The sequence below is a fragment of the Crocodylus siamensis genome, chromosome 13 (assembly GCF_052110815.1).
Source record: "Crocodylus siamensis isolate JL-2025a chromosome 13, ASM5211081v1, whole genome shotgun sequence".
Taxonomy (NCBI): domain Eukaryota; kingdom Metazoa; phylum Chordata; order Crocodylia; family Crocodylidae; genus Crocodylus; species Crocodylus siamensis.
Window position 1 is genome coordinate 33,223,776 of NC_143407.1, and position 59,026 is coordinate 33,282,801.

Consider the following 59,026-nt stretch of genomic DNA (forward strand, 5'->3'; position numbering starts at 1 on the left):
CCCCACATAGATAAATATGTTATAAACTGCACAAACAACTCATTAATAAAACACAACAAAAAAGCAAAAAACCCAAATAACCCTCCCCACAAAAAAACCCAAACTTGGCAGCAACAATTTCTACAAATGATGCCCATTTGCTGAAATACTTCCTATAAAATAACTGACTCAACAATAAAACAGCAGCACAAACCAGAACCGTTAATAGCAATCAGTATCCTTTATAAAGAGCATCAGCCTGGTTAAATAAAAATATGTAATAAATAGATCTCCCATCATTTCATACATATTAATGCAAAATGGAGCCAAAAGTCCCAACTGCACAATATCCAAAGTAAAACAAATTAAGAATACAGTTACACATAGCCCATGAGTTTAAAAAATCTCCCCTGTATTTAATAAAGCATGATTTAAAAAAAAAGAACATTAACAGACTTCTTGCAGTTACTTAATCTATCTTATTGTATAAGACCATCTGTGTTTAAAGTGAATTATTGCTTAATATAGATGCTGCTGGGGCTATAAGCTTAGTTTGTGAACAAAATATGAAACCACCACTGCACATTACAAATCATACAACTGTAAAGAATTTTGATTTTTCCCTTAATCCAAACTGATAAATAATCAAGACTGAAAATCATGGGGAAATAAATGTCTGCATTTGAAAGCAAAATTCTGGTGTCCTACCCAAAAAAGAGCGAGAGAAAAAAAATCAAAATCATATCTAGTCCATAAATGGAGGAAATTTATATTCCATTACCCCGCCCTCTTGAAAAGCATTTAAATTATGTGGCTTGTCAAACCTAGACCCAAACTTGTGCCTTTTTTTCAAATCGAAGTCCTACTACAATCAATGGGGCTTCTCCCTTAACAAGGACTGCAGAATGACGATGCTGTAATAATGCACATTTATAAAACTATATCTGTAACTTTACAAGGTTATAGAGGGTTTTTTTTGTCAGGAAATCTTAATATGTACCTAGTGCAAAGCAAAATATTTTTCTCCCTCAAGAGAATTTCAAATGTACCCAGTGCTATAAAACAACAGCCTTTATATCAGCTCTGAAAAAAAGGGATTGGAATTACTTTCATTTCTGGTGACACATTCAGCTTACTGTTGTCTCTCAAACCACAAAATTAGAAAGGCAGGATTACTTATGGAAAATTAATTCAGCTAATTAAAATGGATCAGTTCTAAACCATATATGTACAGGTTTTTGACACTCAGAATACATTTTTGTATATGCATAAAAAAGACCAGTCTGGACATGTTTTGACTCTTAGCACACAGACCTAGAATTAACTAATATCTTTAACAATTTGGTTTGTTTCCAATTCTGTAATTTAATTTACAGATGAGCATAAAATTTGCACTGTATCAATTAAGTCTGAAACCAAAAAAAAAGGATGAAATGACCAACAACATCTATCTGCACTGGCAACAGGGAAAGCAAAATAGATACACAATCCCCGCATCATGGATGCTTGCTTTCAGGGCTGTCTTGCTCAAGAGAATCCATTTAAAATGGTTCAAAACATCAAATGAAACACAAGTTATCTAAACATCAGATTTTCTAATTTTATTAAAAACTCACAAATTTTATCCAACATGTTTTCTTTCATACAGTGAATGGTCTAATATGCACTGGAGGTCACACAAGCTTAGGTTTATTAGAACAATAAAAGACATATGAGAAATTTAATATATAAAGAAAAAAGTAGCAGCTGTTGACTGCATATTTGACCATAAAATTTAAATATTTTGGACTTTTCTTTTAAAGACACAAAAATAAAACCTGTGTGGGTCTATATAAGTCATATTAACAATTCCATGAATGTTCAACAGGACTAAAAATTAGCAAAAGATGTTTGTTTGTTTGTTTGTTTTTAACCTTGTAACACTTTTTTTAAACACTTTCTCAGGTTGCTGGTGCAAAGCACCTTACAGTATTTGTGCTATATAATTACTTTATTTGGCAACTGTCTAGGTTTCATGGGTTTTGTCTTTGCCTTCTGTAAACAACACCTTTTACAAACTAGCACAGTGAACCACAAGCCCTGCAATCTGTCATATAACATCTACAGAAAAGAAAATGAACTATTTTGGTTGGTTGCTCAAAATATTTTGCTTTTGAACAAGAGGTTCTAAAACAGGATTTATTAGTAAAACATTGAGCTCCTGAATTTAACATTATACGTAAACAGTTGACTGTTTTTAGTTCAATAGAGTCTTTTTGTTTAGCTTTTTTTTTTGTGAAGGTAGAATACTTTTTTTTCTGTTTGTTTCAAGTCATTTTAGTTAGAGGTCTGGTTGGTGACCTTTGTTATTATGAGGATTTTTTGTATGTGTAGCTTTGTGAAGGTAGAAGAGTTGATGCTGAGGGCTTACATTTAGTATTTGTTATTTTGGAGAGGAAAAAAAAGGAAAAAAAAATTGTCCCACCTGATATTCAGCAGGCTGACATTTCTGAAGCTAAAAAGAGTTTGTTGTAGTTGAACTTTCTGAGAGACAAAAATTAACAAACAAATTCATAATGCCAGAACCATCCTTAAGCAGGAACGCTAGAGTTCTTGAAGCTTTTTCCCCCCTTGCTTTGACCTTTCTTTTGTTCAATTTTTTTTTTGTTTTAATGAAAAGTTTCTAAGGATTGTGGCTCTTAGGGTGACATCCAACAGGGTACTCAACTTACGCCATCCTATGGTATGGCAGCACTTTACTGTACAGCTTCACCAGTTTCTTTGTCAATGGTACAAAAAAGTCCCTTTTTTGTTTGTTACAACCATATTATGAAGATTGTCCTGGTCTATAGCAAAGTCGCCTTGGAGTATTTCAGATTCAGTTCGTTCCCAAGGTAAAACTGTCTTAGGGCAGGAGAGATGTTATATTTATTCATTTCTGTACACCATAACATAAGCAGACTAGATGATCATCACTTACTTAGACCCAGTTTGTTTTAAAGCTACCACACAGCCGCTTCATTCATTTCTGGTGGATGTGACAAGTGATTGCCATAGTTAGCACCACCGTTGACGGATATCGAAGAAAATGGAGGACTTGGACCAAAAACTTCTGCAGACATGGAGTGCAAAGAACCTGGCAGGTTGGGCTCGGGGCTAGGTGAGTCTCCTGGCGGGTGCGACATTATGTCAGTGAAGCGCTGAGCCTCACTGGAGGGGTGATGTCCAGGGAGTGGGTGATCCATTCCACCCAGAGGAGTTCCTGATGGCCCCGAAGAGGGCACAAAAGGGAGATCAACTGGTGTCTGCGCTTGAGAAGAAGGAGGTCCTTGTGGGAAGAAATCATAATTGCTTCCTGGGCCATAATACTCGCTCTGATAATCTAGCGGACAAAGAGACAGAGAGAGAGAGAGGAGAATAAGGCAAGTGCCAGCCAAGTGTGAAACAATAAAAGAAGCGGGGCAATTCCCCAGCTGTCCTAAGGGCAAACCGGGTGCCTTGACAAGCTGATCCAAAGCTCACGGAAGTCAACAGGAGCCTTTCCACCAAGCTCACTGGGCTTCGGAGCAGGCCCTGAGACGGGAACACAAATGCCACACGTATGCACCGAACAAAGAGCCAGGGACAGGCTTTCCAAAGAGCTCCGCTCCCCGCTAGGCAGGAGCTGGATTCACCAAACGTCTGCGTCCCACGGGAGAACAGCAGTGCCCCGGCCCAGCCACTTTGCTTGGATGCTGGGGTGGTTACTGAACACTTTGCAAAACCTGCCCCAAAGGTGGGGTTTGGCACCAGGCGGCTGGAAAGGAGCAGCCCCTCGCTCCGCGGGGAACAAGCTGGCAGTAAGGGAAGGGAAGCCGATGCAGCTGCCATTCTCCCAGGACACTGGCAAAGTCCTGGCTATTTGCTATTCTTTTTTTCAAACCCCAGCATCTCCCCAAAGGAGCTCCCGCCTCTGCCTTTCCCCAGGCGGAGTCATAAGTTCAACCGCAGGGAAAGAAAAGGACCACCCGGGGCCTTTCAAAGTCGGTTCTGCCTGGCTGGCGCCGGAGAGGTCCCCGCCCAGGCTCCCCGGAGCGGTGTCGGGGGCAGCGCCCAGGGCTTGTCCCTCCCAACAGGGCTTTCCCCAACGCCCGCGGCAAGGAGCGGGCAGAAGCCGAGGGGCCAGCGGGGAGCCTGTGTGCCACCCCCTCCCCCCGAGCAGCCCGAGCGAAGGCTCCCCCGAGGCCGGGCACGGGAGCGCTCCGGGCGCCTCGCGGCCGGGGCGCAGCGCGACCCACCTCCGTAGAAAGAGAAGGGCCCGTTGGGGATGAGCTCCCCGGGCTCGAGCCGGTCCACGAGCGGCCGCATCCTGCGCGGGCTGCGGAAGAAGGCGTGGCGGCGGGCGCCCAGCGCGCTGAGCTGCTTCATGCGCCGCTCCTTGGAGCGCCGGTTCTGGAACCACACCTGGGGGGCGGGGCGGGGCGCTGAGCCGGGCCGCGGCGCCCCCCGGCCCGGCCCGGCCCGGCCCGGCCCGCCGCCGGTGCGGGGCACGCGCGGCCGAGGGGCTCCTGGCCGCCCCTCAGCCCGCTGCGCCCGCGCGCGGGGCCGGCACACTGCCGCGGGATCTTCCCTCTTAAAAAGGCCGGCCGGCGGTGCAAGCAGCGGCCCGGTCCCCCGGGCGCCCGGCCCCAGCCCCGCTCCCCCCTGCGCTACCTGGATGACCCGCATGTTGAGGCCGGTCTCCTGGGCCAGCTGCTCCCTGATGTGCCTCGTGGGCTTGGGGGTGGCGGCGAAGGCGGCTTTCAGCGTCTCCAGCTGCTTGGCTTTGATGGTGGTGCGCGGCCCCCGCCGCTTGGCGCCCAGGTTCTGGTCGTCGTTCTCGTTGCTGCCCGTCTCCTTGTCCGACACGTTGGCGCTCTCCGAGTCCTTGGCGTCGTCCTGGGAAGGGTCTTGCGAGTCCGGGGACAGGCTGGGGTCACTGCCGGTGGTGGCTGGGCAAGGGCAGGAGGCATCACACTCGCGCGGGGCAGCGGGTGCAGCACATGCAACCCCTCCCCGGGCTCCCAGGAAGGGCAGGGCAGCGCCGGAGGCGCTCGGCCCCTTTCCCCGTGCAAGCCGCCCAGGCGGGGAGGCTCGGGCTCGCCGCCCCGTCGCAAGCGCAGCGAGGCGGCCGGCTCCCCGCGGCGCGGACTGGCGCGGAGGCGGCGGGGCAGGGCAGGCAGGGCGGCGCTCACCTGAATGCAGGCTGTTCTCTTTGGCGGTATTGCTGTTGCTCAGGTAATCTTCTTTGCAGACGAACTTGTTCTCGTCGATGATGTAGAGCTCCTCGCCGGTGGAGAGCTGCTTGTTGCACATCATGCACGTGAAGCAGTTCAAGTGGAACACTTTGCTCCGCGCCCTCCGGACCAGGTCGCTGGGGGAGATGCCCTGCGCGCAGCCCGCGCACTTGGTCCCGAAACACCTGGCGGGGGAGACAGAGCGGGGGACACACGGGAGCAGGGTCAGCGCGGCGGGCAGCGCAGCCGGCCACCGGCCGCCGAGGACAGCACAGCCGGGGTGCAGGCCCCGCGTCCTTCCCCAGCGCTCCGCTCCGCTCCGCTCCGCTCCGCCCGGCGCCGCGCCTCCGTGCGTGCAGCACTCGCGTCCGGATCGACCCCTCCGCGGGCCTGAGCCTGTGCTCTCCTGGCTGTGTATACAGCCCAGCACATGTGTGGCCGTGGGCATTTACATACACCCGGCCACGCGTGTGTACATACGTGTATCTGGATACACATCCATGCACACCCATGTATATGTATATATGCGTGGATGTGTGTGCGCGTACACACATATATAACCATATCTGTGTATACATCTATACACATACAGACATAGGTAAATACACCCCCCCACATTCACGCATATACTTATATAGTTGTGTGTATATACGCGCACATATATATGTACACACGAGCATATGTGTGTATATACAAATAGATATACACAAACACACACATCCACGCACATAGAGACAGATATATAGATATAGCTATAAATATAGGGGGGTGCTGCGCATGTCTGTGTATATCACATATAAATATATATATGTATATTTCTACGCGTGGATCCACACACATATATAATACATATATATGCATGCGCGTGGGTATACACGTGGATACACACACACACACTTCTATCCACCTGTATGTCCACATCCACGCAGGCAACGCGCGTGCACATACACACACGGGCGGGCTGGACGGTGCCCGCGGACACGAAGCGGCCGGGCGCGGCGCGGGGCCGGGCGGGTGTCCGCCCGCGCACGGGGCGGAGGAGGCGCCGGGAAGCCCGAGGGTCGTGGCTCGGGCCCGGCCCCGCGCTGGGCTGCGGGCGGCGGGAAGCCGCGGCGCTCCGCCGCTGGCTGCGGGGCCGGGCCGGGGCAGCGCGGGTCCCGCCGTTCCGGCCCGCGCGGCCGGGAAGGAGGCGCCTCGAGCGGGTGCGGAGCGGCCCCCGCGCCGGGCGCAGCAGCCGAGGGCCAGGCCGCGGCGAGCCTGGCCGGGGAAAGGCGGCGGCGGTCATCGCCCCGGAGCCCGGCAGGCCCGGCCCGCACCGCCTGTCCCGCTCGCGGGCGCGGAGCCGGGCGGGGGCCGGGGGCTCGGCGGGGAGAGTTTGAAATGACCATCACGATGCAGCGCTTGTGTCGCTGCTGCTGCTGCTCTTACCATTGCAGCATCGTCACCCTCCTCCCCGTCGTCATCAGCATTATGATTATTATGATTATGATTATTAATCCTGCCCCCCACCCCTCGCTGTCGGAGGAGCCGAGCGGGCTCCCTGGAAGCGCCCGCATCCCCCGGCGGCAGCTGCCCGGCCCAAGCCGCCGGGGCTCGGCGCTCCAGGTGGTGCCGGGGTGTCTCGGGCCTGCCCCGCGCCTGGGCCGGCGGGACCCGGGCAGCCCGGCCCGCTCCGGCTGCAGGGAGGTGGGGGCTGCCCGGATCGCCCGGCGCCGGGCGAAGTTTGCGCCTGGAGTGTCCCCGGAGCCGGCGCCGGCGGGGGTGAGGACGGGGCCGGACGCTGCCCCGCGCCTCCGAGCCCCGCTCAACTTTTCCGAAGTGCGGCCGCGGGCCCCGGCTCTCCGCGAGCACCAGCGCCGAGCCCGAGGGGGCTTCTTTTAGGCAGTGGAGAGAGACAAGGGGAAGCGAAACGACAGCCCATCGGCTCCCAGCCCTGCAAGAAAAGCCCGGCCGGGAGAGAGAACAGGACCTCACGCACACCGACACCGACACCGAACAGGAGGATCTGGGGCGGGGGACACATCGGTACTCACCGAAAGAAGTCGTTCTTGCAGTAAAGCTTGCCTTCCCGGGAAAAGCATTTCTCTGTCAAATTGCATTTACATTCACAGCACTGCACACACTTCACATGCCAAGCCCTGTCCAGTACATTCAACAAAAACCGGTCCAAGATCGGCCTCTTGCAGCCGGCACAGTGCACCATTGTCTTTGGTTATTCTGAGAGTGGGGCGGGGGCAGGCGCCCAGGTGCCAAGCAGGGGAAATAAAATAGAGAGAGAAAGAGAAGAAGGGGCAAGAATAATAACGGGAGGAACAGGATGGATCCTGCTTTTAAAAGAAAAGCAGGTTGGTTGCGTGCGGGGTTTGCTCTAAGGAAAGCCTTGGATGAGGAAAAGAATAATAATAATAATAATAATAATAATAAATACCAACAACAACAACAACAACAGCAATAACAATAATAATAATAAAATAGGGAGGAAGAATAATCTTCGTTCAAATGTCCTACGCGGGCCACGCACCGGGGGGGACAAAACCAGCGGTTTGCCCAGCCTTGCAGCCCGGATCCCGCCGCTAGCACGGATCCAGGAGCAGGGACAGCGGGGAGAGGGCTGCGCGCATTGCGAAAACAAGGGGGGAAGGAAAACGGGGAAAAAAGCGAAACGAAAAGCGACAATGGTGAAAACCCAGCGAAAAGCAAATGTGATGAGTTTTCTCAGGTCTGAGGTAGAGCAGTCAGGAGTCAAAGTGCATCTGCTTTTCCCAAAGAGAAATAGGAGGACCAAAAAAAAAAAAAAAAATCGACGACGAGAAGAATGAAAAGAAGAAGAAAAGGACAAAAAAAAGAACAGAAGACTCAAAAGGAGCTTTGGATGCTAACCTAGCAGCATTGCTCTAGGCTGGCCGCCGCCGGGGCGGGGCGGCTCCGTGCTAGACGGACAGAGAGAGGCTCATGCTCCGGATCAGGCCGCGGCGCGCTCCCCCGGCGGTGGCCGCGCTCCGTCGTGCCACGGTGTCGAGCTGCAGGACGGGCCCCTGCCCCGTCTACGCGGCTAGTCCACTAGTCACAAGTCCCAGGCCGGGCCGCGCAGGGGCCGGGCTGCCGGGCATGGCGCGCTTGGCGGGGCGCGGGGTTTGCTGTGGTTTGGTTCTGGGCTGGTTTGGTTTGGTTTGGCTTGGTCTGGGGGCGGGGGAGGTTGCTTTTTTTTTCTTTTTTTTTTTTGCTGGGTTTTTAGTCTTCAGCGCGGCTCCGGCCCCAAGGATCCCATCGGCGGAGGACGAGGAGCAGGCGGCGGGAGAAGCGCTGGGTCGGGCTCTCCCGCGCGGGGGAGGGACGGGCTGGAGCCTCGGGGTGTCGCGGCGGCGGTGCGCGGCGGTGCCTCCGCTCCCGGCTCCCGGCAGCTCCTCAATGGACCGCATGTTCCCCACCGCTCCCGAGCCGGAGCCTTATGCACCGAGCTCCCACGTCACGGCCGCGGGCAGCCAATCGCCGGCCCTCTCGCCCCCCCTTCCCCGGCAAACAATTAAGCATCTTCCCCGAGCCGGGACAGGAGGGAGACCCATTTAGAGAGCCTAAGAGGGAGCGACCCATTGTCCAAATTGTTGGGTAATGTCATCTCTTCCGTTCTCCGCTCCGAGCCGCTCACATCTCTGAAGGACATCTCGGGGCGCGGAGCGGGGCTGGCTGTAGCGCTTTAGGAGGGGTGTTGCGTGCACACGTTACACCAGCAGAGACACGGGGTGGCAAGCCCGGTAGGTGCTATTTTCGGGGTGTGTGCGCGCGGGGCGGGGAGGGAGGTGCGTGTCTCCCCCCCACCCCCAGCTCAAGGGCAGAACTGGATTTGGATCAAGCATATACATGGGGAGGGGCGGGGGGAGAGTACTATGATTATTAATATTCTTATTTTTTGCGGGTGATTTGATGAAGAAAATCAGGCAGGGCACCCACGCAGCCTCCCGCTTCCGCGGGGCGGCGGGCAGAGGCTTGCCGGCGAGGCGGAGGAGCCGGGGGCTCGCGGTTCAGCGGGATTAGCTGTTGCTCTTTTTCTTCCAGAGCAGTGTCTGGGTCGGGACAGACACGAGTCCGCGCCGGTGCGGTCTCTGGGCTGCATCAAGCGAGGGCATCTCATGGGAAAGGATCGAGAAGTGTGGAAGGAAGCCAGGGGAAAACCCGGACAAACCCAACGCTTTTTTTCCTGGTGCGGGGTCACGTCCTTGCGCGGCTCGGGCCCGGGGGGCGGCCGCCGGAGAGGGGCCCGGGCGGGCGGCGGCTCTCGGGGCTCGCGTTCCCCGCCAGGGCGGGGAGAGGAGCCGGGCCCGGCTGCGGGCGTGCGCGGGGCCGGCCTGGCCCCGGGGCAGAGCCGGCACTTGTTGACGGCTGCGAGGGAGCCGGGACCCGCCCGCGCCCCTTCGTGCGGGGGCAAGTCCCCGCGGCCGCCGAGGGCCGAGCCGGGCGGGGGCGGGCGCGGGCGCGGGCGCGGGCGCGGGCGGGCAGAAGTCGTTGCCGTCCCGCGCCGGCTCGCACGCTGCCCCGCGCGGCTGCTTGGCGCGGGCTAGGGGGAAGCGGCCCCGGGGAGCCGGGCTTGGCTCTGCCCCGGCCGCGGCCGCAAAGCCCCACCCGGGGGAGCCGCAGGCCGGGCCGGATGCCCCTCCGCTTACCCCGCGACAGGCGCGGGCCCAGCCGCACCCCGGGCCAAGGCGGAGGGCGCCTCCCGCAGCGCAAATTGCCCGGGCCCCCGCCAGGCCAGAGCCCGCCTCCGCGCTGGGGCCGGCCCTGCCCCTGCCGGCGGGGAAAGCCGGGCGCCTCCGCAGCCGGTGCGAGGCCCGGGGAAAGCCCCGCCGCACCCCGCATCCCCGCGCACGGCGGCAGCTCGGGGAGGTCCGCTTGCTCAGGGCGTCTCCCGGCCTTGCACTTCGGGCGCAGACGGGCTGTCTTCTTCCTAATGCCCGAGCAACTAAAAGGCTGGGGAGAGGGAGGGGCGGTGTGTCCGGCTTGCGCCTGCGAAACAAGTTTGTTTTTCCAGGGGAGGGAAAGGGCAGCTAGAAGACGAATAAAGGAGAGCAGAGAAGGAAAGAGGTGTGGGGCGGCGGAGAGACCATAAAGCAAGAGGGTGAAACCAACCCCAAGAGGGTGCGTCCAATCCCAGCTCATTCATCTTCATTGTCTCCGGGTGTGCAAAAGCAACTCCAGCATAAGGAAAAGCCACTATCAGAGCTAGGGCTTTATTTTATATCCTATAGATCAGGAGGGAGGCAAAGCTTTATTTTCGCCCAGAGACAGATATTTTATTTCTCTCTTACGGGTTTATGTGTGAGAGATGTCAAAAAGGTAAAATAGATTGCTAATGCATAGGCAAAAGGAAGCTGGTTTGGCATGCTCTGTGTCATGAGGGCTCCCAGGGAGAGCAGGCTGGGGATTTAGGACTGATGGGAGACTCTGGGGGATTTCTGCTAAAACATCTCTCTTCATAAATTCAGAAGCATGGTCAACTCAATAGGGAGAAAGAGTTTTAAAGGGAAAGAGTTGGAGCCAGGCATGAATGCGTGGCACAAAGGAGTCAACTGCCTCGCACAAGCGCACACAATTGTCACACACCTTACAAGACTGGGGCCGCTCCGCTCCAGCTCCATCCATCCCTGGGGTCAGGCTGCAAAGCTTCCCCCTCTCCAGACACCACTTGCACTCTCACTAAGTGCTCACTATTCATTTCTACTGGAAAATGTTCCTTTTAATATATATATATATATATATATATATATATATATATATATATATTTTATATTTAGCCAGTTCCATTTTGCAGACATGGCAGGGTGAGCCTCTGCAATTTCTCAGCCCCAGAACTTGCTTTTAACTTTCCCATGTGTATGTGCGTGTGCACACGCTGTACACAGACAAACATACAGAGATGCATGTTCTCTCACATACACAATTATAGCAATACAAACGTATGTATCCAAATATCTCCCTTCACCCTTGTTACCATACTAATGAAAAATTCTGATGCTTATTTTACTCGGGAGCCCAGCACTCACTCTGATAGTAGAGATTGAATGTTGATAATTTTTCATATACTTACAGACGCATACACACACTCACAGTTTCTGGATGCTGGGCTACATACGGACCTATCTAAAATCCTCGCGGTGGATTTGCAAGGACCTTTTGCAAAGTTAAAATATATCTCCCCAAGCTGCAACAATTTTCATACTTTTTAACCTCGGGGATTTACTTAGCACATTAAGTTCAAGGCTCGGAAGCCCAAGGCTATTACTCATTTAGGTACTCCCTCCTCAACCCTTTCCAACACATATTTTATCATTTGACTTCCCGGTTTAAATTCATGTTATGGCAAATAATAGATGGTAATACTTTCCCCCTTCCCTGTATTAATTGTCTTTTCTGGCAAACCCTGCATTTGAGATGATTTAGTGCAAACAACAGCAACAAAGTGAAACCAGAAGATAAGTCAGAACAAAACAGAAAATCGTAAAAATCTCAGAACCTGATTTTCTTCGTTTGAACTTAGTTGGGGAAGTTGGCCTGCAACATTTCCTGGGGCAGATCACAGGATCCGTTTTGTCTGTGCTGGACAGCACAGCCCATACAACTGCAGAGTGCTGGTTCAGCTTATACCGCTAATTATTATGGAGAATTTCTGTCTGTTTTGAGGTTACTTAGAATGCCCTGAAATTTGGAGCTCAGGGCAGGGATAAGATATAAGATATGAGGACGCGTATATTGAGAAACAGCTACCTCCCTGATGTTGCCCATACTCCAGGCAATAGGTTTGAGAGGGAGGTTGCTGTGTTTCCTGAAATATTGCTCTTCCTGAGGTGACTGAAATCGGAAACAAAACGGAGCACCCTTTGCAAATTAAAAAGCAAGGTGTAGTTGATTAGCAAATTAATTATTTCAGTACCCCCAGGATTATATTGTTTTTCCAAGTTCTTCGGGCCTACGTAATTTACTAATTTCACAGTCAGTGAACTTCCCAGGGAGCGAGAGTCAATCTAATATATCTATCGAATGTGTATGGAAGACTTGCTTCATAAGAAGGCAGCAAGGCTAATGTGTATGGAAGAGGAAGCAGGACCTCTGGACCTTTTTCACTTGCTTCTGCCATTGACTTGCTGCTTATCCTTGGGCAGGTCAGTTCACCCTTCCGCCTCTCCGGTTTCCCCAGCTATAAAACGGGAGGCTGTCTCGCAGAGTTACGGTGTGATGGGACAATTCATTAGGGCTCAGAAACCAGTGGGGACAATCACACGCAGACCTGGCTCAACAGAGCGGCCCCGGTAGCTTTCGGGGGCGGGGGGGAGGGAGGGAGGGAGGGCTGCTTAAGCGAGTACAGGAAAAACTCTTGGAGGAAGAAGACACGATTCTGTCATTCACAAGCAGCTGAGAGATGGCTGTAGGCACTGCAAGGGCTTTAGTTCACCAGCCAGTGGCAGCTCCTGATTTCTGACATCACTGCTATGGAGAGCGTTTGAGCACAGGGGAAAAAAAAAGAAATGAAACTGAACCGATGAAAGCGCCTCAATAAAACCTAACGAGAACAAACCAACGTTGGGGCATATCATCAATGCCCTCTGACCGCCAACTGAGAGCATTAGCAGATCCCCATTTAGTGTGTACAAAGACAACCCCTCCCTCCCACAGCCAGTGCTGCCGGGTGACTGAAACAGGATCACCTTTGCTCATGGCTTGTTAAAATGAAAGGGGAACCTACTGATATATTTGTATCCTGACTGGGCATTCCTGGCTCTGGTTGCAGTCTTTCCCACTGTGTTTATATGAGGTTACTCTGTAATATATATATGCAATGTGATATAAGAGGGTATATAAGGCTCCCATTACAGGCTTCTATTTTGAGATCTCTCTAACCTGGCACACGAGCTGTGACAGGGAGCCCAATATGGACAGTTGGACTCACAGGACAGGGCTACATGGTGCGACACGGTGCATATGCATTGTACCATATAGACAGACCCACAGAGGCTGACGTGCCATTAGACTGGTCTAACACTGGAGTATCACAGCAATGAAAGTGCCAAAAATTATTCACTGTGTGATTTCATGCAGTTATTCACCGTGTGATTTCATGCATCAGCATATTATTATACCTCACTATCTTCCTTTTTTAATAAAGATTATTATTATATCTTCCTAAAATTCAAGTATCACTACCAACCATATACGTAGTGAGTTAATCCATGTACCACATATAGAATATATGCTGCAAAATTGCACATGCAGCTATAATTACATTACTGTGAAACATATCACTAAAGATACACAGAGAAAAGATTATTTACAGGAGAGACGAAAAAATATTGGGTCATATTCTGCTTAGGGTTACACACCTGAAGTTTCACCATTTTTATCTGCTTTACAAGGGGAACTGAAGACAAAACTGAACTTAAGGTAGCTTCAGTGGGTTACGGTGTTTTTACTATCCCTTACTTTAGCTGAGTTTTGATAGTGCCTAGATTTCACACGTCTCTGCTTATAGTTTCATACCAAAGGCCCAAACTGGCAAGCCCAGAGCATGCAAAACTTGACGGAAAGATCCCGAGGCTGGTCAGTGCCTGCAGGAGGAACAGATCCCAAGCCCCCTGACTCCCCCTTCAGTACACTGTACCCACTTTCTTGATTGTAGGGTTGCCTGACAAGACAGTAAAAAACTACCTGATCCTTGCCCACATAAAACAGTTCCTACTGCTGCACTGAGGTCCACAGCTGGTGAATCATAGCCGTGAAGTTTGTCAGTGCAGAGAATGCCTCTCTCTCGGTAGGACACTGACTATACTATAGCATCTGCTTCATGAGCTCACCATGTCATTCATAGGTGGCAAAACTGTGCAGTGAAAAGGAAGATACCCCATTCATACATCCTTTACCTGTTTATATCAAAGTGTGCGCGAGTTTTATTTTTGTCGAGTATTTTAAATGCATGGCTATTTGCTCGGTCTTTTGGCAGCCGGCTGTTAATATTTCAAGTTACAACTTATCACATCAACTACTTACAGAAACATGAACAAACAATGGCACAGAAACAGAATATCTAATAAGCTAACTAGAGAGGCATCACTTCTTTCCTCTCAAAACTGATGCCCTCTCACAACTTGTCAATTGGATCTGTCACTTGCAGGTTAAAGGTATTGATAACCATCTATCAGTTAGCCCGTTGTATATTCTCATTATTATATCTCTATATCTGCAGGTGAAGATGACTTGAAAGAAGAGGTTAAAACATCTAAACACAAGAATTTTCCCAGTTTAGGAGACGCCAAAGACCTGAATATAGTGCTGCAGATTTGTCAGTCCCGTTAGTTTGTATTAGTAGGACTTTCATTAAACCTTGCTGAAAAAGGGAGGAGGGGGAGGTGTCTCGATTCTTTAAGGAGTAAAATCAAATGCTAGTGAAATTTTACAAATAAGCATGTTTCTCTGACCAATCTGAAATTACAAGGTGTCTTTCTGATGTCACATTTTTAGCAGAGAGATTCTGTGCTGGATTTTATTAGGCGTGTGGAAATACAGTGCAGTACAGTACAATGCTCAGAAGCCTGAGCAATATGTAAATGTTTGTACATTTTTCTACCAAAGTGCTTCTCTGGTATGCTGCAATAAAATCTTTGTTGCCTTAATTAGTTATTGTTTATAAGGGGTTTAAGGTCCTGGAACTGATCCCAGTATGAAAAAGAACATATTAATAGTGGATAACAAATAAAATTGGACCTTATATATCACTACAGATGGTATGGGTGGTTTATTTGCTTACTTATGTGTTAATAAGATAAAATCAAGTTAAAACTCTGGCATGTGCTTTCCACAGATGCTCTCAAACCAAAGAAAATATTATTGAAAGAGAAGTTTCCTTTTTCTGCTCATTTGTATCAGATTTGGGTGGGGGGCTGGTTTCAAGGATGAGCTTTTCTTGCCACCCAGCATCTCAGTTTGCTGAAATGCTACTCTTTGTATAACCAAGCACTTCATGCCTCCTCCTAAACAAGAGTGGAGTCACGGGATCATCCACAAGCTTTGGTGGAGACTGAATCTTGGTCCACCTTTTGTTCTGGATTTTGCAGTCTGTAGTTGGCTAAACGCAGGTCCTGCATCCAAATGCCCACGCTGATCTGAGCCCAGACGCAAACTTCATCTCCATGCCCCATCTCCAATTATAACTTGAACCCAGACATACAGGCATGAGCCACAGCCCAAGGCTAACAATGAAAATTTTGTTATTGAGTTCAGAGGGCTCAGGCTCCATCACCCTGGCACCTGCGCACCTTAAGAAAACATTGCTAAATACAGCCCAGAGAGGTAGTCTATAAGGTATATCCCATCCCTGCCTTCTGCCTAAAACATAGCACAGCATGTGTAATCTCTGCTCACTGCTGTACCCCTGCCCGGCTTTACATAAAATCAATAAAGTGTTAATTCCAAACAAATCTTTTATGCATACCTGCTGGAGATTATGTCCTCTCAAAAAGGGAATACATGGAAAGGTTCATTTCCCTCCTCCGTCTGCAGGGTGGACAAGCAAATACACAAAACAAAGTCCTCAGGTACTGCAGGATTGCTTCAATATTTGAAGAATGGTTTAGGGCTGTGTGTGTTCTGGAAAGATGATTTCATACAGTAGCTGTTAAAATCCCAGATTAATATTCTGCTGGGTTACTGCTTCAGGAGGAGGGTGGGGGGAGCTCCATTTCCAAATACATATGTCGTTTAATCTCACATATGTGAACTCACCCGCTTTAATGTGCCAGATATTTATTTGTTTAGCAAGCATTTAAAAAAAAAAAGACAAAAAAAGAAAAAAAGAAAAAAAGACAAAGCTTTCCATAGGTCTCAGAATAAACAGTGGCAAAAAGGACTGCTCTGGGAAGTATAGTGGCAGTGTTTAAAATGCTTGATGGGTCACTATGCAATGGCAGTGACAATTTGCATTTAGTTATTTGCCCAGAGTGCTACGCAGCTCCTACATGCAAATGTGGTACATGAAGCAACTACCAAACACACACAGGGCATGTCTACACGAGGCGCTTTAAGGCGCATTAGCCTAAATTTAAGGCACATTAGGGCACGCGTCTACACATGTGCACCCTTACTGCACTTTAAAAATGGTGATTTGGGGTTAAAGCAGGTATCAAATTTAGATGCAAATTGTTAAAGCGCGTGAACACACGTGTAGATGCATTAAAGCACATTAACACTGTGAGTGGAGTGACTTGGGACTAATTTTAGTTCTGAGTCAGTACACGCACAGTGTTAATGTGCTTTAATGCCTGCATGTGTAGATGCCTGCCTAAAGTCACTTAATGCACTTTAAGCTAATGCACATTACATTTAGGTGTGCTTAAATGCATGGTAGATATGCCCACAGGCTGCAGGTGGGCCACCTGGGAGCAGAATTGCGAGCGTGGGGGCTGGCTGCAATGGAAGAGCGAGGTGGAAGCAGAGAAAACAGCAATTGTTTTTTTGTTTTTTTCAGTCCTTTCTTAAACCATGTTGGCTTATTTTTCACGGTGCTGGCTTAGTACACATTACAAATATTCGTAATCCCCTATCCCACGGATGGACACAAGCTGCAGAACCAATCAGTTACTTGCTGCTTTGATATCATAAGCATGTGTTGAGGCAAACTTGAAGTGGAAAGAGAAGCAGCAGGTTTAGAGTTGCACGAGTGAGATACAGCAGGAAACCAGCTTTCACATGTAGAGAGAGATTGTCCATGATCCTGCACCCTGTTTTGCCCAAGTAACACAACAGCCATGCAAATGGGTGCCAAATGCTTTAAATGAATTAGGAGATGTCACTGTACAGGCGGCAGCATCTTTGGTGTGCAGTCTGGGAGTTGATTACTGGAATCTACCTCCTCTGCCACTGACTCACTGTGCCTTGAGCAAGTCACTTAACTCTTCTGTTCTCCAGTTGCTGTCTGATAAAAATGGGGATATTAATATTTACTTAACTCACAGGGGGCAATTCCCTAACGCTTGCAAAGCTGTATGTGATCCTTGTACGTACAGGGTGCTAAAAAAGCCCATATTATATTTACAACAATTAGCACATTCCAGTTAGAAACATTTAGACATTTAACCTTGCTGTACATCTTTTCCCCACCATTTTCTGCCTGGTTTATATAGACTTCCGTCTCTGGGGCAGAGACTGTCGCTTATCATGTGTACATACAGTGCTCAGTACAGCCAGGTTGTGATCACAGTTACGACTTCTAGGTAATATGATTAATTAAACACTACAGATCTTATCATCATGAACATAACACGTGAGAGCAATGGGCAATGGATCATGGAAAAAAGGCAATAATTTCATGTGCACATACCATGAGGGGTGAGACACCTTTCACAATGTAATGACAGTAAGAGCACTAGGGTTTCTCTTACATACAAGTGAAGGAAAGGCCAGTGTTTTTAGGGGTGGGGCTGTTACCTACATAATTAGGAACTATTCAATAGACAAAAATCTTGCAAAATTTTCCAGCCAGAGAAATTCCAACACAAAAAAGAGAGACTATCATCTATAAAATGAAGCTGTGTGCTAAGCTGCATTATTTAAGTTTACTTTGGGTGGGGGGAGTGTTAAAATTGACTGAACTTCCTGCCCTTCCACAAAACCAGAAAATTGTGAAAGATGGTCAAGTATTAAAAATGTTTATAATATGGTCACGTAACCAAAATGCACGCACTGAATGTTAAATCTTCTATCGGAGAGCTCAGCTGTTTTTTCTTTTTCTTTTTTTTCAAATCTGCAAAATATAATTAAGTTGGTATTGGTAAAAAATAGATAGCCCAGTCTGAGCCCCTTATATGTATATTGCAGACATGCTGAGGTTCCTTTTCCATAAATGTTAAGCAGACATCTGTAAACATAATTGGAATTTACTGCACACGTGAATAACTGCATATAAATGAGCCTGGATCATTGGGGTTTAAGAAAGGGTTGCAGGCTTCTTTCCCCCCTTTACTGATAAGAATCCAGCAGTTGCAATGCACGTCCTAACTCAATTCCAAATGTCAATTTTCTACATTTTAATTTTTTGCATTGATGTTACCTGGTTCCATTTATCACAAAACCTCTAAAGAGGAGATGTTCTGTTGAATTTAGGACATTTGCAGGTTTGTTCATCAGTCTGATGGTTATTCTTTCAGAAAATGCAATGGTGTCATCGTCAAGGGTGGAGACGCGGGCATCTAAGGAAACTGAACACGGGTCACTTCATACGTGTCATTCTTTATTCTCTCTCTTCGTTTCCTCCTCCTCTTTTCTCCTTCTTTATGGGCTGGATCCTACAAGATGCTGAAACCTCTGGCCATGATCCAGCAATGCATTTAGGGATCCTGCTCCCATGGACCAAATACTTAAGCATATAGCTCAGGATCAAATACTTAAGCATGTGCTTAAATTACATGCAGTAATCATGCCACTTAAGTCAAATAAGCCCATTCTTTTAAACCAATGATTCTCAATCAGGATCCTCAACCCTCTGGGGTCTCTTGAGATCCTTTCAAGGGTGTTGCAGAGTGCTAGGGACTGTTGGCACTGTTAGGAAACAGGGATCCATAGCATTAAAATCATTCTGCCCTACTGTGGTCTTCCTGAGTTCTTTGCAACAAAATTGCTCTATTATTTTTTGGTAGTTAAAAATGAGTAAAACCTAAGAGCTGGCACTTTCTGAGGGGCACCTTGAGCCTAAGAAAGGGCATCTTGAGCCTAACAAGAGGTGCCTTGAGTCTAAAAAGGCTGAGAACTACTGTTACAAATCTTTGCTCAATTGGGCCTTGAGTGCTCTGCTACTGGTAGGGTCAAAGTTTAATTCCTGCTCTCATACCAATATACCCCACACCTTTGACCTTTGAGGATGTAATTGCTAGTGAAGAGTCCAGCAACTGTTTTGATATGTAGGGGTCTGGCTATCTGTTTTTTTGTAACAGGGACTGTAACAGGAAAAAATGAAGACTTATCCACAGAGGAAAATAATGACCCACTCATTAAACATGCACTTTTGCAACTGATTTACTTAAACTAGTGCAAAAGTCTGTCTGGCCACACTGACTTCACTTTCATTCAGGCTTATTTTGATTTGGCTTAAAACCAACTGGCTGTGGCACAAAAGTCACACCCATTTTGTTAAAAGTGTGTCATTTTAGACAGATTTAGCTAAACCGGCGTGACAGAGCGTGTCAGTGTTCTCCCATCAATTTAAGCTGGATTTGTACTTGTTCCTCTTCAAATCAGCAAACATACAGGTGCAACCTAAACCAATATATCTGGTTTTAAACTGATGTGAGCCTGAAATCAATATGTGCAAGGTGCCTAAATGCCTTTGAGAATCTGGGCCTAAGTGGTTGTAAAAATCCCATCCTAAAACTCCTCATAAAAGAAAAAGAGCTGTGTAGCCCAGCAGAGAGACACAAACTTCGTACAATAGCTTAGGCTTGGTCTGCATCCTTCCCAGACCTGCAGAAGGGCATTTTGTGCCTGAAAGATTGTCTTACACTTTTCACAGCTGTATACAGCTGTTCCAATACAAGATATTACTTAGCAAATGTTGCTTCTTGCATATTCCCTGGACCATCAAAACTACAACACAACTACAACATCTCTAAAACAATATAGTTTTTTATACGCTCTGTTGTAAGGGGACATGACCCTGATTACTCACTGAAGTCAATGGGGGCATTATTAGTGAAGTTTTTGAATCAAACCTTATAGAAAATAGAGCTACAAAGTGTTGGCCAAAGCTACACCCAGTATGGCCAGTGGATTTTCAGAAATACATTTTGCTGCAAAAAGGCAGCAATGCTGGAAGACATGGTGTGAGACAGACCTCAAGCTTCTTACCTGCTTAGTGCACAGCTGCACAAACAGAAATCATAGTAGTTTGCAACACACATCCTTTTTCATCCAAGAACTTCTATACATGCCACAAATACTAATGAATGAATGCTTCACAGCGAGCTTGAGAGTTTGGAATCAAATCCTTTTTACGGATGGCGAGGAATAAAGTCACGAGATTAACCTGTGATGGAAACAGGCTCAGCGGCGGATCCAGGAGAGGAACCCGGGGCGCTGTGTAGTGGTACTGCTGTGTGAATCTCTAGGCAGCCGGAGCTGCCCAACCAGGAGGAAAAATACTTCTCCCAAGCCGAGCCCTGGGGCATGATCAAATGCGTTCCCGACTACTAGCCCCTTGTTTATGAGAAAGGCATTATCAAGCATGCCGATTAAGAAATCACGTGATTTATTCTACTGTCACTCATCAAAGGCACATTTGCTTACAAGCCATCCCTTACCTAGCCCAAACTTGTCACAAGCTTTGTTTATTTTATTTGGGACTGTAAAGCGCCAACGGCTGTAAAATCCTTACCGGGTGTGACCTCTGGGGGAGCCCCCGTTCTCACCTTGACTCCAAAACTTGCCCCAGCTGTGAGAGGCTGAAGATGCTCCTGATTCAGGAATCCCTGGGGAGCGTCCAAGTGACGCTCTCAGAAACGTGGGACTGCAGAGGAGTGACCTTAACTTAACCTCTCCCCATGCCCCCCATTTGATAGGGATTGAAGTTGATAGATATGTCAGCCGGGCTGCAGGATCAGCAGCCAGCTGCCCGTGCTTCCCGTGCTTGTCAAAGTCCAGGAAACGGGGCTGGGAAGACCCGCAGCCATACTCCGTGTCTGGATACCCCTGTTCGCTGAAGAAGGGTTTGCCAAGGGAACCCCAATCGTTCAGCTACACGGTGGGGACACGAGTTGGTGCCAGTGCCACGAAACGGTCAATCCGTACAGGTGCCATGCTTTCACTCTATAAGGTTGTAGCCGTCTGGGAGAAAGCCTGAGCCAAAATCTCAGGGGGCAAAAATCACTGGTTTTTGTGGACCCACCTTGATGGATGCCAGCTGAGAATCCAGCCCCTATGCTTTTGCAGGGGTTACAAAACCCCTATATGGGGTTACAGAAAGTGCTGGGGGATCACACAGTTTAGTTAAGCAGCACAACGGATGCACTCCTGGGAATAACCCAAGAGGAAAGTTGCATCTACACTATGTAATGATGTGCGCTGCCATTAGATACATTACTGAAGGGTGAGGATGCTACAGGGCTGGGTGTTATCTAGCTAATGAAAGTCGCCAACTATTTTTTATTTAGTAAATATTTTTTTTCCTTGAAAAGTGGGCTGTTTTGACTTTGGAAATTCTCACTGTCATTTCTCCCATGAAATTCCCCATTTACCAATGAGACTAGAAAACACACAGTCATTTTTTTTCAGTTTCTTGGTCAATCATTTTTCCTTCCCTCCTCTTGACTCAGCCTTGTGACTTGGCCCCTTGTTCTCAGTGACAAGATGCAAAAATGAAAATGAAAACAGAAATACAAACATCAAAGAAAGAGAAAAATGTCACAAACAAAAAAAATTCCAATAAAATTGTCTTGTGAAATATTTCAAATAAGTGGGGGGAAAATAAACTGACACAACAGAAAAGTTTTCAAGATTTTCAATATTTTTAAAAAATATTTTGCATCTATAAATATAAATATTTATTTTTGTGAAAAAAATATCGTCCAGTTTAACCAGCTCTAGATTTTGCTTAGAAAAAGTCAGGTTTCTTAAAAAGCCAAATGTACAGTAGAGCAGGAGTGAAGTCTGTGGATCACATAAATGGATTAAAATAAAAAATAAGTGGCGAGTCTCTGAACTCTGGGTTTTCTGCTAGTGACTAGCTCCGTGATTTCAGGCAAGTCACCTAACCCGTTTATACCTTGGTTTCATCACCTGTAAAATGGGGATAATAAAAAACCCCTAACCCATATGGCTTTGTGTAACTTTTAAACAATTAATATTTTTCAAGTGGTCGGAGATCCCTAAGTGAAAGGTGCTGGAGATGCAGAATCTATGATTGAAAATCCATTCACATTAATCACTAATGATTATGACTTGCTACCTCTCAGGCATCACTGGAAGAGAGTTGCTCCTTGCAAAGAGCAGCAGTTAGTAACGTTTTGCCAGCTGAGAACTGACAAATCGCAGCCCTTTGCCGACAAGCAGCGCTGCACGCTAACGTGGAGAGAAGCCCAGATGGAGTTCTTTTTAATTGTTCATCCATTTTAACAGTTGCAATCAGCACTTTTGATACTAATTTAATTTTAAATAAAAAATTGCAAGCAATTTGGCTCTTCTAAGGTCCTGACCCAACGCTGCTGAAATCAATGAGCAGTTTTCTATTCACTGCCTTAGACTTTGGTTAATGCCCACAGCGCTCTGTGTTTACTTTCCCCGTCTTTGAGGCATTTTTGGTCTCTTTTCTGTGCAGGAGGCACAGGGAGCAAAACCCGAATAAAACCAGATTCATTGCCTCTGTACAAAGCAGGCCTGTGTGATCCAAATGAAGTTGCAAGCAAGATTATATAGAGCCTAGGGTCTATCTGTATCAACTACATAAAACACAGAAGGCCAGATTCTCATTTCTTTTCGAGGGCTGCACATCCAGAGGTGGAATCTGAAGTCAGGGGAACCGCCGTGGCATAAATGAGACTGAGGAAACTGTTCACAGCCAAACTTATGTTTAAAAAAAAAAGTCCAATTTTGCTGACTGTATTGATTTATCTCTAAACGGAGAAGCACACAATTCCTGCTGCCACCCAGAGGAAAACTGAGCAGCTGTTACCACAATGACATCTGAGTGCTAAGCAGAGGAATGGCTCCTAGAGCCAGAAGCTTAAAAAACAGAAAATGAGAAAACATAGGCCAGAAATTGATTGGAGCCTAAATGAATCTTTGTGGACCTGGTTAAATTGCAGAAATGATCGAGGTTTAACCCCTCCCCACCCTGCTAGCCAACCACCACAAACACCAACGCACGCACTAAGTTTGGGAAAGTTTCAGTAACGAGAGCTGCGCGGCTGCCAGCGCTCTACCTGGGAAAGTGTCCCCACTCCATCTGGTTCGTGTCGAAGAGCAGCTTTGCGGGAGTACTTGCAGCGCTGTACTTAGTCCTCGAGAGTGATGTTTAATCAATACAGTGCCACTGACAATGTCAATTACAATGGAGAACCTTAATAAAAGTAAGATTTTCACCCGGGGTGGCCAAGACAGATGAAGGCTGCAAAGTTTGGAGGCGAGACGTGGCAGAGGACGCTGTTCAACAGGCACCGAGATAGGAAATGCAGGAGAACTTCACTCCTCCTTGCTCTGTTTATTGGTGAAATCTCACCAGGGCCCTGACAGTCGTATCTGCTGAGGTCATCAGTTCTGCTCTTCTGCATGACAGTCGCACCCGTAGACCACACCTGATCTTGGGGTCACATTATGGCAGGAGCTATACAGACCTGTAGCAAGAGATGATCTTTGCTCTGGTGTATGCACAGTTGAAGGGCCTGACCCTGAAAACACTTGTGCATGTGCTGTACTTTAAGCGTGCAATGATTTCAGTGTGACTGCTTGTATGGGTAAAGCTGAACGCAGGCATCAGTCCACCCAGCCCCAGTGGATGAAAGGTGGGAGGGAGGGGGACAGATGAAAATGAACAGGAACACTGGGGTGGGAGCTTTGAAGGACCCTCTTTCCGCATGGTTAGACCAAGAGTGGGGTAGGCAGCTTCTGTCCAAGCTGGGAACTGAACCCAGGTTTCCTGAACGTCATTCAAGTGTCCAGTCAACACAGTCCTGCTTCTACTCCAGGCTGCTAAGATCCCTGCTTCGTACCTGATGGGCCACCCTGAGTGAGTATAAGCAACATGGTGAACAGAGAGGAACAAGGGAAACGGCTTCAGTTGGTGACCATTGTTTGTTTCAACTGGGTTTCTCCAGCTAGTTGCAAATTCACTAAGCCTGGCAACCTGCAAGTCCAGTCTTTTACATGCACGTGTGGGTCTCCACAGTATCAGAACTCCTTTTTCTCCTGCCAAAACCCCAGCGTCACTCAGAAAGACACAAGGGTGGAAGCCCCGGAGCACAAAGGTACACACTGACATGCGGTGATTTCAGTTATGGTGATGCACTGCTCCGAGTCGTTCTGATTCATCTCACAACCATCCCATGTTACCAGACAGCACACAGTCAGTGGTGTTGCAGTAAATCTCTGCTTCTCTTGTATAGTTTCCTTTTGCTTTTCTTTGATGCGATTACTCTGGATTGGGTGTCCACTCCTCAGATTTACGGCAGGAATTGGCTGCCAACACCAAATTCAACCACCTTTTGGTGGTCAAGGCTTGCTTTGATGATGGCACGGCAAATGCTAATGCAGCAGAATATTAGCAAGAGAATGGGGTGAATGGCTGACGTGTAACGGAGACACTTTTTTGTTGTTGAAGGGACAGGAGGGAGTCCTCTAACTCTAATGGGCAGTATGGCTGAATCTGAACTTGCAGAGGATCATTCACAGATACTCAAGCCAGCTACAGTTGCAAGGACAGCCCGGTACTTAACGGGCTGTCAGTAGGTAGGACGGAGTGTGTGTGCATGCCTCTGAGAGCATGTCCAGGCATTGTGTGTGTGCAGGATGCCCGCTCCTCCCTACCTATATATGCACCCAGAGCACTAAGGAGGGGCATGTTGTATAGCCAAGCATAACATTTTTTTTTCTCTTGTTCAAGGCCAAATCAGTTCCAAGTTCAGCTGGGCAAAGCCCAATAGTCAAGTTCCAAAACTGGACAGAGCAGAGTTCAATTGCCAAGTCTGTGTGACTCTACCACCAGGCAAGTATCCTTCCTCTTAGGCCCATTGTTTTGGGGCTTTGGATACTCCCTAAATCCAGGCAAGCATACGGTGTGCAAGCCCCAGACCAGAAGCTCTTGGTGTTCAGATGCCCACAGTCTTGCCGGATCTTAGCCAAAGGACTCACCTCCAATGTTGAGTGAGATGTGGTATGTGAGTTGAAAAACACCTGCCTGATGTGGCGAGCCCATGTGCGTGCATGCATGTGTATTAATTCACGTGCATAAGGAGGTGATGAGTTTCTGCTTGCTAGAACTCGGAGGGAGGCCTGCAGACTGCTGGAAAGAAGAGGACAGACTGCACGAGGAAGAGCCTGGGGGAGGCATCAGGAGCTGTTTTGCCACTACAGTTACTGCACCTCTCTAAGAACCAGTTTTAACTGCGTTTCCATCGAGCCCTCTCATGTTATACTCAGCCCACAGTCTGCAAAGCACAGTGCAAAGGTGTGCGTATGCAAAGCTTGGTTCGTGTGCTGGGTACACGTGTGCAAGATTCTGTCTGTCGCTACCATAAGCACCTAGAAGCGTGTGTGCTTTTTAGCTTCACAGACAAAGTTCTTTGTGTAAATCTGATATCTTTTATTAGACCAACTTAAATAGCTGGAAAACTTCTTCTTTGCAAGCCTTCAGTTTTGTTTTTATTTTAGCCGCACATGCAGGATGAATCTCTCCCTGTCTCCAGTAAGGGGTGGACAGGGAGGAAATCAAGGGGGGCAGCAGCTCAGGCCAGCACTGACCAGACCCCATGGGCAACACACTTATCAAAAGGAAAGCTGACTTCCCCGTGCTTTGTTTAGCCAGCCCCACTCTGTCGCTTTAGCCTGACAACAGTGAACTCACCAAATTTGCCTTGACTTGTAATAACCAATGCCAGAATTCACAGAAATATGGCTGACATAAACCGAGATACTTCAGGGCAGAAAAAGCCCCCCCAGCCTGACAGTCTTTTTTTTGTCCAGGTTTTGCATTCCATTCCCGCTAACCAAACATTGTACCACGGGGTCTGTCGCTGGTTAAATATATGGAATTATCTATTACAATACTTCAATATTTATTACATTGATTTCGCTTTAAATGCTTTGTAAATCATAGCAAAAAATAATGGCCTTCCAGCCGAGAGTCATATACCGTAATCAAGTAGGAAAAAGTCGGGATTGTAATTTAAAATATATATGAAAAAAAAAATCCTTATGTGAACCTCTCTTTTAAATTAAGAGATGAGACGTGATGGAAATAATAAAACCTAAATGAGGACAGCATTTCTTGGCACAGTAGTGGGGGTTTTAAATGGAACAGAAAAGGTGTTAAGGTGGAAGCGTGACACGATGCGACCTTAATTATTTTTTGTTGTTATATGGCTCAAGCAGGAGATTTTTCCCACTCGGTATGTTTTTAAGTAGTGTCACAGAACTATAATTTTATGGAGAAGTATTTTAATCTTATTATATGGAGTTGTACCTTCCTGCTATTGCTTCTCTGAGTACTACTATGCCTCTTCCCTCCGGGACAGTTCCTGGGCTGATGTCTTCAGGTCCGGGCGCACTGTGAAATGGCCTCCCCCATGTTGAAACACTACCATGAACTTGCTTTAGACCACCTAAGGCATTCATAACCCACCATCAGTCTTTGTTAGACTGAGTTCACAAGAAGGCAAGGGGTTGCCAGTTAAAGGACCTCATCCTTTAGCTTTAGCTGTGGGCAGGAGATTGGAGATTGGGTTCAGTCCTTGGTGTAGACTAAAATGATGGTCATTATTATATTATATTATATTATTATAATAATATAATATAATATAATATATACAGCAATATATTATACAATAACACTTATTATATAATAATAATTATTACAATAATATAATAATTCTGGTCATTATTATATTATTATATTATATATAGGTGTCATTATAGACACCTATGTAGGTGTCTATAGGACTCTCACCACTTTGGTACTGGGGCACCTCAGAGACATGAATAAATTTACCCTCAACCCCAAAGAATGGGATCAGGATTCCCATTTTACATACTAAGAAAACAGAGGGATGATGCAACTTGCCCAGTATGACACATCAGAGGCAGAGCTGGAGCCCAAATCTTCCGAGGCCCCATCCGATGCCTCTAGTCTAAGTCCCCCACCCTCCTCTCTTGATTGCTCTTTGAACAGCCTTCACCCAGTTTTCATAGCCCATCCCTGGGCAGGCTCAGCACAGACAGGGCAAGAGTGAGCTTTTGCTTTTGCAGAGCTGATACCCCGCCCTAGCTAGGGCAGGCTCATTTCACACCCACTGCCCAGCTGCCAAGAGAAGGTAACAACTCCTGTTCACCATCCTGTGCAAAGGAGCCACACAAGGCCTGTTGACCACTTCAATCCTAGTTTGAAGGCTAAGTTGTCCCATAACCCCAGCCTTTAGCTTAGGGGTGCTTGGCCTGGTGACTCATTAAAAGCCTCTTGCTCCTACACCCTTTTGCCATCCAGCCCTCCTAACATATAGATCTTAATCACCCGACCATACAAAAGCCACTGGTACACGAGCTGCGCCAGCTGGAGCAGGCCAGGACTCCTTCTAGTCAGGCATTACTTTTTTCAGCAAGAGGAGACACAGCTTTATTTACAGGCATGTACCTTCTCAAAGCCACGACCACGGGGACAGCCCACCAAACAGACCATTGCAGAGACTGCCAGAAGTGTGGGGCAACACGTGTTTCTTTGTTCTGTGTTTGTACAGTGCCAAGTGCCACGGGGATCCAGGTGCGTCTCCCCTAGGCATTACTGCAACACAAACAACAAGCAGCAATAATACCACGGGACAGACGCAGAGTCCGTCGGCCAGCTTACCCATCCTTTCCTTCCCCCGTGCTGACTTCACTCTGAGCCAGTGCTCTTGGTGGGGGTTCACAAGCCAGCTCCTTGTGCTTACCTGGCACTTATGAGCTTCATTTTCCAAACACATCACAACAGTCTAATATTTACAATGCTTCCCTTCAATAACTATCAAGCAGTCCTTATTTGTGCCTTTCTTGACAACTTATTGAATCATAATTTCTCATTTTGGTGGTGTGCTTGCACACCCAGGATAAACTCATTTTCATTTTTATTAAACCTCACCTATTAAACTCAAGAAGAATTTCCTTAAGTCTGAGGGAAAACACAACAGGAGCCCTATTACCCAGCGTGGTGTTACGATGGTTTCCAGTGACTCACAAGACAAGTAATCACAACACTGTTGTCATTGTGTAGCTTGATCAGGGTGAAGGGGTGGGGAAAAAGCTGTTCTCCAGATGTTGCCTCTGAATACAACTCTGTGTGTGTGTGTGAGTGTGAGCTGTTGGTGAATACGCAGTGCATCGACACTGTATTTTTCCTGACGTTCTTTTAACATGGCTGGTGCCCTGATCCAAAGCACACACATTTTGAAGTAGGACACAGGCACCATGAGCAAAAGCAGCTTCGACCAAAATTTTAAAGCCTAAACGTGTAAAGGTAGGTGCCAAAATCCAATGCATTTAACCTGAAGTGGCAGTGGGGTTACGTACTGCAGTCACTGGAAGGCCAACCACAGCCATGAGCCATCAGCCCTTCTATTGATCAAACCAGGTATATCAAGGCTCCCCACTTTGGACTCTGCCACGTGATACTTGAAAGGGGCACCCTTTTTATTAGTTAAATTGAAGGGAAAAGAGTTCAGACCTGATATGATTTGTATTTGGGAAGCTAGGACTTGGAAAGATCCCAGACTCACATCAGAGCCAGTGTCTGAAATCCTCATATCGGGACAGTGGACAGACTTCTCCTCACAGGCAAATATCAGCTTGGGATGAAATGCCTTCCAGTCCTCCGGCAGCGGCCGAGGCACCGACTCTAGAAGACCGTGTTATTTCTTTAAGGACACATCAGAAAGGATGATTCACTCGTCCCTCCCCTGTCTGCTAAGACAGCTGGCAGGGGTGCCAGCCAGCATCAAAGGTGAAGGTGCTTTCTGCAGTGTGACCACCTGTCACCTGAGAACCACAAAACCTACTGACCCACTACCAGGGAGCAGGGGCCTTGGCTTGCTTACCCCATGCACGTTCGGAGAAAGTCCTCATGCTGCTTCCTTCTAAGGAGACTCCTTCTGCTGCCCCCTCCCCTACCTTGCGGAAACCCCACCGCATTTTAGAGTACTTGCTCCACACTTTCTTGGGCAAAGGACGCAACCAGATTTGGCTCGTGTGCTCTTGACATTCAACAGGAAGCGTTTGCAGCACCTTGGGAAAGAGCGGCAAGCAGCCTGGTAGATTCTCACTCCTACCAAAGAAATTAAGCTACTGACATTGTATAATCACGGAAGAGGGGTTCTCTATGCAGCAGTGAGTAGGGACAGAGAGAGTGAGCTGTCTGCTGCTGGGGCAGTGCCACTTGGTGGTGGTGGTGGTGGTGAATGGGCGCTGGGGGGCTACGAATTGTTTCTATTAAAAAAACAGAGACTGACAGATAAGTTAAAAATGATGGGTGAAGTGTATCTTTCATTTGGGAGGGGGGATCAGACTCAACTGCAGCACGCCGGAGGCTGGAATGACCTGGGGAACATGTACTATGGAGACTCCTTCTCTCAGCCCCATGCCGGGTGAAAGGGGCCCAAGTGAGCAAATGTTTGATGGCTGCTGGGATGGTCTCTGGAGAGCCAAATGAGCTGGTAGGATCAGGCCAGTCAGTACTGGAGAGATGTTGGCCTCCAAAGACAACCAGCACAACGGCATGCACACATCCCTCCCCTCCTTCCCCACCTCCTCGGCTTGCAGGGTCACTGCAGAGGACATGAATGCATCCTGTGAGGCCAGACCACCCTTTCACGCTTCCAGGGGGTCTTGGCCGAGTCATGTTGGCAGGACACTGCCACATGGGAACCTTGCCCTGCGCCTGCCCACGCTCTGGGAGCAGACAGAGGATTTCATTCACCACAGCGGTCCGCCTCCTCCCAGGTTGTGTGCTCCGTGATGGCTCTTTCTGACCCTGAGACCTGTGCCCTGCACTTGGCTGAAAGTCTGAGTCCTGTGGCTCCCTCCCCTGCCTGGAAGGTCGGCCCATCATCAAATGGGCTGGCATTGTCTTATGCCAATATAACGCCCTGATACTGCTGCCAAGGGTACGGGCAGCTTAACTTCTGTCCCTACGTCATTTGGCTTTTCAAACAGACTGAGTTCCTTATTAGTTCCTGATTTAGTATTTATGTGGCAATAGTGTTGGGCCCTTGTGCACCGGGGGCCATACAACCACACCTGAGGAATTAATGCAACTTCTACCTCGGCTCTGTTTCGCCCATTACTGAGTGGGACGCTCAGTGTCCTACTTATTTCAGGAGGATGTCATCGGTTCTCAGGATGGGGCCCATAATTTGTAATACAAAGCACACCAGTTCAGGACCATAAAGCCCATATGTAGGTGCTATGGCTTTGAGAACAGGAAGCAGCTTTGAAGGAAAGGCTGACTTCTGTGCAAGAGGGAAGGAGAGTTTTACAAGGACCTGGTCAAATCTCATACATACTTAGAGGTAGCAAGCACTTTGCAAACACTATTCTCTCTGCCTTCTTTGCCCCACCTTCCTAAAGCTGATAAGAAGAGGAATTACCCATTTCCCCCAAATGATTTCCAGGCTACAAACTATATATTCACTGCAATCAGACTGATTAGTTACATAAATCATCCCTACCTGAAGATAATACATTTATGTGTTTTAATGAAACACAACTATCACAATTTGTTCTACTGCCTGCCAGACTGCAAGTGGAATCAAAGCTGACGGCAAGAAACTTCCGCAAACATGTTGGTCTTCAGGGCTAAGAGAGTCTGTGTGTGCTGAACCCACACGTCTGAGGGTGAGGTTGAATGTTCTGCAGTCAAGTATATTCAGTAGTGGGAAGTAATAAGGAAGAGAGATTTTTTTTTTTACTGGTCACATGTCTCCTTCCTTGTGAAATGCCTGCATTGCTCAGGGCACAAGAGAGATTTCTGGTAAGGCGACATGAATCTCATGCAAGCCTACAGCACCTTTTATTCTAGACTCAAAACATGCTTTAGAAGCAGTTAAGTAAACTTATCACCCTCATGCATGAAGCAAGTATTTATTCCTATTTTACAGCTAGAGAAACTGGGGTACCACCAAGTCATGCATGCAGTCGGCAGCAGGGCTGGGAACAGTACCCAGGCATCCTAAGCTGGGCTCTAGACTGTTTCCCCCATCCATGGAAGGGGAATAGACAAGAGTTTCCAAATCACCCCCTGATCCACGGGGCAGGGAGTGTTTCACCTTGCAAGAATACATTAAAGCAGATCTGGCCTGATTAGATGGAGCTATCCAGAGTTTGAGTGAAATTGGCTTTACTGTTGTGAAAAAGGGGCAAAAGCTACTATTTTCCAAACCAAACAGAACAAATTCTGAGTGCCCATGTGAGTACCAGGGAAACTAAACAGAGGAGGGCTTCCTGCACTGGACCCAGGATCCCTTGGTAGTTTTATACACAGCTCGGCATCTCCCTATCTTTGCTTGTGCTATGGGGGAGTCCTACCATGGGGATGGAATCAGTAGGCAGTTTAGGCAGGCGCATCTCTGTGAGCCTTCATTCATTTGTAGCTGCCAAAATACCTTTGCCTATCCAGCCCCAAGCATGCTGCCCAGGGTGAGGAGGCAAGCCACAGGTGGTGCTAGCCTCAGTTTCTGGACTACATTCAAGACCATTCCCATTGCTTTGGCTCCACCTTCTAAAGCATCGGGCCAGCACAAAGAGCATGCACCAGGGACACCAGCCGGCAGCCCTCTAACGAAGGCATGGGAGGAATGGTAGTGCGATGCTAAATGCCACCTTCCCTGAGTACCGTTAGCAATGACAGGGTGCAAAGACTGACCCAGCAGCTTTGTTTTTTATAGCTATGTGTTGCCTTTTTTTCAGCCCAACGCATCGCTTTTATTTCGTCAAGGGCTTTTATTCAGATCAACTTTCCTTCAACTTGCTTTTACAGCATGAGACGACAAATGAGACATAATGAGCTGGCTTAAATACATGTTAGGGACCTTCTAGTTATTTAAACCCCCTCTCTAGTTCCCCTGTTTTCCCCCTCCTTAGTGCAACGTATGTAAGTTCAACTGCACGGGAATACAGCCGACTATGTGCTGTTTGTTTTGGGTTCAATGGCATCTCATTTACACGTGTTAATTGCAACTAATTGGCACTAATTGGATGAACAGGAAACCCTCTGGGAGCACTCATACCTTTAATTTGTAGTAAATATCATTAATTAACATATGCTAATTAGAGCCAATTAACATTGATTAAGGGTTGCCAGCTCCTTGGAAAGTACAACTATCCGTGTTGTATTAAGTCAGCACAAAATATGATGCATGCTTTAAGTATAAAAGAAGAAACAGGCTAACATAAGGCAGCATCTGGGCTCTGTGTTTGTTTGGTGTCTTCTCTGAATGGGTGCCATCCACAAGGCAGTTGAACATTTATCTCATTTACAAGACTAAGTTAGCACAGTGGAGACCTATGGTAACCAAAAGGGATCAACTAGAACAGTATACTACTAACCTGTGCTGTATCCATTGCCATCAGCCAGTACCAGTAAGAGGTTCCCAGCTCCTTGATGGACTAGATCCCTAAAGAAGCAGTTGTCTTTCCTGCCCAAGTGCAGGGGGGTTGGACCTGATGATCTCCAGAGGTCTCTTCCAGCCCCTAACACCTATGAAACGATGAATCTGTGTGATCCCCCCCCCATTACATAAGTTCTGTAATGACCAAAGCTGTTGTGCTCATGAGGGCAAGAGCTGCACATTTCCCATAACTGCCTGAGAAAGGTTTGTAGCATTTGGTGCTAAATATCTGAGGAGCTATTGGGCCAGAATACATTGCTTTCCCCCGCCCCGTGGTTAGGGAAGTGCGAAGATGACCTGAAGCTACCCCCCCCACCCCGAGCTCAGCTCCTCTGTTCCAGAGAACATGGGTCACTGCCTTTCTGGGCTGTAACCCATTGCTCCGGGAAGTGCCTGGCAGGGTTTTCAGGAGAAATCACGTTTCAGTCTGTGCTGAATGTATTGAAACGCACAAAACTGGAGGGTGCCTGGGCACAATCCTGCTGCAGATAAACTCAGCAGGATTTTCACCTTTGGTAGAAGCAGCCTGGCAGTGGCTTCTCAGCCTGGATGCTTATCCTTTGACTTTATAAATGCCGAGGCAGGCTATGTGTGCAGGGATACTTGCTAAGGCAGGCCTCTGCTGGATTAATTAACAAGTAATCAAAATAAGCCTGGGTCCGATAATGATGTTTTCATAGATGGTTGGTCGTGGTTGGTCTTTTACAGTTCGCCATTTACAGATCATCAACACGTCAGCATTGCAGCACGTGCTCCCTGAGGACCCAGGTACCTGCTGGAAATATTGTGTTCCCATGTCTGGCATTTTAATTACCGGTGACTCGCAATTTTGGGGGCTATCCAAACAATCTCTGGAGGTTTGAGTTCCGGTACCTCTTGCTCCCTTGCAGCATTTGTACTGAAAGTCTTAGGGACCTGTTTATTCTGCCATTTACCAGCCATTTTATATTTGTTAAAACAACCGCTTGTCAATTTAAGTAGAAGCAGAGAGAAGAAAAAGCTCTTCATCTTAATGAACACCTGTGAGGAGAGGGGATCCAGACTGACACCAGCTCTGTTGACCAATTTACACCTTTGTAAAAGGATTAGCTTCTCCCTTGTGGGAAGGGGGGGTGGGGTAGTGACCCACCAGAGGAAGGTGGACTCCAAATGCTTCAAAGTTTTACGTTTGAAAAACTCACTGTGCTAAAACTCTTTAAATGCTGGAGGAATACACGAAGTGCAGGGAGTGGTGAGAAGGGCCAGGTTTTTATTACACTTCTGCTGGGTGGCTTCTTTTCCCTGTGCTGCACGAAGGCCTGTCTACAGCAGGGAACTAGAGCTGATGAAACTGTTTGGGTGGAGTGGAGCACATTTGTTTCTGACTATTTGTGCTGCTGGGTTTGTCCACAGGGCCTCTGAGCCACAGAAGCACGGCTCTTCCTCTCTCTCTGGCTCAGCGTGCCAGAATGAAGCCTAAAGCCAGCACACCCCATGTTTTCATACCCAGGGAGGTCCCAGCACATGCAGCTGTGCCATCAAAAGGCCTCTTGCAATCTGTGTCCTCTGCACCATTTTCAGGAGCACTGCCTTGTTGCTTTGCATTGTAGGATACACATCAGCTTCTTAGGAAATGGCGAGCTATTGGGGTGGGAGCTGTCATTTACTGCACATCCACTGCACCCAGCATAGTGTGGTCGTGAGCCTGACCACAGCTCAAGCGTGCTGTTGTAGGAAATGAGAGACTCGGGTCCAATTTTGGCATGCTGCAGGTGCTGCATCGGTGTGTTTCAGGAATGGGTGGCCTGCTGCAAAAATCTGGATGTGTCTGCTTTTCAATCCAACCTCACAGCCTGGGGGCGGGGGCAGGGGGAGGATCTGAATTAACCCCGTCTCAAGTAAAATACATTTTCAGGCACCTTGCATGCAAACTTCTCTATGATTTACCCAGTAAAACACCATGGGACTCAGATAGATGACAGAGAAGGAATGAGAAAAGATGCTGGGGCCAAAAGTGCCTCAGAGCCTTGATCCAAAGCCTGCTGAAGTCAATGAGAGTCAGACAAACAATGTAGGAAGGAATGGAGATACTCTTTCAGTGTTATCTCTCAAAGACCTCACTTGCTCCCCGAAGGCCTCACTAGAACAACAGCACTGGCGAGATATGAGGGTCATACGCACATGCTGTATTTTTTAAGCCCCTAGACAGGCAGATATGAAACAAAAAAGCTACAGACGCCATTGGAAGAACCAGCATCTTCTCCGCCTTTCATCACACAGACACTTTCAGCGCTGAAACTTTCTCAGCTGCATTTCAGCTGTGTGAGATTAACCAAGGAATTTGCATTTCTGAGCCTTGGGACTTGGCAGGGGTTGCAGCCAGTTAGGAAAAAGGTTGGGAGGTTTGCATTTTGGGGTGTGCATGCACCCTGTATTCACCCCGCTCCAGTAACAAGGATAGGACACACTTGGGGAAAGACAATCCATGACCAGCATTTTCTAAAGGGACATGGCGTTTGGAGGAGTGGGCAGAGGCAGGATTGAGCTTTTCGAATGTCCGGCCCAGGATTCTCAGCACCAGACTTTGAAATCCTCTTTCATACCCAGTTATTATGAACAGACCTCAACTTCTTTGGGATGTGGGCCATTATGGGGGGGTATCTACCCAGGACCTGCATTTATTTGTGAATCCAGCCCAGCTTGTAGGTGCTGAAGGTGATCAGAAAATCCAGAGATGCTAAATACCCTAAACTCCTGCAGAAGTCAGTGGCAGCAATGCAAACTAAGCACCTCTGGAAAACCAGGGCCCTCCATGTCTGAAGCCATTTGACACTTGAGACAACCAGGATCAGGTCCCTTTTGCAAAGTGTGTTTGAGCAGTTCTAGAAAAAATGGATGGAGAGCTCTGATATGGAAAGATTTAATGCAATACCCAGAATCCTCCAGCAGTGAGCTAAATTTTTAAAACTGCATAATATAAATATGGACATGTTACCTGCCCTGGCCTACAGAGGAATTACTAGATAATCCAATGGATCTGTTCTCATCCCTAATTACTGTAACGCCATGACTCAGTACTCCTGGCTAGGGCTTTAACACTGAGTTTACAGTATTTAGGAAGTGCTGTCAATAATGTTTACAGTGAATTAATTACTGGAGTGATTTTAATTTATTTTCATTAATTATAATCTTATTAACCAATTAATTAAATCCAAATACAAGAAGCAACCTTGTTCAGTGCTACACCCTGATAAGCAAACAAGGAACGTAATCATACTTTCCGTATATCAAAATGATGATTAGGAAGGGTGAGGGGCATCACGTCTCTTCCAGGTAAATTCCTTTGTGGTAAGAAAGAGAAGTGCATGCGTTATTGTAAGAGATATTAGCCCCAAACGACCTTTAGAATTACCAGCTTGATACAGAACTGGGAGGTCCACTGAAATGTATATATCACAGCACTAAATTATGGCACAGCAACTTTAAATGCTTAATTCCAAACCCTGATTGTACCAAACAGCAAAATACAACTTTTTGGTTGACTGATACCATATTTTTTTTGGAATGATCTGGTTGGTATTCAGTTGTCAGACACAATCTGGGGTGTGGACTTAGCCATGTAAATCACAGAATTTCTGTCCATGGGAAAGTTCAAGATTTGAAAAACTTGTTTTAGACTGAATGGCCACAGAAGGAAAGAATATTTGGATCTGAAAAAATAGCATGGGTCAAGCTAAAGGATTCCCTGTGATAAAACCAGAAAATATACCTGACGGTCACTCAGAAAAGAAATACTTGGCATCACGTTCACCTGTTTCCCCTTGCTATTCACCACATGTTCTTTCCCCAATGTGTTTGCAGTACAAAATTATTAGGTCAGGATCATCACGCTAGGAGAATTTCAGCTGCATTGTCACGCAGACTCCTTGGGAACAAAAACTCCACTTTAACCAGTGAATTTGTTTTGCAGACTCAGTATTTTCTCTTTATTCTGCCCTGCTTTACAATCTGGATCCATGTGAATATGCACGCAAACGTGCATGCACACATACGCAATTTGCTGCTTTGGATAGCTGCATGCTGTCCCTTTAATCATCACTGCAGCCAAGGAACACGCTCTACCCTCTCCATTCCCCCCCCGTCAGCCTAAGACTCCATCCACTTGATATTTTTCCAGTTCTGACATTTCAAACATGCAATGCCATATGTATTGCCACTTTCAGGTAATTATCACGTAAAATTAGGCTAGTCTTGTACATGAAACTAGCAATTAGCCAAGGATTGAAGGTCAAAGAGATCTCATTTATAGAGTCTCTAACAAAATGTTAAGTGTAAATGTGTGTCAGATGGTCCAGGATGCCGGATTATATGGGGTCATGACAACAGGGCTGAAGTGTCATCAAGTACGATGTAACCAGTCTGTTGGGCACAGCAGTACAATCTGGGACTTATCTCTTTCAGCCTTAACGGAGCCTGTGCTAAATCTAGGACATGGCCTTAAAGGAGTTTCTGCAAACCAGGAAAATAAATAAAAGCCCATTGTTTTCTTTGCAATCAATGTTTTAAAGCACCAGGGCCAAGACTCTCAAACCATTTTGTTATAATGCATCAGGAATGACGAGCTCTGAGCTCTGTCCGTCTGTCCAGGATAGGTGCTGGATCCATTCTTTAGAGCGTACTTTGGGTTTGCTCAGGGCAAGGCTGTCTGGATCTCACGTGGAGGATGGCAACCAGGGGCATGGGTCCCTTGTACAGAGGACAAACATGCCTGCAGGTCCTGTCCCTTCCAGTGCTAGCACAGCTCTGGGGTCTTTGTCACCCTAAGCAGGGGCAGAGGAAGTGGGAATGTGACTGCCAGTCAGCAGCACCGGGAGCTGAGCCATCGGTTTTATGGGGTACTCTCCTAATGCCTCCAGGAGCCCCCCGAGATGGACAGGGCAACACCACTCTTAATAAGGGCAATACTTTTAGCACAGGGGTGGGCAATTATTTTGGCTGGAGGGCCACCTAATCAGTTTTGGTGTCCTCTCGAGGGCCACATCTCTCCCTCCCTCCCCCTCCCTCCCACCCCAGAGCTTGTAGCTCACCCTGATTCTCTCTCTCTCTACTTGGAGCTGTAGCATGCCCCGATCCTCTCCCTCTTTCTCCCTCCCCAAAGCTGTAGCATGCCCCAATTTCCTGTCTCCTTCCCTCCCTCTTGTCCCCTGCCCAGAGCTGTAGCACGCCCCAGTCCCAATCCCCACCTGCAACCTGCCAGCCCCATCTGTGACTTATGCCACCACTCCCCCGACATGGCAGAAGCAGCCCTGGGCAGGCGCCGGCATCAGCTGTGGACATGCCTGGCAGGGCCTGGGTGGGGATTGGGGCATCCGCCCGGGTCTGCAGCTGATGCTGCTGTCAGTGCTGGCCAGGAGCGGTCCTGCCTCCCCGCCTGCCCTGTGTGGTGGAAGGTGTCCTGCCTGCCTGCCTTGCATCATGCGATGACCAGAGCTGGAGCCAATGGCCACCCAGGGGCCAGATCCTATGAGTTGGTGGCCTCATGCTCATGGGATGGATACGATCAGTTGGTGGGCCATATCTTGCTCACCCTTCCTCTAGCAGCATATCTGTCCCTCATGCATTATAACTTCAAACCTAATGCGAGCAAAGCTGACCAGGACCCTACATCATGCAATTCACTGCAGGTTGCACTGCTACTGGGTGGGTTATTAACTCAGCCAGTCATTGCTCGAGTTATATAGGACTGGAAACCCATCTTGACCTAGTCCTGTGCTCTGACAGTGCCCAACACTGGATGCCTCACATCAAGATGCAAGAAACTCCAAAGGGTCAATTATGGGTTATATTCGGCCCTGAGGCAGTCCATGGTGGAAGAATATTTATTACCACCCGAAAAACTCTATCCCTAGAAACACATGAATCAATTAAATATATGCGGGTATATGGGGCCCACCAGCATCTAAGTCCTAGTCACTAATTCCTTAACGTCAGGGAAGAAACAGCCCTAATCTTTGTTCATTCAGGACCTGCTGAAGCCCCAAGCAAACTTTTTCTAGACTCTAGGGTCCACGTAGAGCCACGGGGCTCTCTGTGGGCTCCGTTAGAAAGCGATGTGCTTCTGTCTGTGCCCATCATCCTCCCCACAGAGGTGAAAAGATGTACGCACATGCCTGCATCTTTTACACGGTCAGTTCTTGAGCCCCCAGAAACCTGACTGGCCTCCCCCACTTTTTTTTTATTTTTTATTCTCCGTGTACAGTATCATCTCACATTTCAAGTGCACTTAAGTGACCACAGATGGAGCACAAAAGCCGCGACAACATCAGAGGTCCGTGTCAGGAATAATGCTGAGCAAGGCTCTTATTCACTGGCAAGAATAGAGAGCGCATCGAAACCAGGCTGTTCAAATCCTGGCATGTTTTTTTTTCCTTCTCCCCCCCAAGTATAAATATTTACCTCCTTTTCTGCCTTTCAAAACCCAGGTTCCCCTTGCTAGAGCAAGACCCTTTTTAAACCACTGCAAAGGGAGCATGTCCTCTTTCAGTTCGGCTGAACACATGCGGCGCTTGCTGTATGTCACACCCTTTACAAGCGTTTATCCCATGTCACCATCGCCAATGCCATTTTCCTGTAGCTCATTCAAATGCCCTTCAGCATGGTTCACTTAAGAAACCTTTAATACATTAACCCGTGAATCTACAGGGCAGATGAAGCGGAGGGAACGGGCGCATCTGCCGGCTAAACATTGTGTTCAAAGTTTCCTGTTGGATCCCTCCCACCCCTTCCTTTTACTCATCTCTTATCTCATTCTTTCACTTTTCCTCCCTTGTACCACCACGGCCTCTGCTCTGTGCTGTGGCTTGACTGACAGCCATGCTCTTAACCTGGTTGTGTATTCAGGCAGCGGAGGGGGCCAAACAAAGACTGTTTTACTCCCATCCCTCCCTTTCCGTTTCCAGCCTAGGGGCTGGAAATCATGCTCCGATGATAGAAACAAATGGGCTTGTATTTCATTTAACTTTGGTACCCTGATTTTTTTTTTCTCAGTACTATGCACAAGCCTGCTCTACAGCCATGGGGCAAAGCAATGCAGCTCTCACTGGAAATACCGCGAAGTTTGGGGCGGGGGGAGTTGTTTGAGCGGCGGTGATCTGAGGACACAGGCAGACAAGGTTCTTTGGGTGAATGTGATCTCTTTTATTAGGCTGACTAAATAGTTGGAAGAATTGTTCTTTGCAACCTTTCAGTCACAAACCCGCTTCTTCAGGCAGAGGGAGAGTCTCTGCTAGGAGACCAGGAGGGTCTGCCCTCCTAGTCTCAAACCTGACTTCCCTCCTAGTCTCACACCCAATTGCCCTCATTCCTGATTTCCAGAAGGGCTGAACCAACGTCACTCCCGCTGAAGTCATTATGGAGCGTGCACAAGCACCCATTGCTGGCAGGCCCTGTAGTTTCTCTCCTATTTAAAATAAGAGCTGCCCTCAGTGCGACTCTCTGGGAGTCCAGAGGCTTGTCCAGCTTTGCACCTGAGCAGAATCCGGCCTAGGGGAGTTGCACTGCATTTTTACTGGGGTGATTTCAGGCAGGACTGGCCCCTCGGCCTGCCCTTTGGAAAGTCGCAAAACCCTTCGTCCCTCGCCCCGTGCAGAAGAGGCGACGAACGAAGGGCTGAAACTTCCCCAAGCTCTTCTTCCATTTCCCCCCCTTCCCAATGTCACTGTATCCCAAGCTCATAACCTCCATTTCCTCCTTGAAACCCAGGTCATAGCGGTACTTAGCTAAATTATATAACTGCAAACAAAGTGTGACAGCTTTATTTGTAATTATACTGCATTTAAAGGAACAAGATGAGCTTAATGAGTTAATAAAGTGGCTGCCTGTCAAAGCGCTCCTGTTTTGCATAGAAGATCTCCAAGGTCCCTTCAGCCAGCCATTCTGGGCTCATGAATATGCAAGGGCTGTCAAGGAGGTGAAGCAGGCTTGCCATAGCAACCAGTCTGCAGGTAGCAGTTTGAGTCCAGCTGCCCCCAGAGGTCCCAGAAGGCTTGTATGAAGTGAAGACTTGTGAGAAGCAAGCATTTTGTCTCCGCACACTTGACAAAACAAAGACAACTCACTCCTCTGGTTTCATGCCACATTTTTTATTCATAAACAAGCTGTTGGCTGTAAAGACATGATAAAGCTCGAGCTCAGAGGAGGCTGGCAAACATTTGAATGCAAATCCTCAGCTGCTACAAATCCGTCCCATTATTCAGCCGATTTTTTTTTTTTTTTTTTTCATTTTTGTCTTATGCTAAGCTAGGCAGGATCCCAACTACAGATATGCGATAAAGTCTGATCAAGGCAAAGGAAGTCATTGGCATAAAAATTAAAAGGTTTGCATGGGGAAAGGGGAGGAGGGCTCATGGGGGAGGGAGAGAGGAAGAACAAAGGATATAATTCTGCTGGGGTTTTTTTTTCGCTGACAGTTTAAGGTTTAGCTCCACGCGCAGAATCTTTAGTTTCGGGATCCTTTATTTTAGGCTTTTAAATTGTTGCTGTGCTGCGTGTGGCCAGGTAGGATTTTTTTTTTTTCTTTCCATGGGGCACAAAGTGGGGAAAACTTTGCATTCAAAGCCTCCGTGAGCAGCTACACTTGTACTGCGGAGGATTTAAAAAAAGAAATCAGGAATTCCACCGTAAAGCCAGTATCCCATCCCTGCTCCCTCAGGTTAGAATAATTTAGGGAATAACTAAGAGAAAAAAAGTGTCAAGGAACACAAGACATTGTTTTTTCTTACGTTCAGTCAGAACAGGTAATTACAGTCGTCATTTTTCCTACTTCCGTCCCCTCATCCTAACAAGTCATTGGGTGTACTCTTATATTATTTAACATACGTCAAGTGGACCATCGAACAGGGTGCTCTTGTGCAGGAGAAAGGCTGGTGCAGTGGGCAGGGAGCTGTCTTGGGAACAGGGCTCCTTCACCAGTGAAGCCCAAGCCCTCAAGCATGGGTTTACCCTCAAGCTGATGAGTGGAAGGCCTTGCTGTTGGATGGTGTCATGAGTTTTGAGAGAGAGAGAAATTGAGGGCCAAGGCAATGGGATCACTCACATCCAGAAAATGAAGAAGACAGACAGGCTCCATCATCTAGGCTCTGCCTTGGGACCTGTGAGCCTTGGGTCTGGTGTCTTGTTTCATGACTAACTCCCTTGTGACCCTGGGTGGGATTCTCCAAAGTCTCTCCGTGCCAAACTCTGGCACGCAGGCGCTTCTGAAAATGGCTGCAGACGTGTGGCTCTATCAGTCGATCCCTAAACACTTTGACAAACTTGGCCCTTAATCTCTCTGTACCTCAAACCCCTCTCTGTATAATACGGGCAACAACATTTCCCCGCTGGGCATGAGTCGCGTGAGGATTAATACATCAAAGAGGGTGAGGTGGTCAAATACTCTGCTGATGGGGACCATGAATTACCAAGGCATCTGAACCGGTAGCTAGCGGCAAAAAAACTTCGGATCTAGTATCCTCTTAATTCTTCCTCCTAATTTGGGGTCTGAATTTTCCCACTAATTCAGGATGAGTCACTCAGTAAAAACTCACATCATTCATTCAGCGGTAATGGCTTGAACGAGATGATGCAGTTGCTTAAAGGTGCATTTTCTGAAGCACTCCCCTCCATTGCTTACGAGGTGCCAGTGCTCCTCCACTGGCAGAAGCAACTGGGATTCCCTCTGGGAGAACAAAACCCCTTGAGAAAACAGAGGTTACAATGGTTTATTTTGCACAATGATCAGGACACCACGGAAAATTAAAAATCAGTGAAAATTCACAGAAGTTTATCTGCTGAAAAAAATAACAGATTGCTTCTTGGGGCCTGTCTCAAAGGGATGATTTTGGGAGGAAAATAGATTATGAGCAGGGAACAAATGGAAGGACTGCAAGGTTACTCAGTCATGAGCTTTGGGCTCTGGTTGACAGGGGTATTTGTGTTTTTGGTATCATTCTGCAGTGCTAAGAAGCCTGCTGTCGGGGCGTTACAAGATACCGTAGATTCTCTGCAGGGAGGAAACAAGAAACCATTAAGCCCAAACAATAAATAAAAGCCTGAAGTTATTATAAAAATGAGAAGGCATGTGGCATCCTGGCAAAGTAAATATGAATGATTTCCAGTTTCCCCCCACCTCTTTTAAACAAAAAAATCCGCTGCTTTGCATACGCAACCCTGTAACGCCTTAATTGCTTTCTGCTTGGGTCTGGGCTGACCCTGCTTTAAAAGATATTATTCATGGCCATATGCCTTTTCTGAGAGTTTGGAAACAAACTCGCGGTTTGAAAAAGAGCTTGGGAGGTGTTTGCAAACTTCCGGCATTTTTTTTTTTTTAGAACATGCTCAGTCTGCTTCCGTGAAACTCAAGCTCCTGGGCCTGTTCTTTCAAAGAGACTGATTACCCACTAATTACAACTACAGCCCCTCTGAAAACCAGACCCACAGTCAGTGGATTATGATGCCGTATACATTTCCCATTAGTTTACTGCTGAAGAGGGAATTGCGGGAAGGTGGGGATAACATGCCCCAGCTGAGATAGAAGGCAGGCGCGCCGCTCCTGGCAAACAACGGACTCAGTGAATGCCGGACTTTCCCCGTCACAGATTACCCAGTCTTGGATATTCATTTGTTTTACTTGTTATTCATAATTGTTACAACACTTTTTGGGGGGTGAGGGTATTTCAACCACGTGGCTGGTCACTTATCTGCTCCCTCTGCAAACCCATATTGCAACCGGTGACTTCACGTGGTGTGGCGTTCCACTCCCTGGCTGGACGGCAAACTTTCTACACTCCTGGTGAGCGCTTCCCTTGTGAATAGCCAATGCTAACACTGATGCACAGATGCTCTCATTAGCATATGAACATGGGTGCCTGCACAAAGGAGGGTCATTTGCGACCACTGGTGAGAACAGAAATCCACTTGCACAAACATTTCTGGGATAGAAACTGGCCAAAAAGTGGGGTGTGAACGTGGCTGGGTTGGAGAGTGATGGAGAAGTAGCAAAAATGTTCACAAACAATTTCTTCTCCTTTTGAGTCAGGTCTAGCTGAAATAGGCCCTGACTGAGACACAGTCGTGCTCTTAAGGCCTGATGAAAACAATGGGACACATTGAAAAAGCTTCCTTAAATCACCACCATATTTGTGCTCCTCCACCCTGCTTCCCTATGGCTGCTGTTTGCATTACATAGAATAAACTTTACTCACTTGACTGCAAAACTGGTTTCTAGGACAGGGGATTAAATGGCACCCCCCCCAGCTCCCCAGGCGGGCTCCCTGTTCCCTCGCTGTCACTTTTGGCACAGCCCGGTTTTCTGGTGTTTGTGATCCAATCAATTCAGGACCCCTGGTTGTGGACAAGAGGAGAGACTTAATTCTAATCTGTATTGACTGCTCACTTCTTTGTCTGCCAATTTACATCATGGACTTGTCTTAAACAATGATGTGGGCCTGTCAGGTTCTCTCACATTAATCTATACCGGTGGGTCAAATTCTCTGAGCTCTTGTTAATGTCCATACATACAAAATGCACGCTTAGCTGTCGGAAAGGTGCTGAGATGTGTCTGTCTTAATATTTATCCACCTTCATCAGTAATCTGCTTAAACTCTGATAACGCCTTCAATATTCAGCAGCACAGACATGAGGTACTAGACTGTTCTTTAAAGTAAAAGAAGGCTCACCAAAACAAAGTAATTTTACATGTACTGTACATAACCTCCCCCTACCACCCCAGAAAGTCAGGAAGGCTTCTCTAACTGCTACAGAAAGAGGTTTCTGTACGTTTTCTCCATCAAGATATGCCTAAAACATCTGCCAGTGTAAACAATTTGCTTATACCAATTTCTGCTAGTGTAAGCAAGTGCAGTTTCAAGCCTTCGGTTACTTGCTCTAAATCACACATGATTTAAAGGGGATAAAATATCTCCCAATGAAGCTGCCATAATAGACTGTAGTGGGCTTGCTTGTGCCCTATGAAATGATATTAACCCACCAAGGCCTCATACAGACTTTCAGATTCTCCTGGGAAGAGCTACTGCTCACCCAGGAGAAAACACAAGAGGTTCAGGCTTTTTCTTCTGGAGTAAAAATGGCCACTCCAAGAGAAAAATAACCTGGGAACAACAAGGATTAAATCACTACCTGGGAGAGCAAATGTCTGTACATGTTGTGGCTTCTCTCAGAAGAGGATATGGTCCTCTAGATTCCCCCTGCCGTCCACTGTGTTCCCCAATGGACTCTGATGCTCCATCAGGGAGCACAACATGCTTCATCACAATCCCCACGTTGTGGTGCAGGGAAATACAGGTTGACCATGGGCAGTCTGGCTCAGCCAATCAGGGTTGCCATCTGTACTACTGCCATCTATCTCCAGGCAAACTAAGGAAGCCTGCAGAACACACTGAGATGTGTGAACAGTGGTCCTCCACTCTTCAGGGCCTCAGCAGTTGAACATCTGTACACATTGCTCTGGGTAAGTTTCTTTACTAGGAGATCAAACCTAGGAGAAGTCTCCTAGATTATTTGAATGCATGTATGCATCCCCAGTTTCCTTGCTCTAAAAGCCCTGCTGAGATCTATTGAGATGTTTGGGTCAAGAAGAGCACAGGGTTTTGTGGCTGAAGTCCAGAACTGGTTCCCAATTGTGCTTAAAGCCAGTTGCACTGCTCACCCCCTTGCACATGTGGGGTTGAGCTTTTCAGACACACTAGGCATGTCTACATATGCAATTAATTCAAAGTAGGCTTACTGCATAGTAAAAATACTGTGAAAGTCCACTGGGGAGCACATCTACACATGCTCCCTCTTGGAAGCAGATTTGCTCCCACCTTGCCCTGCCCCCTGCAGCAGCCAGAGGAGCTCCAGACTCCCCCTGGGTGCTAGCCCAGGGGCTGGCAGGGAGCATGGGGCCAAAACACAACTGCCTCCTGGCCCCATACTCATTGGGAGGGGTCCTGTTGTGCACAGGGCAGGAGAGACACTGCTGCAAAGTTCTCCCATCCCATGCAAATGGGGACAAGCTGTGTGCCCAGTGGGGCTTCTCTGTGGCTGGCTGGGACCTGTCCCCATCTGGAGCAGGTCCCAGCCAGCTTTGGGCTGTGCCCCTCCCCTACAGCTACTTCCCAGCCCTGTGCCTGGGGAAGAGATTGTTCTCCTTGCTGCCTGGATTATCTGGAAACAAATTTGCTCCCAGTCACCCATCTACATGTGGGCTACTGTGCAGTCACTACCTCATGGCTCATTTACTACCTGTATTTGCAGATGATGCTGCATTTGCAGATTAGCACATATAGACAGTGATGCTTTATTGCACGGTCAATGAATCAACTGTGCGATAAAGCATCTTCTGTAGACACGCCCACAGAGAGGGAAATGGTGTTACCCACGTCTTTCATTACTATGTTTAGGGTGGGTAAAACGTTCCTTTAAACCTTCTTTACAACCACCAAGTTGATGGTGCCATCAGAAAGGAACAAGTGCGAGAAGGAAAATCAAATCTGCAAATTCCCCTCTCCAACCCCTCCCTGCTATTTCCTGTGGTTTCTTAACATTCCTGTGCCTGAGTCTTGATGAATTAAAAATAAAATCCCATCTGGACCTCAAGGTCCTTGGTTCATTCTCCACCCTAAATGGTTAAACAAACATATCCATCCATACGAAATGCATTATTGCTCTGCTCTGCCCAGCTATGCATGACCTGCATCCCAGCTGCAAACTTCAGCATCAGAAGAGAACTCTGTGTCTAGCCCAATGCTAATCATCCCACTTTCTCGAGCTTACTGAATATTGATGTGCAAAGTGGGGAGCTGGAAACATGGACAAGGTTTTGGTTTAAACACCGAGCTGACAAAAGACATTAAGCTCTGTAGGCTAGCCAAAACATATGCTTAAACATATTTTGATAATGCCGTGTGTCAGCAGCTGCAGAGATGGCGCGATTAGATGGGGGACACTGCCACTTGCCTGCAGTTCATTTAAGCTTGTCTACCTTGCTGACAAAGATTTGGGGGCCCGGGGGGAGGAGGTGCAGGAGGCACCGCCTGTGCTTGCATGGGTGTCTCTATGTGTCCAGGTACGCCTGTGTGACTTGCATTTTGTCACTGATTTCTGATTAGCTTTGGATTGTGAGCATTTAGGTTACAATTTACAACTGCATCTGACCCTGGTCTCTGTGCTTCCAAAAGCTAAGTCTAGAATGCACTGCTTGGACCATGACTGTGGCCTATAAATGTGATTTATAGGCCGCCTTTAGGGAGAGACACTACCTCTCAGTATCAACTCAATGCAGCAGATGGACTGTCTGCTACTTCAGTGATAAGCTCGGATGGTGACTTAGGTGACCAGTAAATGCTATAGCATATCTCCCTTGATTTTCTCTCTCTGTGTCCCTAATATAACTAGCTGGTTAGATGTTGTTTGCCACCTGTCAAGAGGAGCCTGAGCTTTATAAATAGGTTTCTGCTCTCAGGCATTTAAAAATATGAAGCATTTGGCTGTAAGGGAAAGAAGGGACCGAAGAAAGGCGCCCAGCTTAATGGAGAAAAAAAGTCACTTCCCCAGGCCTCAGTTTGCTTAGCTGTGAAGAGGCCTCTCCTAGCCTGCTTCACAGAGGTGCAATGAGGGACATTATTAAGGTTCAGCAGCCACTACATTATCTGCAAGTATCAGCTGGTATAAAGACAGAGGCCACATGGACCATTCATTAGGCTTCCCTGGTATAATGGCAGCCACACCACTTTACTGTCCTTAGTGGAGCCAGCCTCTGTCTCAGGCATGTACTCTTTTTTACACACTGATAGTATTAAGAGTGAAGAAACCATGGGGCTTAATAGTGATTTGCAGGCTTTGGGTCTTCTTGGGTGGAGATATGAGGCAGGATGTCAGTGTCAGCCATGGGCCAAAGAGGGATCAAAAAGATTAGAAAGGGAAGAGAGAGACAGGGTGTTGGGAGAGGGAAAGGCTGGCTTTGTGGTCAGGACTCTGCACTGGAGGGCTCCAGCCTGGTCTCTGCCAAAGACTGCCAGTTGGACCAGGGTCCAGTCATTTATCTGCCCCCTGGTTTTTCTTCTTTGTAAAATGGGGATGATAAGCCACGCACACTTTCCTGTACAAGACTAAATAGAAGCAGGGACTGGCTTTGACTTCATATTCATGCATCACCTAGCATCTTTATCTCAGCTGGGGCAGCTAGGAGCTACTGTAGGGACTACCACACTTCTCTCCATAGCACAGTACTTGGTTTGTCCACAAGCCAGGGTGCGGCAGCCCCGTTGCCTTCCCTGGTGACAGGGACAGGCAGCATGAGAGCCAGGGATCCGCCTGAAGAAATACAAATATGTAAAATTCTGTTTTCCTAAGCTACAGTTTTCATACCTCAGCGTGGAAAAATGGCCTGCTCATCCAGCGACCGTAGAAAATCTCAATTTCCCACATAAAAATATTAGTGGCTGGCTTAAAATATTAACATGTGGATCACATTGCCCTCCGAAGCGGCAGGATCGGAGTTTAGCATCAGCAGTTAGACACAGATATGGAATTAAAAATGTAAGCAGTGGGCTTTCCAGGCCTCATTACTGCAGGAAGGAGGACCCCCTTTAAGAGGCATTTCTGCAGGGAGGGCAGGGCCGAGGTGGGAGCGGGGAGGGGAATTCTGCACTCAGGCATCTTAGTGGCCCCTGCAAGGACAGGCTAAACTGCTATAACTCTGGATTCAGAGACTCTCTGGCTTCCTGTGCTTCTACTCCTCCCACTTCCTTGGCATGGAGCACCATCAAGCCCCTCTGTATAGATGGGGTGTAGAGCAAAGGTGTAAACAGGTCTGGCGGCACCTTGGTTCATGCCAGGCAGAGTCTGCGCTGATGCATACATAGGCAGCTCCCATGCTGTGTTTCAGAGGGCAGGCATCTGGCCCTTTCCACAAAAAAAGGCAGAGTGAGGCAGCACATACCCAGGAGAGGCCAATGTCTTCCCCAGATGCAGCCACTGCTGAGGAGGAAAGGTTGGTTTGGCAGTTACAGTGTGGAACGGGGCGTCAGGAGGCTGGGGTTCAAGTTCGAGCTCTGCCACAGGCTTCCTACATCTCCTCAGTCAAGTCACTTGGAGCCTGGTTCCCAGAAAAGCTCAAGGTCAGACTTTTGGTTTCCTCAACAAGCAGCCTGGCTTTTCCAAGGGCCTTGGCCCGTGGCAAACCTGGCACAAGTGTGACTGTGGGAGCTTATCTGACAGTCTGGTGGCACTGAGCACTTAAAAGAACTGTTCTCCATCTCTTTGGGACTCAACAGCCCCACTAGGACCTGGGGCGAATGCTTCCTTTCTGCCCTAGTTCATTTAGAGTGGGAGCTCACCAGGGCCATAACTGGGTTCTGAACTTGGATGGGGCCTACGAGAGCTACACTCATACAAATAATACAGCCTCAGATAATATGGTAACAGCATCTCTGAAATGCTGGAGCATTAGTACTGTGGGCTGAGGCCTGTGACATCATAAAAACTTGTAAAAATTTCCTGTGGGAGATGGGAATCTCCTTTTACAGAGATCTGATTTGGCTGTAAAATGTATGCAGGCATTCTGCACACAAAGACCCACTTGCACATGCACATGCACACACATCCGTACCTACACACACACATGCACATACATACACGCACACCCTGCAAAGAGGGTATCTATAGACTAGCCTTTCCAAAAGCTCTGCAGCAGGAGACCAGGGGAAGTTAGAAAGAGCAGAGTTTGGCAGAAGGTTACTGTTGGAAACAAAAAAAACTGGACTAAATTATTATTCCACCCATAGCCTTCACAAGGAAAATAGAAGCAGCAGATTGAGGCCTGTTTTCATATTTGATAGGGAACCAGATAAATGGCAGGCAGCTTGCTCTGATAAGGCCTTGCTCTGGGCATAACCTCTTTCTCTGAAAGCCTCTTACTATGCATAGAGTCGGGCTATCTGTGCAGCTGCACCTTGACACAAATATATCTGCACCCAAGATGAACCAATTCCCCCAGAAATTACAGGAGTGGGATTGCATCTGGGGAAGGGGCCGCTGGAACGGCTTCTACTATATATATATTTTTTCCTTACAGTACTTTTTTTCTTTTCCTGAGGAGTTTTTCAAATAAACATTTTTTCATATTCTCCTTTTCCCTTCGAACGTTCAATCTCGAGCAAAACCAGCCTTCCCCACATCTCCATAACTAACATGCAAATCAAGGAGGCAGAACCCTGGGCCCTGTGCTCTCCTCCAACTTTTTGTTTTGAGGTCAATGGGCAAAAAAGTCCCAAGTTTATTTTTGCAGGGGAAGGGACGTTACCCTTTTAGGAGATTAACTTCCACAGCCGCCCTAGGAGCAAGACAAGTGTACATTTGTCTGCCAGTAAGGTGTAGGGCCAATCAGAATCAGGCCCACAGTGTGGCAGGTGCTGTTCAAACATGCAAAGGCAACCAAGGCTCTGCGGATTTTATACTCTGGATTAATGTGAGCTCTAGCAGCTTTAAGCCTTTAACCTGGAGAAGCCGCGGTTGGCATAGGGCCCAAGAGGGGTTGGGCAAAGGTAGCCGCTGTAATCCTCTGAGACTGCCTGAAGTTACAGCAGATAGAAACAGCCACACCAAAGGCTGCTGGAGCACAGCGCCTCTCTTGGGCATGTCCTTCTCTTGGGGATGCTCCCCAAACGTCCCCTCTCTCATCCAGTGCAATGGGGTGCAGATGAGCTGGCTCTACAGTGGTATCTTCAACTGGCCAGTGCAGGCTGTTTTCCCTTGACACTGCTGGAGTCGCATTTGACCCAGCGAGTGGAAGTAAGACTAGTTATGGACCAGACCCCATGCATCTCCCATGCATCAGAGGTGGTGGACTCTCCATCCTTGGAGGTTTTCAAAATATGACTAGACAAAGCCTTGGCTGGGATGACCTAGTTGAGGATGGTGCTGGACTAGATGTGACCTCCTGAGGTCTCTTCCAACCCTCATTTTCTATGATGCTATGATCTCCTTTCATACCCCTCATGAAAAAACGTGGGTCCCATATGCATTTATACAGAGGCCTATTCATGCCTGGTTGCATAAAGCGGCCTTCAGGGTAGGTATAAATGCAATTTAGGATTACACCAAGGCCCCCTTGCACTGCTTGGGCAGGTGTCCTCCTTCCTGCAGTGTAAAGGGATCCTGGTGTAAATAAGAATTGGGCCCAGGAATCAGCTTCTGTCCTCATTTACCTTAGGACAAATCTCCTGACTACAGGAAAAATGGATGGCAGAAAATGCAGGGCAGAGCTGGGCCCTGTTCTGCTGTGCGAGGAGGCTGCTGTCACAAAAAAACCACCTGGAGTCGGTGGCACTGGCACGTGGTAGAAGGACCCGGGACTTGCAGCAGACTGTAGACAGGTATGCTGACTGTGCCGTTAAGAGGGAGAGGCCAAAGGGTTCAAGCAAAGGGAAGTAAAAGAGGGTGAGTGAAGGGTTGCTGGTGAGCAGAGAAGGTTATTAGCTGGCTTCCATCTTAAAAATGTTGGAGGAGAGGGTAGTCAGAAGACTTTCCAAAGTGTCTCTAGAGCCAGTCAGAGTCAGGCCTTCCAGAAGTGCCTTGGCATCAGCTCTCCTTGGGTTCGGAGGAGCTGGCATGTCTTCACATGCCACATTTTGCATCTGCAGGTGCCTAAATGCATTTTAAAATCTAAGCCTCCTTGACACCATGTCTCACCAATACTCAATAAGACTCAGGTTCTACCTACCCCAGTTGCTTTTGAGAATGAGACTCAGTCACCAGAGACATTTGGGGCCAGATTTTTAAAGGTACAACATGGGAGTTATAAACCCCCATTGGCTTCCAAGAGAGTTAGGTGACTAAATCCCCTTGTGCCTTTCAGCATCTCTTCCCTTAGGCTTTTGGAAAACGTTACCCTGAGACTTAGTCCAACTCCTTCAGACCTCAGGGGTGTGGGCAATTGTTATTCTTCCTCAGAGGGGAAAGCAAAGCGTGGACGTGGAGTGACAAGAGCAGGGAGCTCATAGCAGGCAGGGGCAGTAAAGTCACATTTCCACTTCTGACTGCCTAGCCTTTGCCCCTGACCCACCCATCGAGGGCAAAACATAGAGCTCCTCCCTTTTTTGAGCTGTCCAATTCATAAGAAACTTCAATCAGAGAAAAGCCCTTGGAAGCAAAGTTGTAAGGAAGGAGGGTTGGACCAAGGGACTGACTTCACTGTGTTACTGAGTAGTCTTATACCAAACCTCTGTTCATTCCCTACCATTAATGGCCAAAAGTAATATCACTGCTACCATCTCCACTTTTTAAAATTTTTTTTTAACCAGAAGGGACTCTAAATTAGGTTCCCAGCTGCACAGCCAGTTTAAAGACTTTATCCTAATGTTCTGTTTCGCGGTGACATGAGTTTTATCATCATAAGAGGAACAAGTCAGCAATTAGTCTGCACGAGGCATTGCCATGGAGGTAGAACAGCCCCTAGCCAGAGAGAGAGAGGGAATCCTTCACAATAAAAGGTCCCCGGGGGAGTCGGGACCTGAAACCTCATGATGATGATTGATGTCGGCACTGCAGAGACGCCCCACACCTCCCCAGAAAATTAAAAGCCTATTTGGTACGGTACTAACAACACATCACATTGATATCTTCTCATTATCCATCAGCACAGTCTCCTCGTCTTTCTATTTGTATGGCACAAAATATATAGATCAGGGTTTTCTGACCCTCCCTCCCCCCTTCTCCTTTGTACCCTGCAAAAATACTCAAATGGCATGGAAATAGGGTCTGTGGAGTTAAAGCCCTGATGCTATTTGCTCCTAGATTATTATAATATTGATGTAAAACAAAAAAGCACCTAAAAGCCTCTGTTAGGGTCCCATTGTGCAAGATGTTGTACAGATGCTGTCCTGGGCCCAGAGAATGAACCTGGCACGCTCCTTTTCTTTTTTTAGCCCCACTGCCCATGTGATAGTTAACAGTCACTGGAGTAATTCCTTCTATAAACCCTGGCATCAGGACACGTCTGACTCTTGGCTGGTGCTTGAAATCAGCAGTGCCAGGCCCATTGCTGAGCGCCACATGCCCAAATAACCTCAGGGATTTGTGTGTGTATATAAAATAACTCAGCAAACCAGTACGGTGGATGAAAATTAAAAGAAAAAAAAAGGGGGGGAGGTGGCAGGGGGTAAGAAGATGAATACAAACGTGAGATGTATTTGCAACGGGGCCAGATTTCATTTCAATGCCACAGTTGCTGAAATACACCTGGCCCCTCTGCCTACTGTGAAGAGACGTCTATGGATGAGTGAAATATTACAGCTTCGGGGGTTCCTCCCCACACACTCTCCCTTCTAAACTGGCATCTGTTACGTGTTTGGTTTTAGCAGCAGATGCCTAGTTGCAGCTAATGACAGCAGTAGTCTGTTAACAGATGCCATGTATCTAGCAACAGCCTTTGTCTGCTCCAAACACTGAGTGGTGATTTAGTCAGAAAGGTAGCAGGGCCAGGGCCTTTACCTTTCTTCTTGAATCTAATCAGATCCAAACAGAAGTGGCTTTCCTTCTCTGTCCCCTCTGCTTGCTGTCTCTCCTGTGGTGTCACGAAGGATATGGTTTTTGGTCTCTGAAGGACCCTGATAGGCCAGAAGCTATAAACCCCAAGTCCCAAAGAGAGGGGAAGAAAGAGAGGGACAGATGATGGGCTGAGATAACGGACAAGACTTTTTTCAGTAACCGCGGCAAGTTCACACTTGCAGTCTAACTTAGACCTATTAAAGCCAGAGGCGAAATAGGGAAACTGTAGAAAGCACATGTTTTTAAAGCTACCCCTTCCTTCTGGTTGCTTTAGTGGTACTTGAGGTTCACTGCGGGATTCACACCGGACTGAAATCACACAAGCGCGAGGAACACAGGACACTCGAGCTGTTTGTAAAGGGCTGTCTGGGGTGCGTGTCTGGAGCTACAGAGCTTGAGGTTAAGGTAGGAAGCAAGAGATGTTCTTATAGGAACAGTGCTACGTGCCAGCTTAACATCTGGGCCAGAGCTTCCCATCACATAACTCCTAGCCAGTCAGTTGGGCCAAATTCTGTACTGCATCTCATAAGGCTACTGTGTCTCTCTCCTGCACATCTAACCCATGTGCTCCCTCCTGCCTGGGTTTGCTTCTACCTGGAGATGGCAAGACTGGGGCTCAAGAGAGCTAGTACATAGACAGCTCCTGTGATGTCCTTGCGCTAGGAGAATTTCACGGGGTCACGATGCCCCATTTCATAGCTTTGAAGTACCACCAGAGATGTGTAAAGGACCCTTTGTGGAGCCTGGAATCCGCCTCAGTCCTATCCACAGTGCAAGAGGTTGCATCAACATCTAGACTTCCTGCTTCAATGCAAATGTATCTTGGCACAAGGCTCATCTGAACCACCAGGGAGAGTTTTCACCATGTTAGCTTGAGAGAGATGATATTTTCGCTTCTCTTAATGCAAACTAGAAGGGAGGCCTCATCCCTTGAGATGGACAAGCACTTAGGGACAGAAGAGTGTAAGGCACCAACATGCTTAAATACATAAATCGTCCATCTGGCACTAGGACATGCCGCCGTCTTGTTGGAGCTGTTGCAGCCAGTGTGTTCTTCACCTCCTGAGCACATGAGGCTTGCCGGAGGTATACAAAGAGAAGGTGGAAAACTCCAAAGGACTGGACAACTGAATAAATAATATATTATGGCATGGATATGAACTCCAGATGCCACCAAGTAGGGGAATAGAAAACTTCAGCAATAGTATGTGTGCATACTCCCCATCCCATCTGTGTCAGGTGAGGAATAGTTTAAATATATCATGGGTAGGCAACCATGTGGTGCGGGGACCAAACTGAAGATACAGGGCCTCATCCTTACAGGTACTGAAGTTGTTTCACTCTCACCATGAGGTGACAATGTCTGCTATGCCTTTTTGTCCACTTTGTCTTTGAATCTTAGATGCTCCTGCTGGCTCCCCGCAGACACCTTTGGGACAGACAGCGCAACACACCTCTCTCTTACCTGGAGATTTTACTTTCATTGATCTAAAACAATCGTTTAGATCAGCAGTTCCTGAACTGTGACAGATTGTGTGCCACCGATTTAAAGTGACCTGAAGTACCACCAGCAAATTTTTGTCATATAAAGTAACTATAATCAATCTGTTAATAAATACCACTGACAGGTTGTCTGTGTACCAGTGGTGGCACCCATACCACAGACTGGGAACCGCTGGTTTAGGTTCTTCTGAGCAACGATGATGGTGTTCAGTATCATGGAAGTTCAGGCCCTTATAAACTATTGCACAGAAAACAGGCAAAAGCCAGAAAAAATTAAGCCAAAGCCCCAAACCCTCTGTGCTTTGCCATTAAGCCGCTTTTGCAAGCTTGAGAAGGAACCTGCAAGATTTTAATCATCACACAGACATGCTGTAGCTTTTTGTACTTCGTTTCCCTTTAAGAAGAACTCCCAAATTTTCACGAAAGGTTACGGAACACGGATTAATCGCACCAAGTGATCAGAGGGTCCTTTGGGACTCACCGCTCCTCTTGATGGAATAGAGGAGCAGGGAGATTAAAATAATAATAATTAAAAAATCTTATCAACTTGCTGGAGTGAAACAGCTGGAATCACATTCGAGTGCAGTAGTGTCCACCACGCAGGTAAATTAACCCCCTCTCCAACCCTCTGCTATTACTGTACGCCCTAGAAGGAGTCAGTGTTCAGCTTCCATGTAAATGCACATTCACCGTTTCTTACGTCCTTAACCAGAAACCAGAACGGTTCCTTCTGGGCCGCTCCGGCCAATTCTGTGATCATGCAGTTCGGATGCGCGCCATAAATCTCTGTGGAAATCCACAGACGAAACCAAGGCCCTGATCCTGTACAATGGGAGGTACAAGTGCTCTGAGCTACTCAAAACTAGGTCTTCTAGGAGGGAACAGGGATGCTATCTGAGGTTTTTTTTTTTTCCATTTCCTAAACCCCGTTAAAAATTAGTCCGCTTCAAACACTGCTGGGTCCCCTCTTCTGCCCCTGGGCTCACATATTTCTGGATGACATGAATAAAAGTTAGGAGAGCCAAGTAGACCCCTAAGTGCTGGACAGATTGCACGAAACCCATCTCTGAGAGCTGGAAACAGGCAGCAGCATCCACCATCAAGAACTTCTTGATTGTTTTGGGAAAAAAATGTATGTGTGGACAAGCTAATTCCCCCACCCCCTTTCAAATGAGTTAGCCCAAATAGATTTCTTTTGGTGCCGAGGACTGTTTCATAGCAACCTATATTTTATGCGTGATTGAAAACCCCTTTAGGCAAAGTCAGATTTCATCTGCCTTTCAAATGATAGTGCTTTACCCCTTCTGTGCTGCCACACCTTCATCTGAAACATCTGTTTCTGGCTGAAATTGGAAACAAGATATTGAAGGATGTTTCTAAAGTGAGGCATGTAAAATTCCTGATCTGACCATTCAAAACACTTGGTTTTAGCAAGTTTAAATGCAATGCTTGTCTACTTTTTCGGACCAACTTTTTTCCAGAGAAAGCCCTTTACAAATAGGGGTTATTATTAAACCTCATCATCTCCCATTCTACAGATAGTGAAATTGAGGCCTAACAATGTGACTTGCAATAGGCTGCGCAGCCCGGTAATGACAATAAACCCTGCAGTCCTGACTTGGCCCCACAAGCGCAGCATGCAGATCTCTGCGTCTTAGTTATGCACAATTTAAAGCAAGCGTTTTGGAAACGGTGGCTTTGGAAGCAGCATGTAGAGAAACTACATGCATGTGCGCCAACCTACACTTGCTCCTGGAAACAGCCCCCTGGGCCCTCTTGTAGGAAGTTTGTTGGCAATTCCTCCCGTTTTTGAAGCCACGTCGTAAAGCTGAAACCAAAAGTGTTCAATGAACTGATCCCGTCTAGCACAATCAGCTTCCTGAGACCGCAGGGTTGCGAGTGGACCCGCGGCCGCCTTCTCGCTGACATTTCTATTCCTTTGGACTTTTCATCCTGACACACCAGACAGGCAAGGACAATGCTATGCAGAGCCAAACGAAGAGAGAGTTTCTAACCAACATCACGGGAGCCTGAAGGATAATTAAATGACAAGACTTATCAGACCCCACGGGGCATTTCCATTGTGCAGCAGATTAAAAAATGTTCCCTTTCCAAAGGAAAAAAACAGTAGCTGATCTACCTTTAGCTGAATCTATTAGGCAACTCAGCTGAAACAAGTTTTACATTTTTATTCTGACCAGCTGATCCGGTCCCTCCCCTCCTTCCCCTTTCGATTTCCCCAGATGGTGAGAGCAGCTGGAACGGACAATCCTTCACCGGCCGGGACTCTGACATCATCTGGCCATCAACAGATAGAAACGCCCAGGGAAACCGGACAGTTCATCCCCATTGTTAAGAGTGGGGCACGCATGCAGGCAGACTGCCCAACTAGCTCGCAAACACCCTGCTCTTAATTCTTTCATTTTAACAGCCTAAAAAGGCATTAAACCCCACCCAGCAGGGTGATTTTCTCTTAACTGTTCAGTCCTGTGGCTGACTGTACCCAAAATAATTCCACACAGACAGAAAGCTCACACCACTTATTTTAGCATACAACTTCACTAATACAATAGGACAATTTGCACGGACTGAATTTGAATCAGGGCCTTTGTGCGTCACCCAGACCTATATTTGTATTAAGCAACGCGATGCCACTCGTATGGCAAGAGGATTTAGCTGGCACCTGCTTTTTTTTTTTTAACAGAGCTGGGCTAGAAGTAGGGGTTGTCAAAATAGTTAAAGCTCGACCTGCTTTCCTTGGAAAGTGTTCGTTTTTCAGTCCCAAACCGAATGTTGGAAGGAGAGTGAAAATTATCGGCCGTAACTTCTGTTTCGCCATTGAAAAGTCCCCTGGTCAATGGGAAAAAAACACATTTCTGAACCAGGGGCAGGATTTTCCCAAACTGTGGTTGGGGCGCTGTCTTCAGCTTCAGCTGGGTTTTTAACAGCAGCCAGCCCCAGCGCATGCATGAAACTGTTAACTTGTTATAGGATATAAATATGCATTTAATTGGCCACCTTCTCTCCCCTCCTAGCCCCCCGCCTTGTCAAAAGGACCGTCTGAATGTGATGTAGAGCAGCCTCCGATTCATTTGCCACCATGTCAGGGTTTCTTCCTCCCCTCCCACGCCAGCCTCCCCCTCCTGTTCCTGGAGACCCACAAAGGAGAGGTCACTCTCATGTCAAGTGGGGTGTGGAGACCAGCTGAGGAGCTCGAGAGCTGAATTGTGCCAATTTGTGCAGCCCGGGCCTGCTTGAAAACACTCCTGATAGGGAGGCATGAGCCCGCATATGGTGCCTCACTCAAGAGCCTGCCATTCAGGAGACCTGCAAGTGATGGCTCTCTCACTCCCCCTTTATGGCCTTTCACTCAAACAGACATCCTCCTCCCCACTTGTGTCTGTCTGCGCAGGGGCCTGGGGGACGAGGAGGGGAGAAGAGGAGGGGTACAACATCCCCCTGCCATTCTGACTCCATCTGCACTCAAAACAAACAGAGCGTGGACACTTGCTCTCCTTCTCCCCCCTCCCCATCTCAGCCCCGGCACCCTCCAAATTTCTCAGAGCGGTCTAGTGCATTAACCCATCGCATCTTTGGAGGGATCCGCATTTGTGCTCGATTTTGTGCCGGTGAGTTCCCAAGTTTGCCTATGAAAATGACTGCAAACGTGCCCTGTTTGTCTGTCTCCCACCACTTCACCGCCCTTGGTTTCCAAGAGCACCCCTTATTTCAACTCAACACCTCTTGCTCCATCTCTTGCGTCTGCCCCTTTTTACAAGCAAAAAAAGCTCCCAGCATGAAAGAATTGGTGGAGCCATCGCTGAAGCCCCCCTCATACCCTTCCACGTGCAGAAGGTTTTTAACTCTCCAAGGAAGAGGTCTTTGCTGGCTTTGAGGTTTCTCAGACCTGGGACTCTTGGGTCTTTTCTCCTTGATCCCAAATGGGCAGGTAAAATCACTGTCTGGCTTCCTTAGTCTCCATGCATTAATTTACTTCAAATAAAGTAACCATATGATCCTTCATTTGAGAACAGATCACAAGTTAGTATCCAGACGTCCTTGGACAAGGATATTTATTTCCGGCATTTAATCTGATGTTTAAGAACCAATTTTGTGAGGTATTGTGGGCATTACGCAGGATTTTGAGGCACATCTAATAGTCAGAGCCAGAGATTTGAGACAGAGGATGGTGGTAAGGACAGAGCAGTAATGTTCCTGCAAGCCCCTGCTATGACAGATGATTGTATAATTCATAGCATGACTTTGCGCAGGGTCTGTGAGCTGAACCAGCTCTGCACTAACTTTGTTCCAATCCTGTAAGCAAGGAGCCCTTGGTGCTTTTCATTGGTGTGTTTAGAAAGTGATCTGGTTTGGCTCGTGAAT

At 47.5% G+C, this 59,026-nt stretch overlaps 1 protein-coding gene and 1 long non-coding RNA gene across 3 annotated transcripts; one reads left to right on the forward strand and one right to left on the reverse strand.

The window, feature by feature from the left end:
• Nucleotides 1–206: 206 nt before the first annotated feature.
• Nucleotides 207–8,626, reverse strand: LHX1 (LIM homeobox 1). Of its 2 annotated transcripts, XM_090025832.1 has the most exons (5): nucleotides 7,247–8,626; nucleotides 5,172–5,398; nucleotides 4,651–4,928; nucleotides 4,236–4,401; nucleotides 207–3,340 (listed from the first exon to the last, which is right to left on the reverse strand). In XM_090025832.1, exons 1-5 carry the CDS (start codon nucleotides 7,414–7,416, stop codon nucleotides 2,961–2,963), a joined length of 1,221 nt encoding a protein of 406 aa, XP_089881958.1. In that variant the 5' UTR covers nucleotides 7,417–8,626; the 3' UTR covers nucleotides 207–2,960. The 2 variants fall into 2 exon arrangements, with proteins under 2 accessions (XP_089881958.1, XP_089881957.1); XM_090025831.1 differs by lacking the exon at nucleotides 7,247–8,626 and having other exon boundaries at nucleotides 5,172–5,967.
• A 130-nt stretch (nucleotides 8,627–8,756) lies between these two features.
• On the forward strand, nucleotides 8,757–14,952 carry LOC149854214 (uncharacterized). The gene is made up of 3 exons (XR_016438916.1): nucleotides 8,757–8,965; nucleotides 9,267–9,411; nucleotides 14,440–14,952. It is a non-coding gene; the product is annotated as an uncharacterized LOC149854214 (long non-coding RNA).
• Nucleotides 14,953–59,026: the final 44,074 nt, after the last annotated feature.

What these genes read in the sequence shown, in the direction of transcription:
- LHX1 (XM_090025831.1), bottom strand. Translation starts at nt 5,661, where the DNA reads ATGCCCACGGCCACACATGTGCTGGGCTGTATACACAGCCAGGAGAGC. An exon ending in TCAACATGCGGGTCATCCAG is followed by an intron (nt 4,402 to 4,650) that starts GTAGCGCAGGGG and finishes CCCGCCCCCCAG; the next exon opens with GTGTGGTTCCAGAACCGGCG. An exon ending in GCCCTTCTCTTTCTACGGAG is followed by an intron (nt 3,341 to 4,235) that starts GTGGGTCGCGCT and finishes TTTGTCCGCTAG; the next exon opens with ATTATCAGAGCGAGTATTAT.